Source organism: Gossypium hirsutum, chromosome A01 (genome assembly GCF_007990345.1).
Source record: "Gossypium hirsutum isolate 1008001.06 chromosome A01, Gossypium_hirsutum_v2.1, whole genome shotgun sequence".
NCBI classification, from domain to species: Eukaryota; Viridiplantae; Streptophyta; class Magnoliopsida; order Malvales; family Malvaceae; genus Gossypium; species Gossypium hirsutum.
Genome location: NC_053424.1, coordinates 97,624,832 through 97,696,920, shown reverse-complemented (window position 1 = coordinate 97,696,920; position 72,089 = coordinate 97,624,832). Strand labels below are relative to the sequence as shown.

General features: G+C 34.2%; 2 protein-coding genes and 1 pseudogene across 4 annotated transcripts; 1 reads left to right on the top strand and 2 right to left on the bottom strand.

Moving 5' to 3' along the window:
• Positions 1 to 36,573: 36,573 nt before the first annotated feature.
• LOC121216174 (uncharacterized) lies at positions 36,574 to 37,168 on the bottom strand (annotated as a pseudogene).
• A 1,967-nt stretch (positions 37,169 to 39,135) lies between these two features.
• On the top strand, positions 39,136 to 44,757 carry LOC107917465 (coilin). 2 transcript variants are annotated; one of them, XM_041110628.1, is made up of 13 exons: positions 39,136 to 39,620; positions 39,724 to 39,788; positions 39,875 to 40,156; positions 40,261 to 40,482; positions 40,686 to 40,755; positions 41,103 to 41,180; positions 41,649 to 41,817; positions 41,948 to 41,988; positions 42,485 to 42,676; positions 42,765 to 42,836; positions 42,925 to 43,074; positions 43,729 to 43,903; positions 44,372 to 44,757. In XM_041110628.1, exons 1-13 carry the CDS (start codon positions 39,432 to 39,434, stop codon positions 44,557 to 44,559), a joined length of 1,893 nt encoding a protein of 630 aa, XP_040966562.1. In that variant the 5' UTR covers positions 39,136 to 39,431; the 3' UTR covers positions 44,560 to 44,757. The 2 variants fall into 2 exon arrangements, with proteins under 2 accessions (XP_040966562.1, XP_040966563.1); XM_041110629.1 differs by having other exon boundaries at positions 39,222 to 39,620; positions 41,655 to 41,817.
• A 369-nt stretch (positions 44,758 to 45,126) lies between these two features.
• LOC107916597 (protein-tyrosine-phosphatase MKP1) lies at positions 45,127 to 49,541 on the bottom strand. 2 transcript variants are annotated; one of them, XM_016845891.2, is made up of 3 exons: positions 48,193 to 49,438; positions 46,526 to 48,081; positions 45,127 to 45,482 (listed from the first exon to the last, which is right to left on the bottom strand). In XM_016845891.2, the coding sequence occupies exons 1-3, from the start codon at positions 49,040 to 49,042 to the stop codon at positions 45,411 to 45,413; spliced, it is 2,478 nt and encodes an 825-aa protein (XP_016701380.1). In that variant the 5' UTR covers positions 49,043 to 49,438; the 3' UTR covers positions 45,127 to 45,410. The 2 variants fall into 2 exon arrangements, with proteins under 2 accessions (XP_016701380.1, XP_016701379.1); XM_016845890.2 differs by having other exon boundaries at positions 46,526 to 49,541.
• Positions 49,542 to 72,089: the final 22,548 nt, after the last annotated feature.

Here is a 72,089-nt window from a genome sequence, read left to right as displayed (position 1 = left end):
CAATTATTATTCACTTTCCAAAATTATTCGTAATGTCTTTGAAATGGACCCTCGAGGGCCAATATGAGCACTAGAATCGAGTCGGGACTTAATAAGACACTTTAAAAAATTTTCGCGAATTTTCAAAAATTTTCCAAGGTGTAAGGCTCACACGCCCGTGTGACCTTAAGACACGCCCATGCTATAGATCGTGTTCGACCCCGTGTAACTCTTTAACTTGTGCCACACAACCAGCCACATGCCTGTGTGAGTAGGCCGTATGGTTAATTTTATTTTTCAAATTTAGGTGCAGGTTTCACACGGCCAAGATACACGCCCGTATTCTAGGACGTGAAGCACACACGACTAAGACACACGCCCGTGTCTCTGCCTTTGCGCTCAATTCTGACCATTTTGTTTCTCGAATTAAAGGTGTAGGGGACACAAGGCCTAACCACATGCCTATGTACCAGGCTGTGTGTCACACACGGTCTAGACACATGCCCGTGTGTCTGCCTGTGTAAACAAAATAAAGTCATTTCTAGCTTCATTTTTCACCCAAAATAACACCAATGACCTGCACTTAAACTCACATCCAAATACCAACATTCCAAGCATTCAAATTAAACAAACTATATCATTCAACATGACATATCATTTCATACATAAATGTCTATAATCTTACCTTGGTATATTCCATATGTTAGGCATAATTTGATCAACCATTTAACATATATGTAGCTACCATAGTATGACATTACAAGTATATCAAAAACAACCATTACTAGCCATTCCAATGGCTAGATTACAAACCAAATTTTTAAGCCATCTAAAACAAAGTTAGCCTATACATGCCATTATACCAAAATGATTTTACTATATATACCCAAAATAAGCTAGTGGATAGTGTGATGATGCTCCAATGATCTCCAACCTTCGCGAGCTTTCGAGCACTATAAAATAGGGGAAAATAAAATAGAGTAAGCATTACATGCTTAGTAAGTTCGTATAATGGAAACTATACTTACCAATCCCATTTATTAAATCTAAGCATACAATATCATGTTTTCCATCAACTTCGCAAAATTTGCCTAAACACATGCATTCAATCAAACACGTTAGGCACAAAATTTTCATATACATCAAATGAGATCATCATGCAATATTCTTTCAAGATATTATCATTTCAACTCATAATTCTCTCATCATGCCAAGAGTTTTATTCGTTGAATCATTGAAATTCTGATGGATACTCAAGTAGTACACTCAAGGTGTACAATTCAATAAACCGTCAATTCTTATTCAAGAGTACCCATTTAGGGCATTTAATAAAACAACACACTCTCAAGCCACGTATCGTATTACAGGATCACCATTCCAAGCTAAATCCTTTATGTAATGTATGCTCAGGAAAGCTCAATTAGGATTACCAGTCCAGGCTAAATCCTAATATTAACATATGCTCGAGAGGGATTGTATCAGGATTACCCATTCGGGCTAAATCCTTTCTATAAAGAGGTCAATAGGATTACTCGTCTGAGCTAAATCCCGTCTACAACAAATTGAAGACCTCATTCATTTTAGGAAAGCACATATATTCATCAGAATTCAATATTCAAACGAGTCTTTACCCTTTTTCTAACATTTTCGAACATGCAATCATTTCACACATTTATAATATTCACATAAATGTAAATCATGTTGCATACAATCATAACATTCAAGTTAACATATTTACATGCTCGATTAAGTTACACGAACTTACCTCGACACTTGTTCGCGTAAATAATCTACTAATCCGAAACCTTTCTTTTTCCTCGATTTAACCTCAAATTTGTGTTGTCCAAATCTATAAATAACTTTAATCATCAATTTCACACATTTCATATTCATTTGAACTCAATTTATATCCTAGGAAAAATTACCATTTTGCCCTCAACTTTTCCATAAATTCAAATTTCGTCCCTAGGCTCAGAAAATTAAATTCATGCAATTTATTCCCTATTCCAAGCCTAACCAAAATTTCTACAAATAAATTATAGCAGATATTTTCTATAAATTTTAGAATTTTTCATCAATTTTTAGAACTTTACGCTTTAGTCCCTAAATCATGTTTTCATCAAAAATCACTTTGGAAAAGTTATTTACCTATCAACAACCTTTCATTTTCTACCATAAATTTTAAATTTTTAGCATATTCATCCATGACCTAATTTCCATACCTTGATAACTTTTCAAATTGATCCTCCAAATAGATAGATTAAGCTATCCCGGTTTTAAAAATATCAAAATTACTAAAACGGGACAAGAAAACTTACCCAATTAAGCCATGAAAGTTTCTTCTCTCTCTCCTAGGGTTTCCATGTATTTTAGGGGAAGATGATGAGAAAATAAGATGATAATTCTTTTACCATCTTTTAATTAATTAAATTAAGTCAATTTCCAATTTAGTTCTTGCCATTTTTTCTAAATTTCCATGAATGAGTCACCAAAATATCTACATACTTTTCTTTAATGGTCTAATTACCAACTTTAATGGTCTAATTACAATATAAGGACCTCAAAATTTGAATTCCATAGCTATTTAATCCTTCTAGCTACTAGAATTCAACTTTTACATTTTATGCGATTTAGTCCATCCCGTAATTAAGCACTTAATCAATAAAATTTTATTATCAGAATTTTCACATGACATTTCTAACATAATACGGACCATGTAATAAACTAAAATAAAATTTTATTTTTGGATCAGATTTGTGGTACCGAAACCACCATTCCAATTTCACTGAAATTGGGTTGTTACAATACTGCCTCCAAGGACTTTTCGAAGAATTGTTTTGAATCTATCCCATGCCTGTCCCAATGCTTCTATTGGTCTTTGTTTGAATTTGAACAATTCATCGTAAGTATTTAACACAACAGGCATTGATGTGATCCTTTTGTAAAAATAAATGTACAAATTCCTTCCAGGATGTAATAGTTTTAGGAGGTAGTGCTTGTAACCATTCTCTAGCTTAGCCTCCAAGTGTGAAAGGAATCAATAGTAATTTGATTGCTTCATCTGAAATATGCTGTAGTTCTATTCGAATTGTCTAAGGAATGGTATAGGATCCATGTTTGTACTATCACTAAAATGTAAATTTGTCGACACCCAGGTTAGTAATGTTAGATTGACTTCGAAGTAGGAATTGCTGATGGTCGATCTTGTGATGCTTGGTTTTAACCAATTCGTATCAAACTTAGTTCCTCCGAGCAGTGTTTTCATCCTGTTATACCCAATTTAAATCAATTAGTGTGAATTTCAGCACATTAGGTACATTAAAAAAATTAATAGAAAAGGTGAATCATATATATAATTCTCAATTTTCCTATTTATCCTACTATTTGCATAAAATAAAATAAAATTTAATGTCAAAACCTCCTCGGCAACGACTCCAACAACTTGATTGTCGCCAAACGTGCAAATGTTTGGAGTGGAAATACTATGGTGAAAAGATATATAATAAGACAACGATGTCCACAAGTATACGGGTCAAAATGTAATATAGTTTGTTTAGAACAAAACACATTATTTTCTACAGGAATGGGTCTAAATAGTAATAACTGAAAATCATATTACATTAAATAATAGTAAAATATAATATCGTAAAATAAAATAAATTTACTAAAAATAAATTAACAATTAACGAAATCTCAAATAACAGGCAGAAGATTAACTTGCTTCAGTGTTTGTAATTAACTTCAAAACTCGAGTTTTATTGATACACAATTGTAGATAATGAGGATAATGAGTTGATTCTAACAAGGACAATCACAGGCAGACAAATTTGGGTGGATAATAGGAAGTTGAACAAAGCAATGTGGAAGGACGATTTCCCGCTACCATTCTTTGATCAGATGTTGGATAGACTTGTTGGGTGAGAGTATTGTTTTTTCTTAGATGAGTATGGTTGGTTTGATAGATGACCCTTTGACCCCATTTCGGACAGAAACCACTCTGATAGTAATTTTGAGGGTTTTTCTTTAAGCTCTTTATTTCTTTTATTTTCAAATTCCATTTATTTCATTTTAATTGCTATTATTTAATGCTGTTTTAATTTTTAGTTTGAAAAAAGTGAATATATATTTACATATATATTTATATTTTTTATAAAAGGCTTTTTTTAACCTAATTTCCCTTGTTTTTAGTTGTTTTATCTCCTCGGGTTAAAATCTTTAACCTAACTCCACCCTTTATAAATTCACCACCCTTACACCCTAACATATCATATAATACTAGCCACCCCCTCTTAAAAAACTCCTATAACCTCCACAAACATCCATCCCTAAAAGCCTAAAAGCCATCATTCCCTCTCTTAAAAATATCACCGTCAACTACTCCCACCATCTTATCCCACCGCCCAATCCCAAACTTTTAACCCTTTCTGTCAAAACCATCCATTTTCACAACTCTATCACCACACCTTACCGCCGAACCTTCCTTACTACCGAACCTTCCTTGCCGTCAATACCCCCACAACAAAGTTGCCATCTTACCGTCCACCTTGTTGGCCAATTCTAAACCATAATCGCCACCATCATTAACAAACACCTATTTTGGTCGAATCCTACTGATTTTCCATAAATCCCAAACTTGTACACCAGTTGTTCATATAATGTCTTGTAAGAGAAAAAGCTTTACATCCCAATTTGATTATCCATAAAATCGATTCCATATCGAAGAAGCAAGTGAGAGGTTTGAATCCATCTTTAAAAATTAACCGATGCTCCCAAACAAAGGGTTTAGCTTGATGAATGTTGAGTGTACAACAGTGTTGCCAATCATTTGGAAGACAATATATGCATTGAGATGAAATTTATTTTGTGATGTTAGACCACTTCTGGAAAAAGAATTAGTTAGTGATTTCTATGTGAACCTGACTTTACATTAAAGGTATTTGTTCGAGGAAAGAAGGTAATCCTAACTTTGGCTTATATTAATAAATTGTTTGAAGTGCCTAACATCGTTGAAAAATGTTGATCAGGAGATGCTTAGAGAAGTTTGTAGGAAGATACAGTTCCTATAACCAAATGGATAACTTCAAATTTTGGTAATCACATTTGCCGAAGGGAATTTCTGAAACCAATAGCAAAGGTTTAGTTCTATGTCCTCTGGTTTAGTTTTATACCTATCTCACATAGTTCCACTAGCTCAATGGAATGAATGCTCTTATTGCATGCTATTATTACAGAAAGGTCCATTGATGTCAGAAGAATCATCTTGAAAGAAATTCAAGATTGTGCTGCAAAATGAGCTGGTTGTGCTTACTTCCCATCATTAATCACTCTACTATGTCCACAATCTAATATCCCTTTAAAGATAGACATTAAATAAAGATACACCAAAGAATGTATAACGGATGTTGATATTGCTAGAATAGTGGGTAATAGTGCTAGGAAGAAGCAAGCAGAACCAGTGGATGAACCGACCAGAGAAGAACCGACTCATTATTTATACATGTCAAAATCTGTAAGGCTCCAAAAATAGGTCTAGTAATTTAAGGTAAGTTTACCGGGTTCCGAGTGAAAATTAAAAATTAATTAAGTTAATTAGCAATTTATATTCTTAATTAGTTAGCCTAATTTCATCTAAAATATTTGGTAAATTATATTCCAAAAAAAAATATTTTTATATTCTTAATTAGTTAGCTTAATTTCATCTAAAAAAATTCTTCTTTCTTGAACTTGAGGATCAACAATGGTGGATCTTCAATTTTGAGTTGGAATCCAAATATTAATGGATTTTTAAGCTTAACATAGGTCTAATAAGAGGTTTTTAATCTTAAACCAAAAGATCAAACACATTTTATGGATCAATTTTGATAAATTCAAATTTGATCAAGAACATAGATGATTTTTAGGAAAATTATTAAATAGATTAAATAATGAAATTAACACTTAGAATACATTTTACTGGACTAGGAATGAATATTAGAAGCATTTGAAGTGTTGAAAAGGGAGTTTAGTTGAAAAATTCCATATTTCGGCTTAGTTGTGCAACATCGGTAAGGTAGTTTAGAGCAATAATTTAGATTCGTATACTTTATCAAATTTTGTGTTTCTTATTGCTATTGTTAGTTTGTAATGTATGTTTTGTCCCTATTAAAGCTCTACATCATGAAGAGAAACATGCAAATCAGAATTGAAGCTCAAACTAGCTTGTCTGAACACATTTTTGCTTAAAGAACTAAGTGTGGATGTGAGTGATATTAAGGGTAATTTGGTAATTAAATTAAAGGTTTAATTGGTGGTATTAATGACTTAATTGCATATTGGATGGTTGAATTTGTAAAAATAGGTTTTATTTTATAAAAGAGCAAAATGGAAATTGGTTTGGTAAGTTGTGTATTGTGCTTTTAGCATGATTAAATTTTATGGAATAAATTGATATTTGGAGCATGAATTGTTGATTTATTGAACATTTGATAAATGTGATCTAATTCGTATATGAATATTGGGAAAATCATATTTTTTATACTTTTATTTTATTGATGTTAAAATTACTTAGCAAAATGCTTTTACATGCATTTTAACATCCTAACTTAAGTGATTAAATAGCAGATTATATGCCTTGTATGCATGATTATATTAGCAACATTGCATGGTGGATCCATTGGTTATAGTTGGCATGCCATAGGATTTGTAATTACTCACCATTATTTTTTATATTGTAAGCATATAGCTCTTAGTGGACTGATTTGTTTGGTGTAGATAAGGAAGTGTTGAGCTTGGGTCTCTACTCATCGGGTTATTTGATGTGCTATAAGGGAGCGTATGGCTTCGGCCCGCTCAATTCAAAGAATTTTATTTGATTTGTAGGAATTTGGAGTTCCATTTATCCAATTTATGGTCACACATTTACTTATTGCCATGGATGTATTATGCCTGTTCGTTAGGGATTACCATTAGAGCGTTTGTGAGCTCTAGGTGGTAAGGAATTCCGAGGAGTTAGGGGTGGAGACTTTACTCGTGCTGAGTATTGGTTAGAAGGAGTTGTTTATATCCTTGGTCAGATAGGTTGTTCTCACGAGGATAAGCTCGGATGTGATGTGCTATTACTTGTAGATGAGGCTCATCATTAGTGGACGACTATCGAGCGTGGTACTGCACATGAAAGAGTGACTTGGGACTTTTTCCTGGAGTCTTTCTAGAGGAATTTTATGGAATAATCATGTCTGAAGGCAAGGAGATACAAGTTCATGGATTTAGTCCAAGGTACTTTGTCTGTGGACGAGTACGAAGCTAAGCTTGTGCGTTTGAGCCAGTATGCACCTAAGTTGGTGGCTCACAAGGTGAGTCATTTAAAAGGTTTAGGTTTGGACTAAACTGTAAGATTAAGTTGTATCTGTTAGCACAATCTGCTGAGGTCTTCGATGAATTGGTTGAGAAGGCCTGTGCTTTAGAGGAGACTTTGGGGAAGGAGCCCAAAACTGTTTCTACTGGTGCTATTAAGAAGTCGCCCAAGTCTAATAGTGGATCTAGCCAGAAGGGTAAGAGAGGTCGTTTTGGGAAGTGAAGACGATGTGGTGTTACAAGCCGATGTCAGGATAGGTAGGTCGTGAGAGCTTAGGCTAGTATGAGTGATCAAGGAGTTGGTACATGGTTGTTATGTTAGCATTATGGTCGTTGTAATCGTGGTGAGTGTTGGAGGATGATTGGCGCTTGTCTTATTTACGGATCAATGGAGCACCGTGTTAGTGATTGCCCAAGGAGAGCAGTTGTGGTTCGAGACCAACCCACTGCTACTATTGTTGCTATTGCATTTGCTCTGGCTCGAGGGAGGGTTCGTGGCAAAGGTGAAGGTAGTAGAGGTGTTGGCCAGCGTGGAGCTGCTGGGGTGGTAATGCAGGTTCAGGCAAAGTTTACGTAGTTAGAAAGCCCCAAACTAGAGAGGTCACAGATGTCATCACAGGTACTTTCACGCTAGAGTCTTTTCCTCTTCTAGCTTTAGCTGATTCGGGTGCTATGAGATCGTTTATTCTAAGTGATGTAGTTAGAGATTTAAGGATTCCTGTAGAGACATCTAAGTTGGGTGTTATGGTTAAGATCCCTTTAGGTAATAGAGTAGTGGTGGATGGAGTTTACCGTTGTTGTCCTCTGATGGTTCAGAGACAAGTGTTTCTTTAGATTTTTTAGAACTATAGTTCTGAGGGTTTGATGTTGTCCTTGGGATGGATTGATTGACTGAGCATCAGGTGAAGGTTGATTATGATGCGAAGATGGTGACTTTGTGTTGCGCAGATGGTTCTGAAGTTATTATTGTTGGAGAGAAGTTCGAGTTGCTTTCTAATGTGATTTCTTCGCTTAGAGTCGAGAAGTTGGTCCGGAAAGATTGCGAAACTTATCTAGCCTATGTCATGAATGCTGATAGTAAGGAATTGAGGTTGGATGAGATTCGAGCTGTCTGTGATTTTTCAGATGTGTTTCCTGACGAGTTGTTTGGTTTACCGATGGATAGAGAAGTTGAGTTCGGTATTGAGCTCTATCCCAGTACAACTCTAGTGTCAATTGTGCCCTATTTTATGGCACCTAAGGAATTGAAAGAGTTGAAGATTTAGTTGCAAAAGTTGTTAGATCAGGGTTTCATTCAACCGAGTATGTTGTTGTGGGGAGCGTTGGTTCTGTTTGTGAAGAAGAAGGATGGGACTTTGAAGCTATGCATTGATTATCGGCAATTGAATAAGTTGACCATCAATAATAAGTATCCACTTTCGAGTATCGATGATCTGTCTGACCAATTTCGTAAAGTTTCAATTTTTTTGAAGATTGATTTGAGGTCTGGGTACTATGAGTTGAAGGTGAAGGATGTAGATGTTATGAAGATGGATTTTAAGACCCGTCATAGGAATTTCAAGTTTCTTGTCATGCCATTTGGATTGACAAATGTACCTGCCACAATTATGGACATGATGAGCCGTGTATTCCATTCCTATCTAGATTGGTTTATTATGGTTTTCATAGATGATATATTGTTGTATTCTCGATCAGAGGATGAGCACGACAAGCATTTGAGAGTGGTTTTTTAAGTTTTGAGGGAGAAACAGTTGTATGCTAAGTTGAGCTAGTATGAGTTCTGGCTTCATGTGGTTTTTTTTCTTGGTCATATCATTTCAACTGAGGGTATTTAGGTTAATCCGAAGAAGGTTGAGGCGATCTTGGAGTGGAAGTCACCGAGGACTGTGTCTAAGGTCAGGAGTTTCTTGGGCTTAGCTAGTTACTATTGTCATTTCGTCGAGAGTTTTTCGAGTATCGCTGCTCTATTGACGAAGTTGCTTCAGTAGAACTCTATCTTTGAGTGGACTGATGAAAGGCAAAAGAGTTTTGAAAAGCTGAATTCAATTTTGGCTGAAGCGCCTGTATTGACACAGCCGGAATATGGTAAGGAGTATGTTGTTTTTAGTGATGCTTCTTACACGGGATTGAGTTGTGTGCTGGTGCAGGAAGGAAAAGTAGTTGCTTATGCATCGAGGCAGTTGAGACTAAATGAGTGTAACTGTCTAACCCATGATCTAGAGTTGGCTGCTATAATGAATTCTAACGTGTTTACGCAAGTATACATAGTCATTTAAGTAATAAGTAAGTAAAAATGAGTTACCGTCTCCACAACGATTGTAAAAGCTTAAACAATTAATTGCAAAATTATAATTAATAATTTGATGTAAAAAAACTCAATAAATTTGGATAGTGATGATTAGATTAATTAAATGCAAGGGTGATCCCTAATGTAATTTCTAATCTAAATGTAACTTGCCTAAGTGTATGAATGAAGGCTTTAGAAACAAAAACAATCAACATTAAATGGGCTAGGATAATTATAATAATCAAATCAACTTACTTTCATCATGCTAACATGTTCGGAATTACTTCCATAGCAACTCGATCTCTTATGGGTTTGAAAACCAATTTAAGTCCTCTCAGATCTTTTACTTAGTTAAATATGCATGTTACTGATCATATTAGACTAAGGGTTTCTTAGCATTTATGCAAGGTCACAAGGACATTTACGTTTGCAATGGTTTAATTACATAAATATAAAAACCATGCAAGATAATAAGCTAACCAAAGATATTATGAACCTTAACTTAGTCGATTTTAATGACCTAAATTAAGCAATGCACTTTTCAATTGTGCATCTACTAGTTGTCTTCTAGTTAAGATCGCTCGGCTAATTTGAGTGCACCCAATCATGATGAATGAAATGCATCATGATATTAATTGAAAACATAATTGACTGAGGTGCAAAACATATTAACATGAATTAAATAAATCTCATTAAATTAATATAATCATCTAGCATATAGGAATTAAAACTTCATAATTGATGTTAAAAACATAGAACACAAAGCAAACATGTTTAAAATAAATGAAAAGAGGAAAGAGTTTGCTCAGTTTAGCAGCCTTTCAAATCTATTCTGACTAATGTGCTCAACTCTGCTCAATTCAACAGCCTTCAGATCTATTTTAACTGAAGCACTCCTCTGTTCTGATTGAATCTTCTTTTGCTAAGGGTTTAGAAGGCAACCAGCTAAAGAGTGTTATTAACAAAGCTTTTGAGGCTAAATATGAAAGAGGGGATAGAAGACTATGCAAGGGAAAAATGAGAAGGAATTAAGAGAAAACTAATGTGAGTGAGAGAGGAATGTTGAGTGATGAGGGATGACAAAAAAGTGAGGAATGGAAAGGTATTTATAGGTGAAGGTAAGGGTTTGAGTTTACTAAAACTAGGTTTAAATTTCCTTCCTTTCTTCTATCATGTGGCCGGCTATGCTTCAAGGAAAAGGGATGACCAAGTCTTCTCAATTTGAATTCGAATTTCAAGCTAAAAATAGCTATAAAGTTGACGATATCAACAGCTAAGTAGTTGGGCTGAATTTTGATTATTTTCCAATTGTAGGGATCTTCAATTAAATATCCCAAAACATATTTTGGGAAGCCAACATCAAGTGCCGAAATTGGGCTTTTAATTGCCCTTGTTGGACGGTTTTTCTTAGAACAATAACTTAGCAAACATGTCCATCTTTTGTCATCTTTCTTTACTGGGTCAAGTAGTCATTCCTGTGCCCAAAATTGCTTGGTCTTTCCATCCACATGGATAATTTATGCATGGCCATCTTTTCTTTATCTAAATCATGTCTCTAATAGCCTACCTACATACTGAAAAATACATGTATTAATAAATTAACATGAATTAATATAAAATATGCATGAAAATTATGTAATTAAGCATAATTTCACATACTTTCTAAATTCATGTCTAAAATTACTAATAAGTAAAATTCACTTATTTCAATAATAATTACTCGAGATAAACATAATAATTAAGTAAAAAGGTGGTAAAAACATATAGAAAAACCTTATATAATTTCGAGCTTACAGTTGTTGTAGTCTTTGCACTGAAGATTTGGCGTCACTACATGTATGGTGAGAAGTGTGTGATTAACACTGATCACAAGATCCATAAGTATCTCCTTACCCGGAAGGAGTTGAACTTGAGACAGAGGCATTGGATTGAATTGTTAAAGTACTATGACTATGTGATTAAGTATCATCCATGAAAGGCGAATGTTGTCGCTGATGCCTTGAGTCACAGGTCTTTAGTTGACTTAAAGGCAATGTTAGCAAGTTGTCGATTTTTGAGGATGGTGGTTTGTTGGCTGAGCTTCAAGTGAAGCTGACCCTTGCACAATAGATTCGAGAGAGACAATCGTTTGATGAGATTTTTGCACATCGTATCCATCAGGTTGAGTTGGGTATTTGGAGATTTTGATCTCAATTCTAATGGTGTTCTTTATTTCTGAGGTCAGATGTGTGTTCCAATGGACGAGGATATAAGACACTTGATTCTTACCAAAGCTCATAGTAGTCTATGTGCTATGCATCCTGGTGGGAACAAGATGTATCAGGATCTTTGGGTTTTGTATTGGTGGCCAGGGTTGAAAAAGGACGTAGCTAATTTTGTTACTAGATGTTTAGTCTGCAAAAAGGTTAAATCTAAGCATCAACATCTGTCTAGGTTACTTCACCCGATCAAGATTCTAGAGTGGAAATGAGAGCAGATCACGATAGATTTTGTTTCGGGTTTGCCGTTGACTCCATTACGGAAAGATATAGTTTAGGTGATAGTGGATCAGTTTATGAAGTGTGTGCATTTCTTACTTGCGCGTACGACCTTCAATTTGCAACAGTTGGCCAAGCTTTACATCAGGGAGATTGTCAAATTGCATAGAGTTTCAGTTTCTATCATATGATTGAGATCCACAGCTTATGTCGAGATTCTAGAAAATGTTGCATGAGGTTTTGGGTTTAAAGCCTCACTTTAGTACATCATATCATTCACAGTCAGATGGTCAGTCTGAGAGAGTGATCTAGATTCTCAAGGATATGCTTCGAAGTTGTGCTATCAATTTTGGTGGCAATTGGGATCGTCATTTGTCGTTGCCTGAGTTCGCGTACAACAATAGTTATCAGAAGAGTATTCAGATGGCTCAGTTTGAGGCACTTTATGGTAAGAAGTGTAAAACTCCACTATGTTGGTCTGACATGGAGGAGAAGAGGAATTTGGGTCTCGATTTGGTTCGTGAGATCGAGGACAAGGTGAAACTTATCTGTGAGTGGTTGAAGGCTACTTCAGATAGGTAGAAATCTTATGCTGACTTGAGACGTCGAGATATCAAATATCAGGTTGGTGATAAGGTGTTTTTAAAGGTTTTTCCGTGGAAAAAGGTTTTGAGGTTCAAGCATAATGGTACGCTTAGTCCGAGGTTCATTGGCCCTTACGAGTTTATTGAGCGAATTGGACCGGTTGCTTATGATCTTCTGTTGCCGCCTGAGTTTGAGCTCATTCACAATATCTTTCATGTTTCCATGCTACGGAAGTATAGATCGAATCCTTCCTATATAGTTCTTGTTGAGGAGATTAAGGTTTGATTTGACCTTTCGTATGAGGAGAAACTAGTTTCGATCCTAGACCGTAAGGTCAAGGTGCTACGCAATAAGACTATTCCATTGGTGAAAGTTTTGTGGCACACCACAGGATTGAGAAAGCCACTTGGGAGTTGGAAGATATCATGAAGTGTTAGTATCCGTATCCGTACCTATTCAATTTAGGTAGATTTCAAAGATGAAATTTCTTTTAAGAAGGGAAAAGTTGTAAGGCCCCGAAAATAGGTCTAGTACTTTCAGGTAAGTTTACCGGGTTCCGAGTGAAAATTGAGAATTAATCAAGTTAATTAGCGATTTATATTCTTAATTAGTTAGCTTAATTTCATCTAAAAATCGATAAATAATATTCCGGAAAATAAAAATAGTTTTAGAAAATTTAGTTTTATGGTTTTAAATAATTTTTTGGTAAAAATAAATATTTTAGTTTAAATTGGAATTTAAAAATAATTTAAAATAGGGGTTTAATTGGGTCATTTAAAATATTAATTAAATGAGACTAATATGAGAAAAAAAAGGAAATGTGTAAGAGGTTTTTAGAATTTTTGAAGGAAATGAGCAAATTGTAAAACAAGAGAATATGAGAAATGGCCTAATGGTAAATTCCCCAAATGTTGAAAATCAGGTGGGGGTTTTCAGTTTTAAAAACTTAACAACTACCTTACTTTTCACTAATTTTTCACCCGAATTGAGAGCTCTCTCTCTCTCTCTCTCTCTCTCTCTCCTTTTGTTTGTTTTCATAAAGAAAATATTAGAGAATAAATCTAAACATTTTCTCTCCCAAAATTCTCTCTAAAATCTCTCAAAATAATTTTCAAAGTTGGGCAAAAAGTCATCTGAATTTCTCCATGCATTTTGATTCAAACTTTCAAATCAATAATTTGAGTTCAATTGAAGGTAATCCTCATCTCTAAACTTTTTTTTAAGTTTATTTCAATCATTATTTGTTAATTAAAGTGATTATAATGGATTTTCAACTTTAATTTCTTCTTTCTTGAACTTGAGGATCAACAATGGTGGATCTTTAATTTTGAGTTGGAATGCAAATATTAATGGATTTTTGAGCTTAAAATAGGTCTAATAAGAGGTTTTGAATCTTAAACCAAAAGATCAAACACATTTTATAGATCAATTTTGATAAATTCGAATTTGATCAAGAACATGGATGATTTTTCAGGAAAATTATGAAACGGATTAAATGATGAAATTAACATTTAGAATACATGTTATTGGACTAGGAATGAAGATTAGAAGCGTTTGAGGTGCTGGAAAGGGAGTTTAGTTGAAGAATTTGATATTTCGGCTTTGTTGTGAAACATCAGTAAGGTAGTTTAAAGTAATGATTTACATTCGTATACTTTATCAAATTTTGTGTTTCTTGTTTCTATTGTTAATTTGTAGTTTGCTATTATTAATTTGTAGTGCATACTTTGTCTATGTTAAAGCTCCATATCAAGAGGAGGAATGTGCAAATTAGGATTGAAGCTCAAACTAGCTTGTTTAAACACATTTTTGCTTAAAGAACTATGTATGAAGGTGAGTGATATTAAGGGCAATTTGGTAAATTGGCCTGATTATATGTTAAATTAAAGGTTTAATTGGTGTTATTAATGATTTCATTGCATATTGGATGGTTGGATTTGTAAAAATAGGTTTTATTTTATAAAAGAGCAAGATGGGAATTGGTTTTGTAAGTTATGTATTATGCTTTTAGCATGATTAAATTGTATGGAATAAATTGATATGTGGAGCATGAATTGCTGATTTATTGAACATTTGATAAAGGTGTCCTAATTGGTATATGAATATTGGGAAACTGATATTTGCTATGCTTAATTTTATTGATGTTAAAATTGCTTAGAAACATGTTTTTCCTTGCATTGTAACATCCTAAAATAAGTGATTAAACAATAGATTTTATGCCTCGTATGTATGATTATATTGGCGACATTGCATGGTGGATCTATTGGATATAGTTGGCATGCCATAGGATTTATGAGTACTCACAATTATTTGTGATATTGTGAGCATATGGCTCTTGGTGGACTGATTTGTTTGGAGTAGATAAGGGAGTGTTAAGCTTGAATTTCCACTCATTGGGTTATTTGAGGTGCTATAAGGGAGCGTGTGGCTTCAGCCCGGTCAATTAGGAGGATTGTATTTGATTTGTGGGAGTTCAAAGATTCGTTTATCCAATGTATGATCACACGTTTACTTATTGTCATGAATGTATTATGTCAATATAATTGATTGATTGTGCCAATATAATTGAATGTTTATGTGTTAAAAGATGATTTTACATGCCATGGAAAAATTGATTCTTAATTCTTGAAATAGCATGTGATGTTATGGTGAAATGTTAACATGTTGTGACTGAAAATTTAATGCTTAATTGCTTTGATTTATGTATGATTTGGTGCAAATTACTTGATGTTGTTACTGTAATTCACTGAGCTTTTTAAGTTCACACCCTCACATTTCGTGAAGAGAATTTCCTGGCGTAAGGAGTCGAGAAGCGAGTGTAAGGGCGATCCAAGAATAAGGCTCAGTAGTGACTTAAGAAATTTACTTTAGAGACTATATAGGGACATTGTAATTCTTTTGGGACTAGTGTTATTTTACTTGTAATGGACATTGGACATTAAATTTTGGACTTTATTTTTGGTGATTTTATAATATCTTTAATACACAATTTTATGTTTAATTGATGTTTGAGTTATGGTATGTTGATGAGTGTTTGTACGGTGGTTGATAACACAGTGTACGGAGCATGCATTTTATACTAACAATTTTTAATTAAAGCTTACCATAGAGCGGGTTGCTTGTGACTAAGGTATGTAGCTTGTGTGAATTAATTGGTGTTTGCTAAGCGTGTAATTAGGTGTTAAATTTAGATTAATTGTTGCATATTTTTTTGTAAATAAATTAAATTGGAGATGTGGATGTTTATAGTAATTAATTGTAGCTATTTCAAGTTTAATAGGTAAGTAAAATATGTAAAATTAGGAAAGTAAAATTTTTTTGACAAAATAGGTGCGGTGGTTTGCACACGGGCGTGTGGGTTTTTGGGAGTTTAATTTTTTATTTTTGTAATCTAGTATTCTAATTTGCTTAATTTATAATTTAGTCCTAAAACTTGATTAGATTAATTGAAGCCTTTAATGAAAGGGAAACTTGGTAATATTTGAGGGTTGGACTTGTAACTATTAATATTTGGTAGAAACACTCTTAATTTTTAATTTGGAAAATGTACTAAAAGTTTGTAAAAGTTACGATTTAGTCCGTGATAATAAAACTTGAATTAAACATAGTAAATGAACTCGAATTAAGTTGAAATTTTTAGGGCTTGCATAATTTGACTAAAAGAAGGTCGGTAACTATTTAGAAATAAAATCAAGATGGTTTAACCTTAGATGGTCAAATGACCAAAATACCCTCAAGTTTAAATACTTAGAAAAAGATTTAAAATGGTTCACAAATTGCTTCCGCATTAATAAATGATAGTTAATTAGTCATAAATGAGGTGTTATAAGGTTGGGGTGTACGTCGGGTGGTCGTTAACTGGAGAGTCGCTTCGGTGGCTAATGTAACACTTCAAATTCAGGCCGATCTATCCCAGTAAGGTTTGGGGTGTCACAGAATCGGTTTTTGAGCTAGAACCAACTACCTATCCTGACTTCTCTTCTCCAATCGAACCTGTTAATCCAGGTTGGACCAATCTGACACCCACCTTTACATTATCCAATACTGCTGCAAAATTGGGTCAATCTGCAATCATGGACATGCTTCATCACATGCATCGATAGTAGCAAGCTTATTGGAGATATGCGAGAACACGAGACGACTCAATAAGGGGAGCATTTAGAAACTCTCACGTAACTTGTTTGACTTTGTGCCTAAATTTCTAGATTTTATCTTCAATCCACGTACTCCAACTTCAGGTATTAAGCGCAACAATTTCAGCACTCCGAAAAGAGGAACTAGACGCAAAGACGATCGTAAAGAAGTGGAAACAATATTGGATAGCGAGGATGCTACCAAATAAACAAGGGGATTCTCTTTTTCTATAATATTTTAGGATATTTTAGTTTTAACTACTCATTATTGTTTTTTCCCTTTCTACACAATAAATATTAAGTTACAATTATGAATAAAATTGAGCAAACTTGCACATTATTTTTAAACGAAAAATAAGAAGTGTGGAAATGGCCATGTGCGTTTGCATGTCTAGAGTTGGCTTTGGCTAGGAAAGACTTGGTTTTTAAGTAGCCAAAATTGACTCACCTCCCTTTCCTAAGACCTTAGCTGGTGCACAGTTCACATTCACTTCTTCGATATTGCCCCTTCTATTTTATGTTTTAAATAATGAGACATTGTTTCTTTCTAGTGGGGGTGACCAAAAATGAAAAAAATTTTGAGATTTTTTACTAAAATTTATTTTTCCATCAAGTTGTGTTTTAGTAAAATATTTCTCAAAAAATTAATTTTTGTTTAATTATGTTAGATTTAGTATATATAAATTTCTATTATTTCAATTATTTCAATTATTCTTATGTTAGCTTAATTATGACAAAAACGTTAAACTTAGTAATTCTGTATAAGGACTGCCATGAAAAATTTTAATTCCTTAGAAAAACTAAGCATGAATGAAAATTTAAGTCTTTAGATTTGACTTAGTAGTTTCCTTGAGGTGAAATCCTAGGAGGCATAGTAATTTAAAAATGCTTTAGATAGATTTTTGTTTGGATTGTTTGAGCCTTTCAAGCCAACCTTAGAAATAATTTTCCCCTGATAACCTACTTTGAGCTGTATGGCTTGATTTCTTCTGAACCATACATTAATGAGCCATCCTTTATTTAATATTTATCTTTATTTGTCCCAAACCTTAAACTTAGTTTATCTTGAATATTCTTGTGTTTTAGCTTGGAGGAGTTAGAGAGAAGTACTTAATGCTCAACACAAGTACAAAATGTTAAGGTACACGTAGCAATATGCTTAAGAAAGCATCTGTGCTTAAAAAAATAGTTGGATGTACAAAGAGCATATTTACTCAAGTTGAAAACAAAGTAGGTATTTTTAGGGATAATTGCATTTTGGAGGTCTGAGGTAAGGTAAGTGTAAGGTTTTAGCCTAAAAATTATCTATCTTTTTCCTAACTTGACCCAAGCCATGTTACAACCATATTAAACCTATTGATTTAGATTTTTGTGCTGACTACATTAGTGGAGAGGAATTCTGAGCTCAACATATGAAGGCATAATTAAGCTTTAGGTTTGTTGTTTAGCTTAATCAAGGCAAATAAAAATTGATTAGAAAGCATTAAGTACACATTTGTTAAGGGAAGGCATTTAGTACATACTTTTGTTGGCATGTTAATAATTGAGAGTAATTGAGTGATATATGTATTCAAGTTACATGTTTACAAATTTTTTTTATTTTTGAGTATAATTTCACTAAACACATGACTATGGGAAAGAATGATTTCGTTTGAAGGAATCTTGAAAAAATGACTCCTTGAAATCTATTGTAAGTTAGCATATGTCATCACTCAGATTGAGAATTGAATTAAGTTTAAGAGTGTGATAACTCTAAAATATATAGACATTTATAGCACTTTCTGAAGAGTAATTCATTCAAATTTTGAGTGCTTGATAGGAAATTATGTAGTTTTATTACAAATTTATAAAGTGGATGAAATTAAAGTCAAATTTCTATTCTTACTTAATTATATGCTAATTTTACATATTTTTGCCAATTTGCAGCAGTTTGGTGCATTAAAAGAAAAGACAGTCTTCAAGCTCACCTATTAATACTCAATGTTATGTATTTCCACAACATAAGCCATGCAAACATGGGTTTATAAAATCATCAGCATGGAATGCCCCAAATTGAGTTATTGGACTCTTAAATTCACTTTGACCCAGTTCTCAAGTGGGTTACTGAAGTGAACAAGCTTGCTTCCAAAAATGAAGCCCAAACCATCCTCTAAGGGAATGAAGAGCCTAAATCGGCCATGGGGGTGATAAAATTATCCAAAGAGACTGGGTAAACCACCAAATCAGCTTTTAAAGTCAACAACCAAACTCTCTTTCTAGAAAACATGCAAACCATCTACTCCTTCCATCCTCTCTCTTTTGAATCAAGCTTGAATCAAGCATGAATCTTCCCAAAATAGCAAATTGTTCATTCACCTTCCTTAACTCAAGGGCAAACCACCTCTAAGATAAATTCAAGGAGATATCAAATGCTAAAAATAGAAAAGACTTAAAGGGACTCTCAAGTATAAATAGGGGAGCTACATTCACTTCTCATCATCAACTTATTCTTCATTTCTCATTCCTTTACAAACATCCATCTCTTTTCACTTATTTTTCTCTCATTTTCCATTCATGAATTTCCACTTGAGTGAGTATCTGTAAGATCTTAAGAGTAACCATTTTAGGTAATATTGAGAGACTTTGAACTTGCTAGTCAGGAAAAAAAAAGGAGTAAAGTGAGTAGTGCCACAGAGAACATCCAGAATCAGCTTAGCAATACTCTTTCCTTTCATTCTTTTATTTTTGTTCAATTCAAGAAACATGATTGCAATTGAGTTTTCTTCTTTAATTATAATCATTATTGCTTAATTTTGTTGGTGTTAGAATGATTTAAATTCTTTAGCTTAAATTATTTAACTCTATTAAAGATGTTCTATGCATTTTATCTGTTTATTCATTCAAACAAAATTAAGAGCATATTTCTCATGAATTTTGAATGAAGGGAAGCAATTGGATTAATTATTTAATCTGAACAAGATTAAAATTAAGTGACACAATATTTGAATGTTTTATTTTGAATCATTTAGTGATTGAATTAGTAATAAATTGAAAAAAAATATTGTTACCATGTATAAACTTTTGTATAATGTTTGCTTATGAAATTATGAGTTGATTAAACATAGAAGTATGCTAGATAAACTTTATAATTAAATAAGTATAACATTATAACTTAATTAAATAGGGTTAATAAATTATCAACTTGCCTCGGAATCTCCGTAACATATTTTAACATTATTTAAATATTCTAAGTTTGGAAGGATAATTATTCTAACACATGCATGCTATTGTGATTAACTCTTAAGAACTTGCATCATTAATTATTATATGTTTATTTTATTTGTACTTAGATTAATTAGAAAATTCATCACACTTATACTTGTTTTCCACAACCTAACTTGCCAAGTGATAATTTTGCAACTTCTGATTCACATTTATATTCTATGTGAAGACGATAACTCTTACTACTTTATTACTTGTCAACGACTGTGTACACTTGCACATCATTCAAATTATTTCGAGACAAACACCCTGTATCCAACCTGATCGACGGGTTTGGTTACAAAATGTCACACCATCTCAGAAACAAATTATAAACAATTTACAACTAAATTGCACGACTAACTTGACTAAAACAACCAAATATGCCTTATTTAATCATACTTAGTCCGCATATTGTCAGTAACATCTTAACATGTTTAATTAGTTGGTTTGCTAAACAAAAATTCAACTATAAACTTCTGGTTAAAATTCTTAACAACCAGACTTATAAAAATTAAAAATAATAGCTTTAATATTTTGAATAGATTTTCTTCTTTGAAAGTTAAACACTACAGTTCATACTTAGTTACAAAAAAAATTTTGACCCTGAGGCTCAGCCTCTAGTTAACCCCACTACATCTCTTGCACTAGTATAGTTGGCACATCTTCCTAGCATACTCTTGTCCTCCATTGCGTTGGTTCAACTTGAGAATTTGTACACTTTCTGTATTGTCACAATCCTCCATTTCTATCGCTTGTGCTATATGTTACAATGCAGATTGATTTCACTTACCCGTTTGTACTGATTTCATATAAGAAGGATTATTACCTCATTTTCCAATAGAACATATGCGAATTACCTTAGCAATTCTTATTATTGCGGATTAATGAACGACAGATTGATTCCAGAAAACTTATACATAGAGGTCCACACTTGGAGAATTTTTACCTGCGGATTTACACTTAAAGTCTTATATAGTGGACCTGAGCTTGACAAATACATATTTCCAGACCATAGTTGTGAACATGTATACACGAAATCATAATCACAAACTTACATATGCAGGTTCTTTCTTGTGAACTTATTCTTAAATGATAATCGCTACCAGAATCTTGTTTGGCGGATAGTCACTACGAACTCTCGATTTAAAGATAGTTTGTAACACCCCTACTCCGTATTCGTCGCCGGAATAGGTAAAGGGGCATTACCGGACTTGAAACTCATATCAGAACAGTAAAAATTTCGAATATATATATATTTTATAAAGAACATTCCTTTAGGTAAATACTAAAGATAGTCAGGGATACCATTTAACTTCTATAAGTACACATTCAAAAGATGCCATTTTCGCATGGCTTATATACATTAACCAAAATATTCTTCGGCCACTGGTCTATTCTTTACATGCCATAGAATAATTCAAAACATAACAATAACAAGCAGTGGATAGTGATAGTGTGACTAGTTGCTGACGATCCCCGAGCCTGTAGCTTCCAAATGAGATCTATAAAACAGAGGAAACAAAGTAAACGGAGTAAGCATTACAATGCTTAGTAAGTTTTAAGCAGTGTTAACAAATAACAATCAAATTATAACATAGTTGTTCGTATCTTTATTTCACTCTTCCTTCGGGCATACCATCCCTTTACCGAATATGCACATCTCATCATATATAATAGGCAGATAAATTCTCACTTGATAGTGATCTCTTATAAACATAGGTACATTACATGTTTTCACCTAAATTTCCACATTGACCAAACGTACAATAATCATAGAACAGTCTTATTGCTTTACTCACATATGCATCACATAACGACCTTGTGATTTAGTCCAAATCAAGCTTAAATATAATCTCAAAATACATACCTGACCAACTTAACGCATTGAACGTATTTATTACCAATTGTTACTGTGAAGTCGTATAATCTTATGCTTTACTCGAATCTTCAGCGAAACCTTTAGCTCGAATAGTCCCCATACGTAGTTACCGGGTCTTAAACGGACAAAATCTCCACACGTAGTCATCAGGTCTTACCCGGACATAATCTCCACACGTAGTCATCGGGTCTTACCCGGAATATATTTCCAAGTTTCATGTACATTTAATCACATGTTACAACATTCACATCGACTGTCATATTTGTAATTCATTTGCCTCATCAAATATCTAATAATACACACCTTTCACATTTGGTCATTCGGCCACAATATACACACATCTCCTACATATTTCACACTAGCCATTCGGCTTTACCACATATACATATCTCATACATAGTTCACACTAGCCATTCGGCTTTACCACATATACATATCTCATATATATTTCACATTAGCCATTCGTCTTTACCACATATACATATCTCATATATATTTCACATTAGCCATTCGGCTTTACCACATATACATATCTCATACATATATCACATTAGCCATTCGGCTTTACCACATATACATATCTCATATATATTTCACATTAGCCATTTACCACATATACATATCTCATACATATTTCACATTAGCCATTCGGCTTTACCACATATACCTATCTCATATATATTTCACATTAGCCATTCGGCTTTACCACATATACATATCTCATATATATTTCACATTAGCCATTCGGCTTTACCACATATACATATCTCATATATATTTATCTTGTACATCAATTTCATCAATAGCTTGTAAGCAACTCAAATAGTTTCATCAATGTTTACAACAAATTCACATATTCACTACAAGCTGTTTTCCTGAGCAATAGTCACTAAATTATTTATAACTGGAGCTACAAAACTCAAAATCAATTTCCGTTAATTTTCTCTGAATATAGACTCATATATCTTCCATCCATACAATTTTCAGAATTTTAGGTTTGGTCAATCAATACCAGATTTTTCTTAAAGTTTCCCATGTTTCACTGTTTGACTAATCTGATCACTCTTCACTACGAATCAAATTTCTCATTGTACAGAATTCAAAATATGTTCTATTTGATTTCACTTGAAACTAGACTCATTAAGGAGTCTAAGCATATAAATTTTATCTTATAACCATTTCTGTACAAATTATAATGATTTTCTAAAAACAGAACAGGGGATTTCGGAGTCATTCTGACACTGTCTCACACAACTTCAAATATCTCTTTATAGGAAATTTCTTTGCTTACACGGTCTCTTTTATAAGAAACTAGACTAATTAAGCTTTGAATACTTATTTTATTCACCCTATAATTCCACACCAACAATTTATAGTGATTTTCTAAAATCACATTACTGCTGCTGTCCTAAGGAAATTATTACAATTTGCTCTTAAATTTCCAAGTCCAAACACTTATGAACTTACCATTTGAGTTTAAGACATATCATGGCCACATCATATCTTATTAAATCAACTCATTATGTCCTATTATGATTGAATTTACTCAACGTTTATTCACTTAAAACTTACCTCGAAAGATGCCGAACGATTACGACGGCTATTCGATCACTTTTTCCTTTCCCTTATCCAACTTTGATCCTCTAGGCTCCTGAGCTAAATCAAACAATTTACTTCCCAAATTAAACATAGTCATACGACATCCATATACATTTTATACTAGCCGAAATGTACCATCAAGATATACTTTACTCAAATAATTTACCTTGGCCGATCATGTATAATGTTTTGTAGCTTAATAAATTTAACATACATTATGTATTTATAATATTTGTGCAGCCAATTATCCATGGTCATACACACACAATCAAAAATAAATACCAAATTTTCATATCCTTTATGCCCTAAGCCGAATACACTTGTCATGTTCACCTATATTTTTCAAGTACAACATTCTCATATTCGGCATTAGTATCAAGCATAATAGCCAATTTTTCCCACCTTGAATCTATGCATCTATTTAATCATAGTTTGTTCAAGCACTCATACAACAAGATACATCCAATTTAACAAGAAACAAAAACCTTATTTAATACAATTAACACCGAATTCCTCATGTAAAAAGTAACATTGCAGAATATCATTTAGCTCACCTTAATCCATCTCATGATCGAATGCCTTTAAGCTTAATATCATGGTATCGTAACTCAACATTTATCAATATGTCATTAACAAAATATGCTCATATCAAATTTACTCCCAATTACATCTCAAAATTCAACAAGCTTATAACTCATTAATAATTAAATTCCATTTCAAAGTATCAAAACATTATCAAATGTATACTCATCCTAAATGACCAAATGCACATTAACTAAGCACTTAACAATTTTCTTTAGCCATTGAACTCATTCGGCAATGATAAGGACAAATTTAACAAACCTTAAATTTAACTTATAATTGTACATATCTCATTCAAAACACCCACACCAATTTATTATCCAATCAACCATATCCGAAAACCTATCATACAATTAAAACCCTTGTTCAAATTATTATTCACTATAATACTATGGTCGAATCCCTCAATTAGCTAACATAGCCTCTTGTTTTCAATCTAAACACGTATATACAACCTAAATCCCTCTTTTAACACATAATTCACTATCTTGGAACTCATTTCCTAACTAATTTAACTTAGTCCAAAGCCGAATGCTATTTGAGCATTAAGCTCATGTTCTTTTCATTATAAAGCAAGTATTATAACTCAACTAACTTCATTAGCCGACTACTCAAGCTCATTTGAGCCACATATAGTAATTTAGTTTGTTTATACTCAATTAGAAACATTTCTCCTCACAAATTATCAAACATACACAATGTAACCCATTGAGCTCATGATCGAATGCTTCATGCATCACAAACACAAAATCACATACATGGGTCATTTTAGGAGCTTTAAAACCAATTTAAATTTCTCAAAATCCAAAGAAAAACATATGAAATCATACCTTAATTCCCAACACAAGATGGCCGAATGCCTTAGGTGTTCTTCCTTCCATTTTCTTTTTCCTTTCCTTATGGTTTCGGCAAGATGAAAAAAAAGATGATGGGACTTTGTTTCTATCACCACCACTAATATAAATTTATTATTATACATAATTCCCACCAATTAAAAATGGAGACAAGAGAACACATTGTTACATGCATGTGTTGGCCGGCCATTTACATTCAAAAATGGTCTAATTGACATGCAAGTCCATATTTTTGAATACATGCTCTATTAGATCACTTTATATTTTTACCAACCTATTTTACCAATGTTTCACATAAGTCCCGTTTCAAAATTTCACATACAAATGGCAAAATTAATGCTTGAAATTTTTACACATGCATTTACTCACCTCATGAACATAGAATATAACTTTCAATTATTTATAAAACTCGGTTTCGTGGTCCCGAAACCACTTTTCGACTAGGGTCAGATTAGGGGTGTCACAACTCTCCCCCCCTTTAGGGATTTTCGTCCCCGAAAATTTCTACCGATGCATAGTTTAGGATAACGTCCTCTTATTGAATTATATCCATATAAATATTAGCTCATCGATAGCAATTGTAATTCATTACTGATTTCGCATCGATCTATAAAATCATTTTCTTATCTTAAAACAAATACATAAACATTTCTACAAGTATGCACATATATCTCATTTTCTTGATTTCGTAAGCAATAATCACTCAATTTAATTCACAAATGCATTTCAAACACATATTAAGCACATATTAACATGTATAATTCACATCATCAACCCACATATTTGTAACCCACATTTTCATTCATGTATAAGCTGTAACCTGACCGAAAGTACACATATACTCAAACACCCCAATAAATATCCTTTATAACTCCATCATATCTCACTATTCAACTTAACCTATTTCCAACAGAAAATCAACTTCCACATACCTGAACATTGAATTCATTTAGCACATTCAATCACCGTTAACGATACTCGTATACAATCGATTTGGCATAAAGCCTCATATAGTATACCGGCATGGGATTTATTTTAGCACATAACCCATATATCCAAAATTATCAGCATTCATCAAAAATTCTTACAGACTTTCAGATGTCGAACTTAATCGAAATAATTTCTTGAACATGATTAACAAAAATAGGGGTCATTTAGCAATAGCACATATGACTTCATATACCAAGCATTCCATAAACTAAATCTGTAACACATTTATAACGTGAATTCATTTCTTAACAACATATCCACCATCTTAAATCAATGCCTTCGTTCCATACGAGGTCTTACATGAATCTTGTTTTACTCACTTAATGTCTACTGACCGATCTCGCACACATAGTGCTCGGTTGAAGAACTCGCACTCTCAGTGCCTCTAATCATTTGCACATATAGTGCCCCTATTCATTTGTTGTTACACATTGAAATGACTTAACCAAGTCTATAAACATCATGTATGTACACTATTAAACATATCCTTTCATTTAAAATTGAATTCGTATAGTAATGAACACTTAAACTTTGCTCAAATTACCGGCACGAAGCCTACTAGGCACGAAGGCTCGAATACACATCACCAGCATGATTGCTCTTTGGGACCTAGCCTGGATATAACACCAGCACGAATGCTCTACGGGACTTAACCCTAATATAACTCTAACACGAATGCTCTCCGAGACTTAGCCCGGACATAACACCAGCACGAATGCTCTTCGGGACTTAGCCCGGACATAACACCAGCACGAATGCTCTTTGGAACTTAGCCCGGACATAACACCAGCACGAATGCTCTTCGGGACTTAGCCCGGACATAACACCAGCACGAATGCTCTTCGGGACTTAGCCCGGACATAACACCAGCACGAATGCTCTTCGGGACTTAGCCCGGACATAACACCAGCACGAATCGGGACTTAGCCCGGACATAACACCAGCACGAATGCTCTTCGGGACTTAGCCCGGACATAACACCAGCACGAATGCTCTTCGGGACTTAGCCCGGACATAACACCAGCACGAATGCTCTTCGGGACTTAGCCCAGACATAACACCAGCACGAATGCTCTTCGGGACTTAGCCCAGACATAACACCAGCACGAATGCTCTTCGGGACTTAGCCCGGCTATATAACTCTCAATTCTCATGTACATATACATATATAACAATACACATTAGTATATCATTTACATTACTTGAATACAAACACAACATGCTTATCGATCATTCAACTTTCAGTTCCATAGCCACATACAAAGATCACATTTATAGTCGTAACACACTTTCAAAATTGCATCACTTATACCCTTATAATTCAATCCAAATCAAAATTCAAATACGAGTACATGATACGTACCTAATCAACTTAATAATTTAAGCATATCCAAGTGAAGTTATATCGCAAATTCTCATAGTCAGAAGCTTGCTACAGCTCGATCGGGATCAAAATTCATTACAATACAACAAACACATTTTAATAGTCAAAAATCATCACACTATCACTTTATCACTTTATGGCATGTATAAATAGACTCACGCGTGCTACGTTAGTCCTAGAATCGACTAAACCGTAGCTCTGATACCAATAAAACGTAACACCCCTACCCCGTATTCGTCGCCGGAATAGGTAAAGGGGCATTATCGGACTTGAAACTCATATCAGAACAGTAAAAATTTCGAATATATATTTTATAAAGAACATTCCTTTAGGTAAATACTAAAGACAGTCAGGGATACCATTTAACTTCTATAAGTACACATTCAAAAGATGCCATTTTCGCATGGCTTATATACATTAACCAAAATATTCTTCGGCCACTGGTCTATTCTTTACATGCCATAGAATAATTCAAAACATAACAGTAACAAGCAGTGGATAGTGATAGTGTGACTAGTTGCTGACGATCCCCGAGCCTGTAGCTTCCAAATGAGATCTATAAAATAGAGGAAACAAAGTAAACGGAGTAAGCATTACAATGCTTAGTAAGTTTTAAGCAGTGTTAACAGATAACAATCAAATTATAACATAGTTGTTCGTATATTTATTTCACTTTTCCTTCGGGCATACCATCCCTTTACCGAATATGCACATCTCATCATATATAATAGGCAGATAAATTCTCACTTGATAGTGATCTCTTATAAACATAGGTACATAACATGTTTTCACCTAACTTTCCACATTGACCAAACGCACAATAATCATAGAACAGTCTTATTGCTTTACTCACATATGCATCACATAACGACCTTGTGATTTAGTCCAAATCAAGCTTAAATATAATCTCAAAATACATACCTGACCAACTTAACGCATTGAACGTATTTATTACCAATTGTTACTGTGAAGTCATATAATCTTATGCTTTACTCGAATCTTCAGCGAAACCTTTAGCTCGAATAGTCCCCATACGTAGTTATCGGGTCTTACCCGGACAAAATCTCCACACGTAGTCATCGAGTCTTACCCGGACATAATCTCCACACGTAGTCATCGGGTCTTACCCGGAATATATTTCCAAGTTTCATGTACATTTAATCACATGTTACAACATTCACATCGACTGTCATATTTGTAATTCATTTGCCTCATCAAATATCTAATAATACACACCTTTCACATTTGGTCATTCAGCCACAATATACACACATCTCCTACATATTTCACACTAGCCATTCGGCTTTACCACATATACATATCTCATACATATTTCACATTAGCCATTCGGCTTTACCACATATACATATCTCATACATATTTCACATTAGCCATTCGGCTTTACCACATATACATATCTCATACATATTTCACATTAGCCATTCGGCTTTACCACATATACCTATCTCATACATATTTCACATTAGCCATTCGGCTTTACCACATATACATATCTCATATATATTTCACATTAGCCATTCGGCTTTACCACATATACCTATCTCATACATATTTCACATTAGCCATTCGGCTTTACCACATATACATATCTCATATATATTTATCTTGTACATCAATTTCAGCAATAGCTTATAAGCAACTCAAATAGTTTCATCAATGTTTACAACAAATTCACATATTCGCTACAAGCTGTTTTCCTGAGCAATAGTCACTAAATTATTTATAACTGGAGCTACAAAACTCAAAATCAATTGCCGTTAATTTTACCTGAATATAGACTCATATATCTTCCATCCATAAAATATTCAGAATTTTAGGTTTGGCCAATCAATACCATATTTTTCTTAAAGTTTCCTCTGTTTCACTGTTTGACTAATCTGACCACTCTTCACTACGAATCAAATTTCTCATTGTACAGAATTCAAAATATGTTCTATTTGATTTCATTGGAAACTAGACTCATTAAGGAGTCTAAGCATATAAATTTTATCTTATAACCATTTCTGTACAAATTATAATGATTTTCTAAAAACAGAATAGGGGATTTCAGAGTCATTCTGACACTGTCTCACACAACTTCAAATATCTCTTTATAGGAAATTTCTTTGCTTACACGGTCTCTTTTATAAGAAACTAGACTAATTAAGCTTTGAATACATATTTTATTCAGCCTATAATTCCACACCAACAATTTATAGTGATTTTCTAAAATCACGTTACTGCTGCTGTCCTAAGCAAATTATTACAATTTGCTCTTAAATTTCCAAGTCCAAACACTTATGAACTTACCATTTGAGTTTAAGACATATCATGGCCACATCATATCTTATTAAATCAACTCATTATGTCCTATTATGATTGAATTTACTCAACGTTTATTCACTTAAAACTTACCTCGGAAGATGCCGAACGATTACGACGGCTATTCGATCACTTTTTCCTTTCCCTTATCCAACTTTGATCCTCTAGGCTCTTGAGCTAAATCACACAATTTACTTCCCAAATTAAACATAGTCATACGACATCCATATACATTTTATACTAGCCGAAATGTACCATCAAGATATACTTTACTCAAATAATTTACCTTGGCCGATCATGTATAATGTTTTGTAGCTTAATAAATTTAACATACATTATGTATTTATAATATTTGTGCAGCCAATTATCCATGGTCATACACACACAATCAAAAATAAATACCAAACTTTCATATCCTTTATGCCCTAAGCCGAATACACTTGTAATGTTCACCTACATTTTTCAAGTACAACATTCTCATATTCGGCATTAGTATCAAGCATAATAGCCAATTCTTCCCACCTTGAATCTATGCATCTATTTAATCATAGTTTGTTCAAGCACTCATACAACAAGATACATCCAATTTAACAAGAAACAAAAACCTTATTTAATACAATTAACACCGAATTCCTCATGTAAAAAGTACCATTGCAGAATATCATTTAGTTCACCCTAATCCATCTCATGATCGAATGCCTTTAAGCTTAATATCATGGTATCGTAACTCAACATTTATCAATATGTCATTAACAAAATATGCTCATATCAAATTTACTCCCAATTACATCTCAAAATTCAACAAGCTTTGTGACAGTCTAAATTAGACCTAGTTGGAATGTAGTTTCGGGGCCATAAGACCGAGTCCCAAGAATTTATTTAAAATTTAGTTGCATGTCCTCTATGTGTATTAGTGCATGTGTAAAAATTTGATGATTTAATTTAGACTTATGAATGTGAATTTCGTGTGATTGACTTAGTTGAGAACTTAAGAAAATATGATAGGGGAATGTGTAAGGACCAAATAATAACAAAGTGAGGGATCTTGGGTTTGCATGTCAAATTGCCAAAAAAAACCCAAGTAGTGGCCGGCCATGCCATGATGCCCATCCCTTAGGTTGAATTTCAATGCAATTATTTATTAGCTAACAATTAAAATAAATAAAAGAAAGGAATTAAAAAGGAAAAGATGAACAAAATGAGGAGGGAAGAAGGAGTGTTCATGTTTTCTTTCTTTTGCAATTGCCGTAACTAGAGGAAGAGGAAGAAGAAAGATTCGGCCAAGGTGGTCCTCTAGATTAAGGTATGTTCAAGGTTATTTTTGGAAGTATATACAACCTTTGGGTGATGAGTCTAAATTCTATCTATCTTATGGTTGGATTTGGGGTTGTTGGAGAGTTAGGATTCGGCTAAGGGGCTTAAAAATTTTAGTTGATACCTTGATGCTATTAGCATGCTAGTTATATGGATGTGTTAAGTTGCTTGTTATGTTAGCATGAAAGTTGAAATTGTTAAGCTATTTTGTTGGAGGTGCCGAATTTAGGACTAAGAAGAGAATGAGTATTCGGCTAACATAGTGGAAAGGTGGGTGTTGCCGATTGTTAGATTTAGACTATGGGAGTGGCTATAATGGGCATTAAGATGTGGAACTTAAGAAATGGAGTTATATGTGGATTTACATGATGTTACAAATAGATGTGAAAATATGCTAGATTAGGAAAATTCGATCAAGTGTTCATGAGATGAAATTAGGTGTTTAAATGATGTTATAGTTGACATTGTACATATATACATACATTTGGCCATCTAATTGAGTATGAAGGTGGTGTTAAATCTAATTGTGATGCCCATTCGGAAGTATATATACATATATATATACATAAGTATGCCCATTCGTGATGTTACCTTTAATTATATGTATAATCGACTAAATGGGTAATTAGTGAGGATGGTTGCCGAATATACAAACATACATATGCATGTGTAATTGAATTATGAATGTTTAGCAAGATGGTTAAACTAGTTGATTTATTGATTAAGCTCAAGGAGTTAAAGGAGGAGAATCAAGCAAAGGCAAAGAAAAGATCATCGAGTAGCTGAGTTGGAACCGTCTTACCCAACACAAGGTAAGTCATTAAGCATATATTTGGTATTGATTTAAATAGTCATAATGTCTATGTAATTATGTCGAATGAAATGATAAATATATATACACGTATGCATGGGGTGATGAAAGTATTGAATGAAAAAGAAAAGAGGTGAGGTGTATTGAGATGTAGATTTCGGCACTAAGTGTGCGGGTATAAACAATTATGATCATGAGATTGGCACTAAGTGTGCGGGTTTAAATTGCATAGCACTAAGTGTGCAAGTTTGATTATATAGCACTAAGTGTGCGAGTTTGATTATGTAAGCACTAAGTGTGTGAGTTTGATTATATAACACTAAGTGTGCGGACTTACTATATGTTTTTGAAGCATTATTGACACTAAGTGTGCGACCTTATTGAGTTGGTCACGGACAGCGGACGAGTAAGTGTCTTGAGTTCGTGGCTAATAGACGTTATGTTTATATTTGGAATTCTTGCTTGATAAGTTTTGAACCTATGTGATAATTATACTTGAAGTGACGTACATGAGATTCATCGTGGAATAGAGGGAATGTTATTTAGTTGCATGAATGTAACGAGAATGAAAGCATCCATGGAAAATGCCTCAAATACCATGTTGAGTAGCATATGAAAAATTGATGTAGTACTTTGTATGATATTGAGCCGAAAGGTCTAAGGAACCATGGCATAGTTGGTATGGGTGGAGAGAATTAACCCCTTTTCACTTGTTTTCTCATGTGATAATTTATTAATGGATGATTATGTAATGCTTATGACTTACTGAGTTACATACTCACTCGGTGTTTGCTTGTCACCTACTTTAGGTTTCTTGGACTCGTCTTTTTGTGTGCTTGGGACCGTCATCGAAGTCATCACACCAGCTAGCAAGTTTTGGTACTTTCTTCTTAGTCGGTCTAGGAGAACATTTCGGCATGTATAGGCTATTATGTTGTGTTTGAACTTTGGTATGTAAACTTTCAGCCATGCGAAAATGGCATAAATGTTAATTTGGACTTTGGGTCCTATGATATTTAGTTATAAATCTTAGTAAATGGGTTTTATAATGTGGTCATGACTGATATTGGGCCAATTCGGTTTTGGTTGAATAATAGTTGAGGCCTATTCGATTTTTATGCCATATGTCATGGTTGATTATTTTTGGTGCTAAAATTCATGACATGGCAATAGTGCAGTAGGGAGATGTTTGACAATGATTAGCCTTTGGCATGGCTAGTCATGATCATAATTGGTGATAGGTATGATGAATCACTCGTTAGACCAAGGAAAATCACGAAATAGGCATAGTCTGCTTTAGTAACAGATGCTGACAGCAACAGTGTTGTGAGATTGAAAAATCACTAAAAATAGTAGAAATGGAATTAAATAATGAATAAATTAGGTAATCGAAGCTTGATGAGTCTATTTTCATATGGAAGAAACGAAACGACCATATGAACCTTATGTTAGGAGATAATTAAATTCTTGTGAAACAGTGCCAGAGCGATTTCTGGATCCCCTGTTATGACTTAGAAAATTCACCGTAAATTTTATCGAGATAATTAGAGGTCGTTCCTTATATGAACAGATCCGTTATCGAGTCTAGTTTCATTAGAGACAAACGGAATAAGTATTGAAGCTCTGTAAAGGGAGATATCTAAGTCGTAATGCACAAAGGTCAGAGTAGTCGAACCCAGGAACAGGGACGACTTTAACTAATAAACTGTACCAATTGGCCCGACCAAAAATTCTACAAAAATTCTACCATATAGATATATGAGTCTAGTTCTGGGGAAAATTTACGGAACTGGATTTTGAGTTTCAGAACTTAAGATATGATTTTTAAAGTGACTAGTATGCAGATTGGCAGCTTGTCTGGGAAATTTTTAATAAGTGGTTTGAAGTCTGTTAACACCTCGTGTTCGACTCCGGCGACGGTCTCGGGTTCGGGGTGTTACAAGCTTATAACTCATTAATAATTAAATTCCATTTCAAAGTATCAAAGCATTATCAAATGTATACTCATCCTAAATGACCGAATGCACATTAACTAAGCACTTAACAATTTTCTTTGGCCATTGAACTCATTCGGCAATGATAAGGACAAATTTAACAAACCTTAAATTTAACTTATAATTGTAAATATCTCATTCAAAACACCCACACCAATTTATTATCCAATCAACCATATCCGAAAACCTATCATACAATTAAAACCCTTGTTCAAATTATTATTCACTATAATACTATGGCCGAATCCCTCAATTAGCTAACATAGCCTCTTGTTTTCAATCTAAACACGTATATACAACCTAAATCCCTCTTTTAACACATAATTCACTATCTTGGAACTCATTTCCTAACTAATTTAACTTAGTCCAAAGCCGAATGCTATTTGAGCATTAAGCTCATGTTCTTTTCATTATTAAGCAAGTATTATAACTCAACTAACTTCATTAGCCGACTACGAAAGCTCATTTGAGCCACATATAGTAATTTAGTTTGTTTATACTCAATTAGAAACATTTCTCCTCACAAATTATCAAAACATACACAATGTAACCCATTGAGCTCATGATCGAATGCTTCATGCATCACAAACACAAAATCACATACATGGGTCATTTTAGGATCTTTAAAACCAATTTAAATTTCTCAAAATCCAAAGAAAAACATATGAAATCATACCTTAATTCCCAACACAAGATGGCCGAATGCCTTAGGTGTTCTTCCTTCCATTTTTCTTTTTCCTTTCCTTATGGTTTCGGCAAGATGAAAAAAAAGATGATGGGACTTTGTTTTTATCACCACCACTAATATAAATTTATTATTATACATAATTCCCACCAATTAAAATGGAGACAAGAGAACACATTGTTACATGCATGTGTTGGCCGGCCATTTACATTCAAAAATGGTCTAATTGACATGCAAGTCCACATTTTTGAATACATGCTCTATTAGATCACTTTATATTTTTACCAACCTATTTTACCAATGTTTCACATAAGTCCCGTTTCAAAATTTCACATACAAATGGCAAAATTAATGCTTGAAATTTTTACACATGCATTTACTCACCTCATGAACATAGAATATAACTTTCAATTATTTATAAAACTCGGTTTCGTGGTCCTGAAACCACTTTTCGACTAGGGTCAGATTAGGGGTGTAACATAGTTCTTATTAGACTTCTACATGAAGGAAGATCCTTGTGGGTTTTAGCTAGAGAAAAATAATTTATACGAACTTTCAAAGTTTGAACATAAGGACAAGCCCAAGTGATCTCTTGCTTGGATAGTAGTCCATACTGACTCTTGTGAAAGATAGTCTCTTTGAACTCTTAAACTTGAAACATGAATATAAGATCAGTAAACTATCATAGCTTGAATCATAAAGATAAATCTAGTGGACTATCATACATACAAATTCATATAGAAGATTCATGGATGCAAACTCATATATGATAGACTCATACATGTGGATCCATAGATGAATATTTACATATAGATGAGGATTCATATATGCAAACTATTTCGCGGACTTTCACATGGATAAATTCCGCATATAACTTTGTCATGACGCTTAGAGAATAAGTTCGATGGGCTGTTGTAACTTAAATCATGAGATAAGTCTAGCAGATCGCCTTATCTTATGCATGCCCATGGCCATGGGGCTTGCTTATATACATGAGGTTTTAAGCCTTAGATTTCGCAAAGTCTCATACTTGAAAGAACCCACGTAGGTTTATCATATACATGTGCGCATATATCTCCGTCCAATCCAATCGAACCTCTACAAAACCAAATATCATGCGTATACATTCTCCATACAACCCACCTGAACCTCTTCAAAACCAACAACATATGGCACAGCGTGCACAACATGACATTTCTTCAACTTTCACCAGCCATTACATACCTCAACATTCTCTATATCATTCATTTTTACGACAGACATGTAACAAGCAATCAACCAAACATATGGTTAATAACACAGTACAAATCATACCAAACATCCCATAATAATTCAATTCCTCATAATTAGCAGAACATGAAGTCAAACATACCACGACAACACAATACTGATATACATAAAACAAACACTGAGAATTTGAGTTCAGAAACTTACCAACACAATACCTGAAAGCTGATATCGACTACATCTACGTAATTTTTCTCTTTTTGCTTCAGTCTCATCTTTTTCAGTGAGCTAAGCATAACAACCACACCAGAATCAAAATGAAGGCATACATATGTAAGAAAACCATGATTCATTTGCATGTAGAAAAACTTTAAAGGTTAACTATAACCTTAATCATTACAGTACAAATCCAATGAATTAAATTGAAATCCTCAATTTTTCTTTCCTTTTTCTCAATTAAAAGATTCAAAAGAGTTAGAAAGATTACCTATTTACTAAATTCTCAATTTCATAAGCTAATAAGTAGTTTCTCTCCTCATGCAAACCACTCCTTCAATTTTATCTCTTACAAAACAAACCAAAGAAGAAGATAAAAGAATGAAAATGAGAACAAAAATGAGAAAATGCTCACAGGAGAATGATGTCCATCTCCTATATAACCTTCTCGCACTCAATCACCAAAAGCAACTCATCAGCATCAAAATTAATGTTCCTCATCATAATATTTCCCACTAAAGAAAATATATGATTCTAATGTAATGTGATTAATAGTTGAAATCTAACCAATTACCAAATCAATCAGCAAGATTCACCTAATTACACTAAGACCCTCATTAATGGAAAATTTTGTAATTAGATACCCAAAATTTACTATTGTACTTATCCTTTTAACATTTTCAGGTGTGACAATGACCATGCAGAGCAGTCTTGTTGATTCCCTAATGATGATAAGACTTACACACATAGTAGAATAACTATGCACTAACAACCCCCCAGATTCACTATCACCAACACTCCAACCAAGAATCCCCCATCATAATCCTCCAAGAACCTCATATCAATCCCTATATCCTCGGTCTCCGTATCACCAACTCATAGCTTCATAGCTACAAAACCGTAAATCGCCTTAAACAACGACATCGCACTAGCCAAATGGCAAAGTGTTGTGATGTAAACATGAATGCCCCAAAACAACACCAAGATCACCATAAATGATAATAAGGATAAACGACATTCTGTGTATCAACAATAATGACAAACAAGACCAAGAAACCAATCAACAAGCTATTATAAACAATTATCAAGAATGAAACCCATGTGAAAGTTATAAAAAAGGAACTTAAAAACCTTAGGTATGGCTAAAATCATGGAAGTGAAAGAGATTAGCTTTGACGTGTAGATTGATGCTACCATAAAGACAATTGTAGTTGTTGATAAAAGAGAGAAGGCAAAGAGAAAAATTAGGTAACAAAACTGAAAGGTTAAGCTCATGATAGGTCAATCATATTCCTTTTATATTTTTAATTTTATGCTTTTAATTTATTTTTTTCAATAAAAAGTGTTTTTGCACATAAGAGACAAATGAAGTTAGAGATGTGAAGAAAGAAAGGTTGTTGCTACGGCATGAAAGAAATGAGAGGGTTTAGATGCAATGAAAAAATGTGAAAAATAGAGAAAAGAGATAAGAATAATTTTTTTGTATAATTATAGAAAGGTCCCTAAGTTTTAGTCAAAAGTAAAAAAAAAATTGTCATGTGTCATCACTTAATGGGCTAATGTGCCACGCCAACAATCCATTATAGAAAATAAATAATTGTAACATGAGTGACTAGTTTGAGCAAGTATTTTAACTAGAGTGACTAAATTGAATAAAAATTTAGAGTGAACAAAAGAGGACAAAACGTATATTAGATTGATCTTGGGTGTAGCTAACCTTACGGTCTGTTTGGACAACACAAAGTAATTGAATGAAAGTGTAATTACACTCTCTTATAATTACAAAGATTGTAATTCACTAGGCATGTTTGGCTGACAGAGTGTAATTATATTGTAATTCCGATGTCATGTTTGGTAGTATAAATTCTAATTATACAGTTACATAATTTATATATATATTTTTAAAATATAAATTACTATAAAAAATTATTATTATGATAAAAATTATTTCTAAAAAAGTAACAAAAATTAAAATCATATCATCAAATGTAATATGTTAGTCTAAAAAAGTAATTGATAATACGATTGCTAATAATAAAAATAAAAATAAACATCATATATAATTTTATCTAATCGTTTTAGTGAATATTTGTTGAGTTATTTCCTCTTTAATATTTAACATATTCCCCTTATCATCATCTATTGGTTCTTAACTGATTTCATTATCATTATCATTATCATTTGAATATGCATAATTAAGATCATTAAGATATCCTTCTTTAATATACCCTTGAAGTATAGATTATCTCAATTTCACCTATCATTGAAGTTAAATATGCACCATCCTAATACGATCCAACCTTATTTTTTTATACTATACTAAGATAATGTTGTTAATATAGGGAATATTTTTTTTAAAAACAACAAATGTCTTCTCAACCATTTTTCGAAACATTGAATGTCTCAAATTTAAGAGTTTAGGAGTTGTCTATAATACTTGTGTCTTACACCATTCTCTCAAATGGTATTATAACCCTACGATATGGTGCAAGAAAACCTTTTGTAATTGTATAGTCAATATTGATCTTATAATATTTGAGTTCAAAATCTAAGTAATTTGTAACTTTTATTATAAAAGCTTATATAAACTTAAATTGGAAAAAAATTATACTAGGTTCTATCTTTTTTTATAATACATAAATTAGGTAAATAAATATAAAATTTATAATATATAACTTTTATAATAATGGTTTTACAAATTGTTAAATAAGTTTCATAACACTTCCTACAAATAATATATTTTTTTGTTGTAACTTTAGAAAGGTTTTATTTATAAATAGGTGGTGATAAAAAATAATATTTTTTTTATGAATAAGTATATTATTTTTATAATATATATAACATGAAAATATACATAAATTATGCCAATACTTCTTAACCATAATTTTTTATAAATAAATATTTTATAACACTTTTATAATATGTAAATTGTTTTTATAATAAACTTTTTTATCATAACTAAAAAAAATTATAATATAAGAAATTATTTTACCATAACTAGTCCACTTATACTTACTCATATTTATAATATAATTTTTATAATTTATATAAAAATAATTTTAAAATTAAATTTAAGTATAATTACGATTACTCTAATTTTTACTCTCTCTCCTAGTAATTAGAAAGTATGATTAAATATTCTAATTATAAATAAGATTAATTAATTACAGTCCAAATATTTCACTCTTGTATAATTATAAATCATTACACATAAATTCGATTATTGGGTAACTTTCCAACCTAGAATCAATCAAACCAATTTGTCAAATATCGCACCCGCTGCTTTGTGGCCTGTAGTTCGAATATCGAGTTTTAGCCCAACGAAAAGGAATTAATCCAGGAGCAACCATCCGGCCCAAAGCCTTTTGAGCGCACCCAGACAGCTGGTGAGTCATCATGACTCGACGGTCGACGGTCTCTAACTCACAGTCACAGTAGAGTAACCACGAAACCCCGGCAGAGGGTTTATGAAACGAAACGAAGGCCAAATAACAAAGTTCACCTTTGGGTTTTCTTCAAATTTCCTCAGACTTCGAAAATGGAGACGGCAAGGCTCCGTTTGGTGTTCGAGGATCCGAACATTCTCAGCAAGTCTCAGAAGCAACAAGGCCTAAAGCGAAGCTGGTTTATCCTTAAACCCCAACATCAAACCATCTTCGATCTTTCCTCCGATCTTCTCCACATTTTCGACCTCCAAAAGTCTTGCCCTAATGGCCTCATACTCTCCGTATGTCTCTCTACCTCTCTCTTTCCCTCTCGCACCCGTCATGCCCTAATATATATATATATATATATTGGTGCTATGTTATGCCATTGATTTTTCATTGCAGATGGATGGCTTTGTTTTGCCACCTTTCGAGCCAACTTGTATTTTAAAAGATAAAGATATTGTCAGGTTAGTATATGCAAATCGTCTTCTTTTTTCTTTTGTAAAATGTGTGTGTTTTGTTCTGCATTTCTAAATTTTAACTATGAAAACAGTGTGAAGATGAAAGGAGGGAAATCGACCGAGATTATTAAGGCTGGAAATGGTATGAATTATTTGGAAGAATTGGAAACAATGGAGCGACTGCCCGTTAATACCGGCGTCAAGCATCTAGCCAATGAGGAGTTTGATAAGGAAACCAGGGGATACAAAAGCGAACTGGAAGAAGATGAGCAAGAACTTGCGCCATTGGAGGATCGAGCACAAGTTGAAAGCACACCAATTGAAAACATGGTTTCAAAGAAAAGAAAGGCACGGGATAAACTTCCGAGCTCTAGGTAATTTACTTCATACAATTTTCATTAAACCTTCTTCTTTTACTTGGTTTGTTAAGTAGTTACACTGGTAATTGCTTATTATCTTTAATTACATTTACCTTCAGGAAGAAGAAAAGCAAATTGGCTACTGCTAAAAAATATCCGGTTTCTGGAGATGATGGAATTGATGTTCGTCCAAGGAAAAGCAAAAGCTCTCATAAAAAAAAGGTTTCCACCAATGACAAGGTTGTTGGTAAGGACAAGCCAGCTGACATTCAGGGAGAACCAGAGAATTCAAGCAGCCCTGAAATTGATGAAACTGGTGATAACAAAACCAATCTGGGGAGGTAACATTTATCTTGAATGTAGGTGATTACAACATATTGTAAGAGAGAAAGATTGAAAATATTGTCTGGAGTTTTAAATCCCTCAATTTGGTTTTGGTTCACCTTTTGTGCAAAATTAACCCTTTTTATTTTCCTTGTCATTGCTTCTCTTATATTTGCCTTGTGGAAGGGTATTTCTTCATTTGCTTGCTTCTGTATTATAGGTCTTCCCAGCTTCAAAACACTGGTAAAGGGAGTGCTGATGAACTTATTACAACTACTGAAGTTAAAAAGGTTAACATTATTGTTTTGAATGGAATGAATCATTAGTTTCTAATAAGATTCATTGATGTCCGAGATGGTATCTTATTTCTTGGAAAAATGGTTTATGAAGTTGTGTTGTGTCCATGAAGAGAACGTCATTGTTAGTAGAAGCAATAAACCTGAGCCATGCATCTACCTAACACACATATCCATGTCACATAACATAGTTTGATGTTGATGGTTGATGCTCTTGGCATGGAATTTAGAATTTTATTTTCATATATTTCAGTTTGTCAACCAATCTTAATGGTTTATTGCTTTTTCCATATTCAAATTCTAACACAAGCAAACCTTCTATTTAATTTCTTATTGTGCAGCTCCCTAGCAGAAGTGCCCGACGTAAAAAGGCTAAAAGGCGATGGTTGAGGGAGCAGGCCAAACTTGTAAAGGAAAAGGTAATTTACTCTTTAGAAAAACTGTTAAGTTATTTTGGACCTTTTAAGGCCAAGATTCAGATAAGCAGTTCTAGCAATAAAGAAATAATGCTTACACATAAATTATTAAAGTTGACAATGCAGTGTTTCTTTTGTTTATCATAGATGACTGAGTAATAATATACACTTTTTTTTTTCACTTTTAGATGCTTATAAGCAAATTGTACATGGATGCAATTGAGAGTTAGTGTGATTTCTCCTTGTTTATTATAGTAAGGTGAACATTAAAGGTTGCAGCTTTATGTATTCTAGTATGTGAATGCATGCAGACATGAGTGCAATATTTCTTACACTGTTTGGTAAGCCATAAATTTTGTAAACTAATAAAGCATATGTATGGTTTGTTTTTCCATACCTATTTACCTTTAGAAAAAAGAAATTCGTACATTATTGACTTTGAAGATAATTAAGTTTTTAGCCAATTTGCAGCTGCAGTCAAAAGAGCTGCTGGGAAAAGATGATGAGCAATCACCTGCAAAAGAAAATCTCAAATTTTCGGAAGAATGTCTACAAGCAATTAGCAATAATGATGTTGAGGATAACGCGGTTCCAATAGTAGTAAGGCCAGGACATATTCGCTTTGAGCCCCTTGAAGAAGGTCTTGGTTCTATCTCTTTCTGGTTCTTGAGGCTTAGCTGGGTGATATTAGTGATTCACAATCTGGAATTGCAACATAAAAGCTTGAGAAATGGTTTACAATGTGTCTGACATGTGTTCTTGTTTTCCAGAAAATGCTGAGCAAGCTAACCAATACAGTCAAATTTCAGTGGTATGTTTTATTGATACTTTTATCTAGTTTATAAACTTCACCATGGCTCTTTTTTTTTCCTTTTATTATCGATTTTTTGGAGAAAGTAGTTTGAGGAGTTGTAATGTCTAGCAGCAATTGGATGCCAGGGTGTGGGTGGGTGGTGATCTTATCTTAAAAGGAAGGGGAAGGAGGGGAGGGAGGGGTTAATTTGCAGGTGAAGGTGTTATTTTGGTTATGTCATACCTACTTTTCTGCAATTCTTGTTTACATATATCTGCATAACATATTTCCTTTATTTTCAGGTTCACAGTTTACTTGAAAAGAAAATAGAGCTAATTTAGCATACCCTTCTTTGCCCTAAAATTTTATCGTTGTTATCACGGCCGTCATTTTTTATATTGCTTAATCCAGTTCGTTAGTTTGTAGATGCATTAACATTTTCCAACATGGTTTCTTATTCAGATGGCTACTATGTTTTCATTGATGTCAAATTTTGTTGTTTGGTTATGGCCAGAAAACCTTTCAATGGAATGGAATAACCAGCAAGAAGAAGGGTCAAAAATGGGGTATGGAGAAAACTTTTCTGAAAAGGAATGATAACAGTTTTAGCCATGTGAGTTCAGAAATGGTGGATGTTAACGATAAGGCCACTGTAACTAATGACATGGACTTTGACAAGCTTATGCCCTATTCTAGCTTGCCTAAGGTATATTGTGTTATTTTGCCATATATTTATTTTGATTAATATCTTCAGAGATAGAAGCATTAATTCTTTTTCTTTAAACATAATGCAGGAGGGAGATTTAGTTGCATATCGCTTAGTTGAGCTATCTTCAACTTGGACCCCTGAGCTTTGCTCCTTCCGGGTGCTGCTCTTAACTAAAATGTTATTGTTTTGTAGTTCCTAATCTTATAAACATTGAAATTTTTTTTTTGACCTAATTATGCTTATAGGTTGGAGAAATATCACATTATAATGCTGAATCCAACAGGATTATGCTGACACCAGTGCCAGGATATCCAAATGCCTTTGAGAAGAAAACAGATGAGGAGGCTTCTGAACTACCAGATACATCTCTTTACAGAGAAGATGGGTCATTAGAGGCATGTAACTGGAATTATATATTCCTCATCTGATTAGGGATTCCTTTAGTTTTCTGTGCGTGTGAAGTAGGTGGTCAGTATCCAGCTAAGACTTGTCAAATCCTTCACCATGTCTTTCTGCAATGTATTCTTTCACATGTTATACTTGCGCTTTTGAAAAATTTACATGCATGTTGAATGTTCCTTGTTTTTCTGGGACTTGTGTCATTTTGACAACTTAGACATTGAAGCTTGTGAAGTAGGTAGTCAGCTTAGACTTGTCCAATCCTTCAACATTCATCTCTGCTATATGGTCTCTCATTCATTTTAGTTATGCTTGGGAAAGTTTTCATGCATGTTGAGTGACCATTTGGACTAGTCAAAGTCTCATAGAAGTTCAAACTATTTTTTGAACCATCTTATATGGAAATATATACGAGAGTGATGACCTCTCCCCATCAGTTGTTCAAGGTTACAGGATTAGGAGTGTCTTTAACTATAGTTGGGTAATATGAATAGAACTATGGCATCTTAACATCCGCATATCTGTAGCTCATGTCTGTTACAAAAATTACTTGCCAGGGCTGAGTTCCAGCAGCTGTTTTATTCTTGTTGCTATTGTGCTTTCTTCCATATTGTAGAAAGCTAATTAGACTTACTATCATTTTTACCCAGATAGATTATTCCTCTCTAATTGATGTCCGCCTCGTCAAGCTTGGCATTTTGAATGCCACAATAGCAATTGCTGATGACAACAATGAAAAGTATGCACAAAATCAAGATGTCTTAACAAGACAACCAAATGGCAGCAAGGAAGCAAACAGTGTCTCAGCTGCATCTCCTGGACAAGGTATGGATAATGCTCAGTGTTGTGGATGTTTTGTGGGCCAAACCTATGCAAGGAAAGGCCATTAGTTTCAATTTTCTACTTAAGACTTAGTTTTCTTGATTGCAATCTTATTTCAGTTCATTTCTTTCCTTAGGTTTCTCAGTTGGGATTTTATTTCAGTTCAATTCATTTTTTAGGTTTCAATTGCAATTTTATTTCAGTTGATTTCTTTCCTTTCTAGAATAGGTTTCCTATTTGTGCAATAAGACTGATCCTTGTTTAAAAGGACAAATGGAGTAATAAAACTTAAGTCAAAACTTATATTAGAAAACCCTAAAGAGATCTGAGTCTTTCTAATGAGTCCCAAGGTTTCAAGCTCCTTTTCATGATCTTGAGTGATGCCCATGACTCAATGACTAACTAGTCATAATATTCTGTGTGTTGAAATATCAGGTTATTGAACTGAACTAACTTCATGTTTTTTGGCAGCTAATGGTGCGATCAATGTATGGGAAGAAATTAACCAGGCTTTGAGTGCAAAGAAGGCTGAGCTCTCTAAAGAGGATGGTTGGAGTCGAGCAGATAGTTCAGGTAGGAGCGCCTGGTCTTTTCGGGCTCTCAGACGGAGTGCTCTTGGCCCAACTATGGCCTTCTTAAGAGCACAGAATGGGATCTGAGGAATGGCACCAGCATCAGTTTTAAGTGTAGTCTCTCAATGTTTTTGAACCTCTGAAAGACGAGAGCAAGGCAATTTTGTTTTGGCTTTTGCTTTGTCAAGTACACAAAATTTTCAAGTGTCGTCCAAAGTTAACGTCTTTTGTGTAGAATGCGAATGCGCTGGTTTTCACTTGTTTTACTACAGAGGAGTTTTAATCTCTGTTTTTTTTTTTTTCATATTTAATTCCATGAGGGCGTATTTTTTGGCGGAGATAGCTTGTTTATGAGCAGCAGATTCAGATTTAATCAGATGAATTACTGATTGTCGAGGAAAGTCTTCAATCAGAGCTGCTTCACTTTGAAGAGTTGCAAGAGATGTTAACTCGAGGAGTAAAAATTCTCACAGGCTTGGAGGTTGGCACTTGAAAGTTGAAAGTTGAAACTTGAATTCAATTATCATTTACAGATAATTAAACAATCACCTTGGTAGATAATGCAAATAAAGGTGACGATGCTGAAGGCTTGGATTGAACATGTTTCTATACAAACAAGGCAACATCTTTGGTGCAACTGAAAGACTATAGAAATGATTGCAACTGAGTATTTATTTCAAGTTACTATTGCTAGAGTACGGCAGGGCTTTATTTTCTTTACATGTTTTGTTAAACAATACCTTAGATTTTGTCAACAATACATCACACAAGCAGATAGAAATCACTTGCACTGCTTGGGATGCCAACTCACCTTTCACTGAGCTGCCATTTTTCCTGCTCTTAATTCATTGAGGATGTTAGGAAAAAGATCATTACCAACCTCTTCAAAGACACCCCAAATCATGGTTAAGCCCCTCTTAAACATGGAAGCCCCCCATTCAGTCTTCTAGAACCATATAACAGTTGAAAAGGTTCAGGAACTGCTCTGGCTCTTCACCTTCTCGAACTATCTGCATGTTGAGTAAAATTTACACGTTAGATTTTACTTCTGTAACTTATATCCATTAGCTAATACTATCAGACCACGAGCAGTCTAGAACGGCTCTACAACCTAATGCATTGAAGTTCATGTTTAGGCAAAATAAAAAATGAAACAAGAATGTTAAAGGACACTTAAAACTGCTCCAAAAGAAATCTTCAGAGAAAGTGAAGACATGTCATATGCTAACAACGATATACAACTGAAAAGCACAAAATGCCATCCTCACTCGGGACTACGTCACACCTAGTGGCGGAGCCAGGATATTAATCTTGGAGACCCAAGTTAAAATTAGGTTTTTCAAGAAGATTTTCTTTTTGTTTTTATCAAGAATAATTTTTTTAATATTATTTTTAATCCTATAAAAATATTGGAAGGGCCTAATTATATTTTTAGGAGGGCTATAATATATATGCAGAGCAAAAAATTGTAAAAATCTTAAACCTTGTTTGAGAGGGCTATAGTGTAAATTTACAAAGGATTAAATTAAAAAAATTTAAACTTTGGGGGGCACATGGCCCCCCTGGGCCTCAACGTGGCTCCGCCACTGGTCACACCCCCCATTTTTGTTTTATTGTAGAAAGGGTGTTCAGCTCACTGCTAAGGTTCAAGTCCTAGCTTGCGCACTTGATGGGAAAGGGATCAAACTGTGTATCCAACTTGCCTTGAGAGGATGCCCATGGAACTTACTCATCTTTACTACTGTTAGTTAGCTACAGGTATAGTCCAGTTTTCCATGCCATTTTTTCTTGTTATTCTTTATCTTCTTTATTACCTAAGAGGAAACTGATTCCACTTTGATGGCTCATGATGAATTCCAAATCAGTAATAATGATTTATTGTAGAATGCTGAATTCTAAGTTCTACTGCCAAGGTGCAACCCTAAGTCCTAACTACCTAAAATACAAAAAAAAAAAAAAAAGAGGGAAAAAAACACGAATAATTACAAATTTTGAAGGAACATAAAATTTGTCGTGTAACATTCAGAACAGAAGTGCAGGGTAGCCAACTAACCTGTATAGAGGCATTTAGGGGCAAATCCATTTTATTAAGAAAGTCATGGCCAATAGATTCCCAGTGATGATGGCTATTCCCGTGTGTGTCATCACAGCTTAAAAATTGGCTCTGCCCTTTTTCACACACGTCACGCCCTAGCCAGATATATAAAACAGTAGAATGATCACTTGCATCCAAACTTCTTTCCGAAGCCAACAACATATATACTGCTGCAGGCTCGAAGATGTCAGATCCATGCATCTCCACTTTATTGAGTATAGGCCACTGATACAGAGCCGGGGTGGTTACCCTGGTAGGTGTCTTAAAGATACCACTAGATTGAGCTTGACATTCTCCATATTCCCTTTTATCTTCACTCCTATGTGACTCAATGCTAGGAACAGCTTCAACGTCTAACATTAACTCTTCTCCACCGTCTTCAGGTTCATAGCGATTACAATCAATGACATTCATTACATCATCCTCCAAGTTAGGCAGAGAAAAGGACCTAGACCTTACAAGATTACTAGGGACTTGTGCATCCGCTGATGGTAACCACATGCGTGGTGGAGGATGACTCCCCCTGCGCTCTGCAAGTGAGGGGGGAGTACCTTTACAAGGCATGCAAGGATTTTCCACTCTCAAAATACGATCAGAAGAAAATGACTTTGTTGATAATGGGAAACTTTCTTTATATGGTAAACAAGAATTCTCCATCGAGGAAACATTCTTTTTGATTGGAGACAGATCGGTGGCTTCCAGGCCAGAGGGTGAAGGCTGCTGAGAAGACAAATATGACAAGTCAGACCAATTAGAGGATGAGGGTGAAAAGGTAAAAGAACTGGCATAGTCAGATGCTGAAGGTGAAAGCGAGGGAGACTTGGAACTGAGTTTTGGGCTGATAGCTGCAAAACAAGAAAAAGAGTTTGATGAACCGCAAGGAGAGCTTGGTAATAATGGAGAACCAAAAGGTGTGACTAACTTTTCTACTTCTTCACAAGGATCTTTACTTTGAATCGGGCTACAATCTGGGAAACAATCAAAGGGTTCTGGTTTACCACATGGAAAGATTGATGAAGATGATGGTGACAAGATCAAAACGGTATCTTTTGTATCTTTATGAATTTCCATAACCATATCTGATCTATCATTGACTGGAGACAGGTTACAACAACCCAGTTTGGATGAATTTAGAAACTCTTTCATGATTCCATTAGCAAACTTCTGTCTTAGCCTACCCCATCCATTTTCTCTGGCAGGAAGGCAAGTTTCTGATTCAGTGTTTGACACTGAAAAAGGTGGAACAACTCCACCAGCAAGTGCTTTATGGAAAAGTTGAAAATCCAAATCATAATCATCTACCTTCCTTTCACCTACAAAAATTTTGCTTACTGCAGCTATGTTATCATTCTCAGAAGCCAACTTAACTACCTTCCTGACCTCAGCTCTGTCACATCCATCTGCTGAGATCTGTCCACTAGCAAGGGCATCCCAGAATTCCAAGGGCTCATCACCTTCTCTCACAGTTAAAATAGGACCCTTTGCCTGTTCATACCGAATAACCTGATTGGCAGCTGATCGAGCACTATTTGACATTACACAGTTGCATTTCTTTCCAACCCAAACATATATGGCAGAAGGAACATGCACAATAAAGGCCCCACGAGAGTCAAGTGCGAGTTTACCTGGATAATTAACCATTTTTGGCACAAGATGAAGAGCATCGTATGAGGAATGTGGAGCCATCCTATACATCCTAAGCACAGAATTGGGGCTTGCAGGCACAGCATGAACCCTCTTCTGGCACTGCAGAAGTTGGAAAGCAAACCCTGTATTTGGATTAGTCACCCCTCGAGCTGCCTTCACATACTGAAACGCGTCCTCAAAGCTCTGTCCTTCCCTCCACATGAGATAGGCAATAACCAAAGAAGATGATCTTGAAACTCCTTGGCAGCAGTGTACCAGCACCTTCCCGCCTTGTTCTTGGACATCTTCAAAGTAATCAAACACATCATAAAGAACGCTGGTGATATCTTCAGACGGGCTATCTTGTAACCAAAGTGTTTTATAAACAAGATCATGCTTGAAATACTCGGGACAAACAAAGCCAACACAGTTCAAAACATGAGTAATCCCATTTTTTCTCAAAAGTTCCCTATTCTTAGCCACGGCATCACTCCCTAAATAAATATGTTCAGCAATCCTGGAACACTCCTTATCAAAGAAAGCTAGCTTATCCCTCCTCAACTGAAACTCCCTATTGGAACCAGGACTCTCAAGGGGCTTAACAGAGCCCCTAGGCGTCTGGGGATTAGGCCAAACACCAAGATCATCAGAACCAGCTTTTGGCCACTCTTCCACAGGTCTCCTTGTTATAGAAAGGGGAGGCAAACAAGACCTCCCCTTTGTGTTTTGCGGCGGTCTGGGGTGAGGCTTAATTGGGGAACGGTCAGTCCAAGAAACAGACCGTAGATATGGTTTACGGGCAGCAACACCGGCCCTGGCATGCCGGTCTTTTTCATCTTCGCCTAACATCTCTAATAACACACACACAAAAAAAAAAAAAAGGGCCGGAGAATTCTAACAGAAAATTCCAACAACTTAATTGATACCCATTAAAGGATACTTCCAGGAAATGAAAAATATAGTCATTTTGATAATAAATAAAGAACCCTATTTTCAACCAAAACCCCTTGACTCTTCTCTCTTTCTTTGTTTATATCTTCCAAGTAAATGTACAAAAAGCCAAGACAAAGAACGAAGAAAATTCAAATACGAATATGACCCAGTAAAACTTGTACCTGCTAGTCTTAGTTATTTACCAATAAAAAACCGTGATAGACAAAAAAGAGCAACAAGAAAGAGAAATAAGTATTTGTTTATTTATTTTAATAAAGCTTAGCTTAGCTGAGAGAGCCTGAGATATTTGAAGAGATACTTACTTGAAGTCTATGGAAAACTCAACTTTGGGTAGCGGAATTTTGAGAAAGAAAAGAACAGAGTCTGATGGAGCGAGTTATGGAAGACTCCGAATTAGCCGGTACAAAATTCCGCTTAAAGTTTTAACTTATTTTCGTGACCAGATAGTACAAAATTACCATAAATTATAGAACTAGTCCCTTAAAGTTTTATTTTGATCATTTAATTATTAATTTTTTTGATTTATTTAATTTTTTAAAATTAAATATTCTAGTTGCTATTGGATTAGTTTCCCTTAAATGAGTGATTGAAAATTAAAGTGGGTTTTTTTTTATTGTTTTAAAACAAATTTAGTCCTTTGATGTTTACATATTTAATCAATTTAATCTTAAATCTAAAAATTCAACAAATTTAGCCTTCAATATTCACAAATTTTGTTATTTTAGTTCTGATTCTTAAAAACTCAATAAATTTATCCCTCAACATTTATGAAATTTATTACTTTAGTTCTAATTCTAAAAGTTTGAAAAAAGAAAAATAATTTTAAAAAATTAATTTTGAATTAAAAATTATAAAAAATATATTTAAAAATTCTCAAAAGCATAAATAAATTATAAAAAAACAAAAACATATGTATTGAAAATACAAAAAATACAAAAAAGAAGAAGAAGAGAAAAGTATATCAAATGATTCAAAAAGAAATGAACACAAAATAAATTGATGACTATTAGAGAGATGAAATTGGACATCCCCATACGACATAGAATCGATAAAGTTATCTCTCTTGGTTCAGTTCAACTTACATTTGCAAACAAGACCTCCCCAAGAGGCTATCCCTTCATGATTCGCTACAAAGGCATTCCTTTCATATTGCGCCACATAGGCATTCCTTTCTTGACGTGTTTACGATATGGATTTGCCCAAACACACGTTATGTGAGGTTTTCCCATCATCGTTCTGGGACATATAGGGAAACACATTAGGTAATTATTGTCCTTTAGTTCCTTTCGGAAGGTGCTATGGTCATGGGCTTTTCCTTCAAGATTCATCTAAAAGATCGTTTTTTTGTCCCGACGAACCCCTTTATACTCCACCATGGTGAACATACATAGACTCACTTGACAAACTCTTCATGTACTGACATCGCTTTAGACTCAACACTTTAAGTCACTAATCATACACTTCAACACATGCATTTTAGGTGTGCAATACAACTTTACTCGAACGCCACATACTTAACTTGTCAATCTCATACGAACTATACATGCAACCTCAACAAACATGCAAACTATGCATTTTTTGTTTCTATTTCATAGTTCGATCAACTACGACAGAAGTATCTTGTATGGATATTATACATGCAAGAGTTAGTACAGAGACTCACCTGACAACCACATATAGCAGTTTGAACTCTAGATCCAAACTTCATTAAGATATTATAGCAACCATTGCTTATAAAACAAAGGAACACCACTATATCTCATTCGACTAACCATACTATCATTTCAAACCCAAATAAACCCCATACTAAGCCTTGATTCTTCATCTTACTGTTCATACATTCTTACAGACATACTCTTTCATAGCACAACATGCAGAGTCATAAAACTTACCTTGACATGGAGCAATCACTGATAAAATTTGAGTTCACAACTTCAGCTTAGAGAAATGCCTTCGAACCCTCAAGCCTCAGATAACCTTGTCTTAGAAGAAAGAAGAAGAGAACTCCCCTTTCCCAAACTTGAATATCTAAGTTCTTATTAGAACTTTTAACAACCTGTTTTTAGTTGTGTCAGAAATAGTGGTTTTAGGACCAGAATTTCGACAAGTGAATTATTATTTTAATATTTATTTAATATTTACGGGATTGTTTTAAGGTCGCATTAAAATTTCATTAAGAAATTTTGAATTTAAATGGTTAATTAGGTAAAGAGGACTAAATCGTAAAGATTGCAAAAGTGGGTTTCTATTAGTTAAAGGGGTCAAATGGCTATGAAATATTAAACTAATGGAATAATATAGTAATTATACCATTTAAAGAGTTAGGGGACAAATATGGACAAGGTTTACTTGAAATTTTTTATTATTAATAAGGGTAAAATGGTAAAATAGTAAATAAACATAAAATTAAATAAGCTAAAATCATCATCTTCCTCATTTGGTGTCTCCAGAATAGATTCTTTCATGAAAGCTTAGCTAGGGTTCGGTCAAGCTTCATTTTCCCTTGCATGGTTTGTATTCAAGCCTCGTTTTTAATGATTTTTATGTTTTTGAATTTGTTTTAGCTTAATCTAGCTAGCCTGAGGGTTAATTTGAGAAAATATTAAATGTTAAGGGACTTGCCATAGTTTTTTTAATAGATTTTGAAGTTATTTGATAGATTATTAATCTTGGTTGTAAAATAAACATGTTTTGTTAAGTGATTTTTTGATGAAATTGCATTTAGGGATTTATTTGTGAAAATAGTAAAATTTTATGGTAAAATTATGAAATAATGATTTAAGTGGGTTGGTATGAGTCCGTAAAAAATTTGGCTAGATTTTATGGAGGATTAAAATGGTTAAATTTCAAATTATGAGCTTAAAGACTAAATTTTAAAAAGTTAAAATGTTAGGGGTAATTTTGTAATTTTATATAAATATGAATTATGGATTAAATTGAATACTAGAAGTACTTAATTGAATGAAATCATCCATTTAGATCAAGATAAACAACAACCAGACTTAAATCGAGGAAAGGCTAAAGCTTCAGATTAGTGTTCAACTTTACTTCTATGACCAAAGTTATCGAGGTAAATTCGTATGAATTATGATCGTATTAATGTTAGCTAAATCTATTATTTGCTATGTTGTGTTAATATAAATGGAACTGAAATTTTATTTGTATTGATGTATGGATGATTGACGTATAGCGAATCCCGTTTGAACCTTAAGAATTCTTAGGATACGAATGACATGTCATTAGGGATTTTATGTTTCAAGTGCTGGTCTTGAATGTCTTACCGATGGCTGACATCCTACATTTTTTGTGGATTCTCCACAGCTATTGTGAGCAGCATCGTGTAGCTAACATTCTGACCCACAGTTCGTGTGAGTGTTATTGAAAAGGAAAGGTTACAGTTATATGGAAGGCACTATGTGTGAGCATTCCCGAGTATTAAATGTAATTCTAGATGGTTCAACCGGTATGTAAAAGAATGGCATGGTAAGTACAATGTGATATTTAATCATGATCTATGAAAAGACTAATGTAATAATGATGTGCTTATGGAAATCTACTTATATTATGGTTGAATTCATATGTTTCATGAATGAGCTTACTAACTTGTGAGTTTGATGATACTTGTATAGGCTTTTACTAAGATTATGGTCTTGGAAATGACATTACATTTATTCTATAAATTGTGCAAATAAAATGGTAAGTTTTGTTTGAGTTTGTACGAGCTTACTAAGAATTAGTTGCTTTCATAGTAATTTCCTTTATTTTATAGATTATCGGAAGCTCGATCAGTTGGAAGCTTGTCGGAGAATCCATCACACTATCCAGCAACAATTTCAGTAGTTTTTGAACATTTTGGCCAAGGTTATAAATGGCATGTATAGGATCTTTTGTAATGGTAGTTTATGAATGTGTTAATGGTTGATTTGGTGTGTATATGCCTTTAAAGTTTAGATTTGGTTTGATGGACTTGAAATGCCTTGTCAAGTTGGATCATTTTGACCACTTTTAGGTACTTGAAATGCATGGTGTCTTTTGGTATGTTTGTAATGGTTTGGAAATGGTTATTTGTGATATTATGTGGTGGTTAAATAAACTAGGTTTTGTGCTTGAAATATGGTCATATTGAGTTTTTGGTTAAAGATGTTTTGATATACATATGTGGTACCTTTTATTGACATATTGGTTAGGTGAAATAGGATGTTTGAAACCACAAATCCGATGTCAAAAAATTATTTTAATATTATTTTATGCATTTACAGCATGTTATGTGATATGTATGAAAATTTCATGAGCTAATTTTATTGATTTGTTGGTTAATTTGATAAAAAAAGACTGAATTGCATAAAATGTAAAATGTATGTTCTATTAGGTAAAGGTGTCAAATAGCTTTGACTTTTAAATATGATGGCCTTAAATGGTAATTAGACCATTTTCAATGTTAGTGTTTAAGTAATTTTAAATGTTATAATTTAAAGTTTAATTTTTGTATTTGATAAATAATGTTAATATTAATAAAACGAAACTAAATTTCTTTCTCCATTCATCTTTTTGGCTGAATGTTGAAGAAGAAGAAAACATCTTGTTGTGTTTTAGGGTTCGACACACTCCTAGCTTGATTAAGGTACGATTTTAGCTCAGTTTTTGATTATTTCTATGTTTTTGTAATCATTACAACTCAATCTAGCTAGCCCGTACCTTTAATTTCAAAACTGTTAAAGGTTTTGAGAATTGCCATTGTTGAATCTATGTGTTCTTTGGTGTTTGAAGATGAAATATGAAAGCTTGATGATAGATTTTCATGTTTTGTAAAGTGATTTTTGATGAAAATGCATAATAGGGATTAAATTGTAAAATGTGAAAATTGTGTGGTTGAAATGTGAAATAAATGAAATTTTTGGGCTGTTAGGGACCTATATATAATTCGGCATAGCATGGGTTTTGTTGAGTTGTGTGAATTTTGTGTATTTGTGAAGTAGGGACTAAATTGATAAAATGAGAAAGTTTAGGGGCTAATATGAAAATAGCATAGCTTACTTCGTGTTATTTTCCTATGTTTTATAGTGAATCAAGGCTAGCTCGGATTCAGAAGTCGTCAAGAACATCATCACACTATCAAACATCTAAGTTGGTACTTTTGGATTGTACATTTTTGGTATATGACATTTATAGGCTAGATGTGGTAGTTTGGTTGTGATCATAGCCATGAGATTTGGCTTGTAAATGATGTTAATATTGATGTGTGTTTGGCTATTAGAAATGGCTTGTAAATATATATGTTTTGGTTTGTATATATATGGCCATGAGTGATGGCTTATTTTGGTGTGTTTTGGTATGAATGTGGTTATAGTTTATAGTTGCTGAAATGGTTATGCGAATTATGGTAAATGAATCATATTGTTTGATATTGTTTTGGCATGTATTTGGCTAAAGAATTGGTAGTGATTCAAGATTTGGAATAGGTGAAATTATAATGGTATGAATTGTGCATTTGGTTAATGATTTTGTCTGCCTACTTGTATTATGAAATGGTACCATTTTGCCTTGTGTAAGTACATTGATGTTAGGGTGGCAAATTGGCCTTGTAAATGACTTATTTTTGTCCACATGGGTAGAGACACGGATGTTTGTCTCAGCCGTGTGTGACACACGGTCATGTTACACGGTCGTGTGTCCCTTGGTGATGAAATTAAATTGAAGTCAGTATGCTCCACACGGTCTTACACACGGGCGTGTGACTGGCCATGTGGTATAAGCCAGGATACCCCCTAATTGGCACACAACCTAGCACACGAGCGTGTGACTTGGCCGTGTTGCGTAAGTCAGTGTATCCTCCAGTTTTCACACGGCCTGGTATACGGAAATGTCTTCGGCTATGTGATACAAGTCAATATGTATGCCCTGTTTCCACACAGCCTGAGACACGAGCGTGTCTGGAGCTATGTGAGGCACACGGCCTGTTTACACGGGCGTGTGACCCCTGTATGGTTGAAATTTTTCTAAGTTTCTGAAATTTTCATATGTTATTGGCTTAGTCTCGAATCACTTCTAAAGTATGTTTATGGTCTCGTAGGCCCTTATAAGGGACAATATATTTGTGATTAAATGGTATTTGAGTATGAATGCATAAGTGTATGAGTTATGTATGTTAAATGATGTGTATTGATCGGTAATACCTCTTAACCCTACTCCGGTGATGGATACAGGTTAGGGGTGTTATATTTTGTTGGTATCAGAGCTACAGTTTAGTCGATTCTAGGACTAACGTAGCGTATTTGAGTCTAGCTATACATGCCATATATATAAACTGAGATAGTGTGATGGCTCCTGACATTTTAAATTGTGTTTTCATATAGTAATGGATCCCAATCGAGCTATAGCCGATGAGATTAGGAGTAATGCACCTGCTCCCGCTCAAAGGATAGTGCCATCTAATTCTAGACCAATGACAGGTAGTCAGGGAGGAGAGGCTAAAGAAACCTTCTTCTAAATGATAAACGAATGATTCACTCAATACATTCGTACAAACTTGGCTGCTCAGCAACCTCCACTCCCACCTATTCCTCAACAAATCCCTATTGTTTCTCAAGTTATAGATCTGATACGTTTGAACAAGCCACTAGTAGATAGGATTCGTAAACACGGGGCTGAAGAGTTCAGAGCTAATGTTGATGATGATCCTGAGAGAGCTGAGTTCTGGCTCAAAAATACGATTTGAGTATTCAATGAATTGTCTTGTACTCCTGATGAATGTATTAAATGTGTTGTATCTTTGCTGATAGACACCGCGTATCAATGGTGGAACACGTTGATATCTGTGGTTCCGAAAGAACGGGTTACTTGGGAGTTCTTTCAATACGAATTTCGAAAGAAATACATCAGTCAAAGATTTCTCGATCAAAAGCACAAAGAGTTTCTAGAATTAAAACAAGGCCGAATGATCGTAACAGAATATGAAAGAGAATTTGTACGGTTGAGAAAGTATGCTAGGGAATATGTTTCTATCGAAGAGATTATGGGTAAGTGGTTCATCGACGGGTTGAACGAAAATATAAAACTACTAGTCAGAATTCTAGAGTTGAAAAAATTTGTTGTTCTGGTTGAAAGGGCTTGTAAAGCTGAGGATCTTAGCAAAGAAAAGAGAAAAGAAGATTTAGATGCTAGTGACTCGAGAAAAAGATCAATGAGTAAGCCGTATCAATCTTCATCAAAGAAATCCAGAGATTTGTACGCTCGCCCAAATGCGTCAAATGAATATTCGAACAGAGATCGTAGAAAACAATACTCAGGTTCTAAAGCTCAAGCTAAACAGTATCGAGTGTTGGCAGTGTAAGAGAAAACAAATCCGTGTGCCAGTAGTGTGGGAGACGAGATTTTGGAGAATGCTAGAATAAAAGTAATAAAGCTTGTTACAAATGTGGTTCACTAGATCACTTCATCCGAGATTGCCCTGAGCTGGATGAGAAAAATAAAGTTCAGAATGTGAGACCAAGTAACACCTCGAATAGAGGTAAACCACCTAGAATTGCTGGAAATGTAAGTGGTAGTAGAGGGGCAACAATTGGATTCAGCTATGAGATCCGAGGCCAGAATACCTGCTAGAGCCTACGCTATTCGCACTCACGAAGAAGTGTCATCTCTAGATGTTATCACTGGTACTTTCACTCTCTATGATACTAATGTGATTGCATTGATAGATCAAGGATCAACTCATTCTTATATATGTATGAATTTAGTATCTAGTAAGACTTTTCCTATAGTGTCTACTGAATTTGTGATTAGAGTATCGAACCCCTTATGCAAATGTGTTTTGGTTGACAAAGTCTGCAAAAATTGTCCATTAATGAATCGAGATTTATGTTTTCCGGAAAATCTAATGTTGTTGCCATTCGATGAATTTAATGTGATTTTAGGCATGGATTGGCTAACGATGCATGATGCTATAGTGAATTGTAGACGAAAGACAATTGAACTGAAATGTCAGAATAATGAGACTATTAGAATTGAATCTGATAATCTGAATAGTTTTCCAGTTGTGATCTCGTTTATGTTAGCTCAAAGATTTGTAAGAAGGGGGTGTGAAGCTTATCTTGCTAATGTACTTGATACAAAAGTGATAGAAAGAAAAATTGAATTAGTACCAGTTGTGTGCGAGTATCCAAATGTATTTCCCGAAGAGTTACTAGGTTTACCACCTATCAAAGAGGTTGAGTTTGGTATTGAATTAGTACCCGGGAACAACGCTGATATCGATAGATCTGTGCAGACTGGCTTCGACAGAATTAAAAGAATTGAAAGCTCAGTTGCAAGACTTGACAGATAGAGGTCTTGCTAGACTGAGTTTCTCTCCCTACAGTGCACCGATATTATTTGTGAAAAAGAAGGACGACACGATGAGAATGTGTATAGACTATCATCAGCTCAACAAAGGGATGATCAAGAATAAATACCCTTTGCCATGAATAGATGATTTGTTTGATCAGTTAAAAAGGGCAACAATGTTTTCGAAAATTGATTAGAGATCAGGTTATTACCAGTTGCAAGTTAAAGACTCAGATGTGCCAAAGACTGCATTTAGAACAAGGTACGAACACTACGAATTTCTTGTTATGCCTTTTGGATTAACAAATGCACCTGCTGTTTTTATGGACTTAATGAACCGGATTTTTAGGTCGTACTTAGACTGATTCGTAGTTGTGTTTATTGATGATATTTTAATTTACTCTCGTGATGAATCTGAGCATGCCGAGCATTTGAGAATTGTGTTACAAACTTTGAGAGATAAACAGCTGTTTGCAAAGTTCAGCAAATGTGAGTTTTGGCTATGAGAGGTTGGTTTTCTAGGACATATAGTTTCAGCTGCGGGTATCCAAGTTGACCCGAGCAAAATTTCTGCGATTATAGATTGGAAGCCTCCGAGAAATGTATCCGAAGTCCGTAGTTTTCTGGGACTAGCCCACTATTATAGACGATTTGTGAAAGGCTTCTCGATGATTGTGACTCCGATGACACGATTACTTCAAAAAGATGTTAAATTTGAGTGGTTAAAAATGTGTCAGTAGAGCTTCGAGCAGTTGAAAACATTATTGATAGAGGCACCAGTGCTAGTTCAGCCTGAGTCGGGTAAAGAATTCGTAGTTTTCAGTCATGCATCATGTAAGGCCCCTTACTCGTGTTCTACGTCGAAACAGGGTATGAGACATTACCGGAACATTTTACATGCAATCGTACGAAACCATGACGTATATTTTTTTATTTTTTTATATAACCAAGTTAAAACAATTCAAATTTCATACTTAATCATGCATCCATACCTTATAGCTTGAACGATATTAATTAATATCAATGGTCATATACAAAATGAGCTATCAAATATTGAATGCTAACATTTTAGGCCAAATTAATTATGACATAAAACAAAATAACTAAGTCCTCTATACATGCCATAATCCAAAATATTGTTTTCAAAATTCCAAAAGAGTGTTGATAGTGTGACTGGATCTCCAACGATCTCCGAACCCTGAGCTAGCTTGGTGACACTATAAGACAAAGGAAAGGAAAGAGAGTAAGCATAAAGCTTAGTAAGTAATTACGTACATAATAAACAATTTTTCAACATGATTCTCAAGGTAAAACAATCATAATTGTACAATTACTCATTTTCAAGTTAAGCTATTTTCTTGAGTCACAGTTACTAAATTATTTATAGCTGGAGCTATGGAACTCCAAATTAAGATCTATTAATTTTCCTAGAAACTAGACTCACATATATTCTTACCATAAATTTTCAGAATTTTTGGTTTAGCCAATTAGTACAGTTTATTCATTAAAGTTACCCCTATTTCACTGTCCAACAGTTCCGACCTCTCTTTACTAAAAGTTATTTATCTCATTGTACGGGACTCCAAATTAAGAACTGATAATTTTCCCAGAAACTGAACTCACATATATTCTTATCATAAAATTTTTAGAATTTTTTATTTAGCAAATTAGTAAAATTTATTCATTAAAGATACCCCTATTTCACTATCTGATAGTTCTGATCTTTCTTCACTAAAAATTATTTATCTCATGGTACAGATCTCAGATATTGTCCCCAACAATTCCTATTGAAAATAGACTCATTAACGATTTTAATAATGTAAATTATGACTCATAATTATTTTTGTTCAATTTTTAATGATTTCCCCAAATTAAAACAAGGAATTCCAAAATCATTCTGACCCTGTCGCACAAAAATCCAATTATCACAGAATATGAAATTATTTTGCCTTCACCGTTCCTTTTTTGAGAAAATAAACTAATTAAGATTTAATTTCATATCTTATTCAACCTATAATTTAATTTCTACTATTTTTGGTGATTTTTCAAATTCACACAAATGCTACTGTCTAAAACTGTTTTATTACAAAAATTCATTTTTACACAATTTCACTTCATTCTACCTTACCAAAAGATACACTCAACTATCGAGCACATTGCTCACAACTTTTCACATCGATATACTTGCACTTATTCATCACATAGTCATGTACATATGTATTTTCACTTAGTAAATTTTCTGTCGAACTCATCGGAATAATAACAGATACCCGGTGGCCTGTGCAAATACCACCCTTGTAACCGAACCTATCTGGTACGCATAGTAGCCTGCACTTAGTACTACACATGCGACCTATCAATCTGGTACACGTAGTAGCCTGCACTTAGTACTACACACGTGACTTATCCATCTGATACACGTAGTAGCCTGCACTTAGTACTACACATGCGACCTATCAATTTGGTACACGTAGTAGTCTGCACTTAGTACTACACACGTGACCTAACCATCTAATACACGTAGTAGCCTTCACTTAGTACTACACACGTGATCGAAACTATCAGGTACGCATAGTAGCCTGCACTTAGTACTACACATGTGACCTAACAATCTGGTACACGTAGTAGCCTGCACTTAGTACTACACACGTGACCTAAAATTGTCTTAAACACATAGTAGCCTACACGTAGTACTACACATGTGTTCTCACAATGGATTATTCGTATCTCTTCTATTCCAAAGGTTCAATGGGGAAATTCTTCACTTTTTAACATTTTACTAACTCATTCTTAGTCAATCCCAATTCATAGTTTACATCAATTGATCATTCTATAGGCAGCCACATCTCATATAGTAATAAAATATAATAACATAAAATTAATAAAAATATTATTTACATACAAACTTACCTCGGTGCAAAATATAGAAATTTTGCAATTTAGTCCACAATCTTTTCCTTTCCCTGATCAAGATCGATTCCACGTCTTTCTTGGTCTATAATAACACATTTGACTTATTAAAATGCTCAGATTATTCAAATTAACCAAAAAACAATCTATGGAAAAATTTACAATTTTGCCCCTAAAGTTTCACAAAATTACGATTTTGCCCCTAGGTTCGGGAAATAATTTTTATTTAATTTACTTGTATTTTAGGCTTAGCTGAACCACTTTAATTACTATAGCAGTCCACAATTTGCATTACATCACACACTTACAGACATTTTACTCTTTTTTACAAACTAGTCCTTTTATGCAATTTCAACAAAAATCACTTAGTAAAAGTTGTTTATCACACTCCAAACATTCATATTCTTCCATAAAACATCAAAATACATGCATGTAATCCAAGGGTAAAATTTTAAATATAAACCCTAGCTCAAAATATTGGTAGAAATAAGTAAATTGAGCTACGAGGATCTCAAAAATGTAAAGAACATTAAAAACGGACCTAAAACAGACTTACAATCGAGCTTGGAAGTTTGAAAAACCCTAGCTATGTCTTTCTCATGTGAAATTCAGCCAAGGGGATGAACATGGACAAAAAGTGGCTTTTAATTTTGTTTTTAATTTAATTTAATAACTAAATGACCAAAATGCCCTTAATGAAAAACTTTGGAAACATGCCTAACCATGTCCATTTTTGTCCACCAACTTAACCAATGGTCTAATTACCATATAAGGACATCCAATTTAAAATTTCATAACAATTGGACACCTCTAATATGTAGACTCAACTTTTGGACTTTTTACAATTTAGTCCTTCTGACTAAATTGAGTGCCCAATTGTCAAAATTTTCGAACGAAAGTTTTACAAAATAATTCCATAAAAATGTAGACCATAAAAATATAATAAAAACACATTTTTCTATGTCAGATTTGTGGTCCCGAAACCACTATTTCGACTAGACCTAAAATCGGGCTGTTACAACTCTCCCCCTTTTAAGGATTTTCATCCCAAAAATCTTACCAGTAAAGAGGTTTGGGTACTATTTCCTCATGGCTTCCTCTGGTTCCCACGTAGTCTCCTCTACTACATGCCTTTGCCACAATACTTTTACTAAGGCTATACTTTTATTTCTCAACTGTTTAATTTCCCGAGCCAAAATCTTAATCGGTTCTTCATCGTAGGTCATATCCAGTCAAATCTCAATCTCTTTTAGAGTAATCACATGTGAAGGATCGGAATGATAACGTCGTAGCATCGACACGTGAAACACATTATGTATCTTTTCCAACTCTGTCGGCAAAGCTAACCGATATGCCACTGGCCGTACTCTTTCAATAACCTCATATGGCCTAATAAAACGTGGACTCAACTTGCCTTTCCGGCCAAATTTGAGAACTTTCTTCCATGGAGACACTTTCAAAAATACTTTATCTCTGACCTGAAACTCAATCTCTTTTCTTTTCAAATCTGCATATGATTTCTGTTTATCGGAAGAAGCTTTCAAACAATCTCGAATTACTCTTACTTTCTCTTCGGTTTCCTTAACCAAATCAACTCCGTGAATCTATTTCTCGCTAAGCTCGGTCCAATACAAAGGTGTTCGGTAGTTGCGGCGATACAATGCCTCATAAGGTGCCATTTTTATATTCGACTGAAAACTATTTTTGTAAGCAAATTCAACTAGTGGTAGGTATTTCTCCCAACTACCTTTGAATTCTAAAACACAACATCAAGACATGTCTTCAAGAATTTGAATTACCCTTTTGGATTGATCGTCAGTTTGCAGATGAAACGCAGTACTAAAATTCAATTTCGTACCCAAGGCTTCTTGCAACTTTTTCCAAAACCTCGAAGTAAATCTTGGGTCTCTATCAGAAATAATAGACATAGGTACCCTGTACAATCTCACAATTTCAACAATATACAATTCAGCCAACTTATCAAGTGAGTAGCCGGTACGTACCGGTATAAAATGGGCCGATTTCGTCAATCTATCAACCACAACCCAAATGGCATCTTTCTTTTTTGAAGTCAGAGGCAAACCTGTCACAAAATCTATCGTGATTTTGTCTCTTTTCCACTCGGGAACCATCACTGGCTGAAGTAAACCTGAAGGTACCTGATGTTCGGCTTTAACTTATTGACAGATCAAACACTTTGATACAAACTCAGAAATGTCTCTTTTCATACTTGACCACCAATATAATTTCTTCAAATCATTATACATTTTTGTGCTGCCAAGATGAACTGACAAACTACCACTGTGTGCCTCATATAAAATCTTCTGAATCAACTCAGTATCTTTCGATACACATACTCGATCATGGAACATTAAGCAATCATCTGGTCTGATTCGAAATTCTGAGTTACAACCTGATTCACATTGAGCTCGCTTGGCTTGCAAATCACTGTCATTCTTCTGAGCTTCACAAATTTGCTGAAGAAATAACGGCCTAGCCCTTAACTCGACAAAAATCGAACTCATACATACCAAACTTGTACTCATTGCTCTCAAAGCAACCAAGTTTTTCTGCTCAAGGCATCTGTGACTACATTCGCTTTCCCAGATGAAAGTCAATCATTAGCTCATAATCTTTCAATAATCCGAGCCATCTCCGTTGTCGCAAATTCAAATCCCTTTGATTCATTAGATACTTCAAACTTTTGTGATCAGTAAAGATTCGACATTTCTCACCGTATAAATAATGACGCAAAATCTTCAAAGCAAAAACAATGGCGGCCAATTCGAAATCGTGCGTCGGGTAATTCTTCTCGTGTGGTTTCAACTATCTCGAAGAATAAGCTACCATTTTACCTTCTTGCATCAACACACAACCAAGACCAATTAATGATGTATCACTATAGATCACAAACTCTTTACCCGACTCGGGTTGCACTGACACTGGTGTTTCTGTCAATCGCGCTTTCAACTTCTCAAAACTTTGCTGACACTTTTCAGTCCAATTGAACTTAACACACTTTTGCAGCAACTTAGTCATAGGAGAGGCAATCATAGAGAATCCCTCGACAAAGCGTCGATAATATCCGGCTAAACCCAAAAAGCTTCTAACCTCGGTTACATTCTTTGGAGGTTCCCAATCAACAATTGCCGAAACCTTGCTCGGATCAACCCGAATACCATCACTCGAAACTAGATGTCCCAAAAATCCAACTTTATGAAGCCAAAATTCACTTTTACTGAATTTAGCGAACAATTTGTTTTCTCTCTAAATCTGTAATACTATTCTCAAGTGTTCGGCATGCTCGGACTTATCTCAAGAATAAATCAATATGTCATCTATGAACACAACCACAAACTTATCCAAATATGGCCAAAAGATTCGGTTCATCAAATCCATAAAAATAGCCAGAGCATTAGTTAATCCGAAAGGCATCACAAGAAATTCATAGTGTCCATACCTCATTTTGAAAGCAGTTTTTGGCACATTTGGCTCTTTAACTCTCAACTGATAGTAACCGGATCTCAAATCTATCTTTGAAAGCACTGTTCAAATCTCGGCAACAGATACTTGTTCTTTGTAGTCACGTTGTTGAGCTGTCGGTAGTCAATATAAAGTCTCATATATTCGTCTTTTTTCTTTACAAACAATATGGGAGCACCCTAGGGAGAGAAACTCGGTCTCACAAACACCTTATCTGTTAACTCTTACAACTAAGCCTTTAATTCTTTCAATTCAGTTGGAGCCATTCTATACGGAGCAATCGAGATCAGTGCAGTCCCAGGCAATAAATCAATGGTGAACTCTACCTTTCTAATCGGAGGCAACCCAGGCAATTCTTTTGGAAATACATTCCGGAATTCATAGACTACTTGCACTGATTCAAGTCTCGACTCAAACATCCTGGTATTCAATACATATGCAAGATAAGCTTTACACCCTCTCTGAGCAGACATCTGCGAAATCACCATAGGCAATTTATTTGATTCATTTGTTTCTGTAACACCCCTATCCCGTATCCATCGCCGGAATAGGTAAAGAGGCATTACCGGACTTGAAACTCATATCCGAACAGTAAAAATTTTGAATATTTTTTTTATAAAGAACGTTCCTTTAGGTAAATACTAAAGACAGTCAGGGATACAATTTAACTGCTATAAGTACACATTCAAAAGATGCCATTTTCGCATGGCTTATATACATTAACCAAAATATTCTTCGGCCACTGGTCTATTCTTTACATGCCATAAAATAATTCAAAACATAACAGTAACAAGCAGTGGATAGTGATAGTGTGACTAGTTGCTGACGATCCCCAAGCCTGTAGCTTCCAAATGAGATCTATAAAATAGAGGAAACAAAGTAAACGGAGTAAGCATTACAATGCTTGGTAAGTTTTAAGCACAGATAACAATCAAATTATAACATAGTTGTTCGTATTTTTATTTCACTCTTCCTTCGGGCATACCATCCCTTTACCGAATATGCCCATCTCATCATATATAACAGGCAGATAAATTCTCACTTGATAGTGATCTCTTATAAACATAGGTACATTACATATTTTCACCTAACTTTCCACATTGACCAAACGCAGAATAATCATAGAACAGTCTTATTGCTTTACTCACATATGCATCACATAACGACCTTGTGATTTAGTCCAAATCAAGCTTAAATATAATCTCAAAATACATACCTGACCAGCTTAACGCATTGAACGTATTTATTACCAATTGTTACTGTGAAGTTGTATAATCTTATGCTTTACTCGAATCTTCAGCGAAACCTTTAGCTCGAATAGTCCCCACACGTAGTTATCGGGTCTTACCCGGACAAAATCTCCACACATAGTCATCGGGTCTTACCTGGACATAATCTCCACACGTAGTCATCGGGTCTTACCCGGAATATATTTCCAAGTTTCATGTACATTTAATCACATGTTACAACATTCACATCGACTGTCATATTTGTAATTCATTTGCCTCATCAAATATCTAATAATACACACCTTTCACATTTGGTCATTCGGCCACAATATACACACATCTCCTACATATTTCACACTAGCCATTCGGCTTTACCACATATACATATCTCGTACATATTTCACACTAACCATTCGGCTTTACCACATATACATATCTCATTCATATTTCACACTAGCCATTCGGCTTTACCACATATACATGTCTCATTCATATTTCACACTTGTCTCATTCACATTTCACACTAGCCATTCGGCTTTACCATATTTACATGTCTCATACATATTTCACACTAGCCATTCGGCTTTACCACATATACATATCTCATATATATTTCACATTAGCCATTCGGCTTTACCACATATACATATCTCATACATATTTCACATTAGCCATTCGGCTTTACCACACACATATATATTTATCTTGTACATCAATTTCAGCAATAGCTTATAAGCAACTCAAATAGTTTCATCAATGTTTACAACAAATTCACATATTCACTACAAGCTGTTTTCCTGAGCAATAGTCACTAAATTATTTATAACTGGAGCTACAGAACTCAAAATCAATTTCCGTTAATTTTACCTGAATATAGACTCATATATCTTCCATCCATAAAATTTTCAGAATTTTAGATTTGGCCAATCAATACCAGATTTTTCTTAAAGTTTCCCCTGTTTCACTGTTTGACTAATCTGACAACTCTTCACTACAAATAAAATTTCTCATTGTACAGAATTCAAAATATGTTCTATTTGATTTAATTTGAAACTAGACTCATTAAGGAGTCTAAGTATATAAATTTTATCTTATAACCAATTTTGTACAAATTATAATGATTTTCTAAAAACAGAACAGGGGATTTCGGAGTCATTCTGACACTGTCTCACACAACTTTAAATATCTCTTTATAGAAAATTTCTTTGCTTACACGGTCTCTTTTATAAGAAACTAGACTAATTAAGCTTTGATTACATATTTTATTCAGCCTATAATTCCACACCAACAATTTATAGTGATTTTCTAAAATCACGTTACTGCTGCTGTCCTAAGCAAATTATTACAATTTGCTCTTAAATTTCCAAGTCCAAACACTTATGAACTTACCATTTGAGTTTAAGACATATCATGGACACATCATATCTTATTAAATCAACTCATTATGTCCAATTATGATTGAATTTACTCAACGTTTAATCACTTAAAACTTACCTCAGAAGTTGCCGAACGATTACGACGGCTCTTCGATCACTTTTTTCCTTTCCCTTATCCAACTTTGATCCTCTAGGCTCTTGAGCTAAATCAAACAATTTACTTCCCAAATTAAACATAGTCATACGACATCCATATACATTTTATACTAGCCGAAATGTACCATCAAGATATACTTTACTCAAATAATTTACCTTGGCCGATCATGTATAATGTTTTGTAGCTTAATAAATTTAACATACATTATGTATTTATAATATTTGTGCAGCCAATTATCCATGGTTATACACACACAATCAAAAATAAATACCAAATTTTTCATATCCTTTATGCCCTAAGCCGAATACACTTGTCATGTTCACCTACATTTTTCAAGTACAACATTCTCATATTCGGCATTAATATCAAGCATAATAGCCAATTCTTCCCACCTTGAATCTATGCATCTATTTAATCATAGTTTGTTCAAGCACTCATACAACAAGATACATCCTATTTAACAAGAAACAAAAACCTTATTTCTCCATAGCTACTATGGCCGAAAGTTCTAGGCATCTCAATACCGAAATTTTTAACATGGGTTGCCTAAAGAACTTGGTGATGAGTTCAAATTAATCTAACATTTCAAGCAACTTAACATTTCAAATTAATCTAACATTTTTAACATGGTGCTAAAGAACTTGGTGATGAGTTCAAATTAATCTAACATTTCAAGCAACTTAACACATCCATATAACTAAAAAATTCTAAGTTTAAACACAATACAACATTTTAGCACCATGGCCGAATACTTCATGAAGTTGTTAAGACCCATCCTTTTTATTAAGCACTCAAACTCAATCATCTTCATGCCTCATCACCACAACATCAAACACCAACCAAGAAGACAACACCCATGGCTGAGTATCATCTCCATCAAATAGCAAAAGAATTTAAACCAACATCTAGAAATATGCATGAATTTCATGGAATAACATCAAACATACCTCTTCCTAAACATCAACCAACCGCACATGAAGCAAGAGAATCCTCTTCTTCTTCCTTCCTCAAGTCACGGCAATGGGGGAGCATGGATGAGACAACTTTGTTTTCATCACCCCTCCCTTTTCATTACTTTATTACTAACCTTTTATTTTATTATTTCTAACATAAAACATTAACACAAAATGTTTATAATATGCTTTAACCCATAGCATGGCCGGACACTACCTAAAGTTTTGGGTAATTTGACATGCAAGGACAAGCATTTTCTAACATGCATCAATAGGCCACTTTAACATTTGCCTAGCACATTTCTAAATTTTCTCACACAAGTCCTGTTTAAAAAATTCACTTACAATTAACAAAATTCAAACATGAAATTTTCACACATGCATATAAATATAATAAGCATCAAATATGACGGTTAATTATTTTTATGACACGGTTTTGTGGTCCCGAAACCACTTTTCGACTAGGGTCACATTAGGGGTGTCACAGTTTCAACCCAAAGAATCTCACCATTTTCACATTTCAACTCAAGGGTTTTCTGTCTACAATTTACCTTGGCATCATGTAATGTCAAGCAATCCATACCCAGAATGATAGTAAACTCATCAAATGGTAACAACATCAGATTAGCCGGAAAACAGTGACCATCAAAGGACAATTCTTGCAAACTTTATCTACTAACACATATTTTCCTAAGAGGTTTGACACTTTAATCATAAATTTAGTAAGCTCTACAGACAAACTCTTACTAGATACTAAATTCTCGAAAACATAGGAATGAGTAGATCTAGGATCAATCAATGCAATAACAGTAGTATCATAAAGAGAAAATGTACCAGTAATCACATCGGGAGATGGCGCCTCCTCACGAGCACGTATGGCATAAGCTCTAGCAGGTGCTCTAGCTTTCGATCTCCCAGTTGATTTCTATGTCACACTTTTACTACTAGCTCCACTTCTAATATTTCTCGGAGGTCTACTTCTATTAGTAGTGCTAGTTTGTTTGATATTCTAAAAATTTTCTTCTTCAACCCTTTTTGGACAGTCCTTAATATAATCTTCTCAAGAACCATACTTGAAACAAGCTCGACTAATTGTCCAACACTCACCTTGATGTTGCTTACCACAATGCTGACACTCAAGTCTATTAGGCCTCACATTGCCCAGACTTGCTATTGAAGTAGCTTGAGCTTTAGAACCCGAATATGATCTCCCATGGTCTCAGTGTGAATATCCAGCTGAAACCGTCAATCGAGGATTCATCTCTTTGGAATTCTTTGACTGATATTGGAACGACTTACTCATTGGCCTCTTTCTTGCATCTCTGGCTTCAATCACAGCTTTTCTCTTTTCTTTGTTCATCTCTTCGGCTTTACCAGCTTGATCGACCAATACCACAAACTCTTTCAACTCTAAGATCCCAACTAACAGTCTAATGTATTCATTTAACCTATCCTCAAACCTTTTGCACATAATAGCTTTGGTAGACACACACTCTTGGGCATACTTACTAAGTCGAACAAATTCACGTTCATATTCTGCCACAGACATTTTACCTTGTTTCGGCTCAAGAAACTCTTATCAAGGGAAAGCGAACGTCGTTGCTGATGCTTTGAGTTGAAGTCCTTATTTGCTTTGCGTGCTTTGAACACACAATTAGCTTTGTCTGACGACAGTTCGATAGTAACCGAGTTGAAAGCAAAACTGTTATTTCTACTACAGATTTGTGAGGCTTAAAATTTGATAATGAATTGCAAGCAAAACGAGCTCAGTGTGAGTCAACTTCTGATTCAGAGTTTTAAATAGGGCCCGATGATTGTTTGATGTTTCATGATAGAATATGTGTACCAAGAAATTCTGAGCTCATTCAGAAGATTCTAAACGAAGCACACAGTAGTTGTTTATCAGTACATGCAAGAAGCATGAAAATTTATAACGATTTCAAATAGCTTTATTGATGGCACGGTATGAAATAAGATATCTTAGAATTTGTTTCGAAATGTTTGGTTTGTTAGCAGGTCAAAGCTGAGCATCAAGTGCCGTCGAGTTTATTACAACCTATTATGATTTCTGAGTGGAAGTGGGATAGAGTAACAATGGATTTTGTATCGGGTTTGCCCTTTTTCTGAAAAAGAAAGATGCGATCTGGGTTGTTATTGACAGATTGACGAAATCAGCTCATTTCATTCTGGTACGTACGGATTATTCGCTTGATAAATTAGTTGAGTTGTATATTTTAGAAATTATGAGATTACATGGTGTTCCCCTATCTATTGTTTCGGATAGAGATCCAAGATTTACTTTGCGATTTTGGAAGAAATTGAAAGAAGCCTTAGGTTCAAAGCTGCATTTTAGCACAACATTTCACCTACAAATCGATGGTCAATCCGAACGAGTTATTCAGATACTTGAGGATATGTTCTGTTGTTGCATTCTTGAGTTTGAAGGTAGCTGGGAGTAATTTCTACCGCTGATTGAACTTGCTTACGATAATAACTTCCAATCGAGTATAAAGATGGCACCGTGCGAAGCTCTATACAATAGTAAACGCCGAACACCATTGTACTTGAGTAAGCTCAACGAAAATAAGATTCACAGGGTTGATCTGATAAAAAAGACTAAAGAAAAAGTGAAAGTATTCGCGATAGTTTGAAAGTAGCTTTGGATTGACAAAAATCATACGCAGACTTGAAACGGAAAGATATTGAGTTCCAGATTTGGGATAAAGTGTTTTTGAAAGTGTCACCGTGGAAAAGGATATTGTGGTTTGGTCGAAAAGGAATATTGAGTCTACGATTCGTTGCACCGTATGAGATTACTGAGCGAGTAGGGCCAGTGGCATATCGGCTATCCTTACTGTCTGAGTTAGAAAAGATACATAATGTGTTTCATGTATCGATGCTAGGAAGATATCAATCAAACACTTCGCACGTTACTTCTCCAACTGAAGTTGAGATACAGTCAAATTTATCATACAGTGAAGAACTGATTCGAATTTTAGCTCCCAAAATCAAAGAGCCAAGAAATAAAAGAATCGTATTAGTGAATGTAACAACTGATTTTGGGGCTAGTTAGAGCAGTGGGTTCAAAACCAATAATTTGAGGTCAGAGAAATTATTTTTCTCTATTATTTTATGGGTTATAGCATGTTTACATGGATGCATGAAAATTTTGATGAATTAATTTTAGCGATTGTGAGCTTAATTGCGAAAAAGGACTAAATTGCATAAAGGGAAAAGTTTTGTTTTACTAGAAAATGGTGTTAAATAACTAGAGAATTATAATTAGGGGTCTTTAAAGAGCAAATAGACCCATTTTATAGAGGTGGTTGGCCATAGAGACAAAGAAAATAGAAATTCAAAATTAGGTGAAGTTGGTAACCTATTTTGACTAGAAATAAGATAAAATAAAACAAAAGGCTTCATCTTTTTATCATTCATCTTCTCCACTGAAAAATCATCAAGAAAGGGGTTTTGAAGATTGAAACTTTCAGCCATTAAGTTCTCTTATAAGTAAGTGATTTTGATGACTTTTCTTGATAATTTTTGTAATTTTGGGACCCTTGTAGCTAATTTAGCTAATGGAGGGACTATTTTGCAATATGGTTGTGAGTTTAGGGTTTTTCCATGAAAGAATTTATGTTATGAGATGAAAATTTATGGAAGAAAATGAGTTATAGTTGTGAACTAAACAACTTTTATGAAGTGGTTTACATGAAAGCCCCTAAACAAGACAATTTTGTAAAAGTTACAAAATAAGTACTAAAGGTGTGAAATAATTGGATTTATGAGTTTCAATAGGCTTAAAATAGATTCTTATAGGTTTAGTTAATGAGGAAATTTGATGGGAAATCGATTTATGAGCTTTGGGGAAAAATCGTAATTTTATGAAAGTTTAAGGGCAAAATGGTCATTTCATGAAAATATGAATTATGAAATGTCTTGATTTATGTGATTACTAAATTAGTGAATTTTATCATTTTAGATCAAGAAATACGAAATCCGGACCTAGACCGGGGGAAGACCAAGCTAGTAGACTAATTCAATCTAGTTGCCCACTTTTTGTATACCGAGGTAAGTTGCACTTAAATATTACAATTCTATTGTTATTATGCATTAAATTATTGATATTGCATGAAATGTTCAATTTTGTTACAAATATGCATGAAGAAATTTGATGTGGTGAAATTCTCGGTTGAACTATAGGAATAGATCAGATATCTATGCTAGGATACTAGGGTTATGAGAGCCAGTGTAAGACCATGTTTGGAACATGGCATCGGCATAAGACCATGTTTGGAACATGGCATCGGCATTTATATGAGAGCTAGTGCAAGACCATGTCTGGGACATGGCATTGGCCTCGACATGTGGGCTAGTGTAAGACCATGTTTGGAACATGGCATCAGTATCGATATATGAGAGCCAGTGTAAGACTATGTTTGGAACATGGCATCAACATTTATATGAGAGCTAGTGTAAGACCATGTTTAGGACATGGCATCGGACTCGACATGT

Bases quoted from the DNA above. Each gene is read 5' to 3' on its own strand.
- LOC107916597 (XM_016845890.2), bottom strand. From the start codon at position 49,042: ATGTTAGGCGAAGATGAAAAAGACCGGCATGCCAGGGCCGGTGTTGCT. The intron at 45,483-46,525 runs GTTAGTTGGCTA...CTCAACATGCAG, and splicing joins CCCTAAATGCCTCTATACAG to ATAGTTCGAGAAGGTGAAGA.
- LOC107917465 (XM_041110628.1), top strand. From the start codon at position 39,432: ATGGAGACGGCAAGGCTCCGTTTGGTGTTCGAGGATCCGAACATTCTC. The intron at 41,818-41,947 runs GTCTTGGTTCTA...CTTGTTTTCCAG, and splicing joins CTTTGAGCCCCTTGAAGAAG to AAAATGCTGAGCAAGCTAAC. The intron at 42,837-42,924 runs GTGCTGCTCTTA...TTATGCTTATAG, and splicing joins CTGAGCTTTGCTCCTTCCGG to GTTGGAGAAATATCACATTA.